Below are 66,301 nucleotides of genomic sequence, written 5' to 3'. Positions count from 1 at the left end.
GGCAGAGGCAGGCGGATCTCTGTGAGTTCGAGACCAGCCTGGTCTACAGAGCTAGTTCCAGGACAGGCTCCAAAGCTACAGAGAAACCCTGTCTCGAAAAACCAAAAAAAAAAAAAAACAAAAACAAAAAAACATACTACAAAATTTAAAAGGATTTCAACAGAAGACACAAGCTTGAAACTCACAAAGATATAAAGACGTGTAAGACTCAGAATGTCATCCAAGAGAGAGAAAGTTGACAAGTAGAGAGAGAGTTTGAAACACCCATGAGATGAGGATGGGCGAGCTCCTCTGACGGGTCTTTTTGACTCTCCACCATCCTAACTGTACAGATTTCCTACAAAGCTGAAATTGTCTCTGAGAATATTCTGGTGTGCTCTGGAGTAAATACCTAAGACACAGCTTTTAGTAGAACACAAACTCAAGAACAAAGGGAATATTCCTTTCTTCTTCCCTCGCTCATATTGAGCAATTATGATGTCCCAAATCTCAACTGGCCAATCACCAGTGCCAACAGCGACTCAGAAAACAATATAACACACTGTGATTACTTAATTCATCTGGACCAAACAGAACCTGTGAGTGTCACCTCATTTAGCAATAGGATAGTTGCAGGTGTTATCAAGTTAAGAGTCAGACATACTGGATTGGAGCCATCCTCACTTCAGTAAATGTTATCTCAAGGAGAAGGCATTTCAGACAGATAGAAAGAGGTGAGCCAGGTGGTGGTGGTGGTGGTGTACACCTTTAATTCCAGCACTGGGGAGGCAGAGGCAGACAGATCTCTGTGAGTTCGAGATCAGCCTGGTCTACAGAGCTAGTTCCAGGACAGTCAGGGTTACACACACACACACACACACACACACACACACACACACACACACAAACCCGTCTTAAAAAACAAAAACAAAAAAAAACAAACAAACAAAAAAACAGAACAAAAAAGAAAGAGAAAAGAAAAGAAAGGAAGAAAAAAAGAAAGAGGAGAAATAGCCCAAGTAAAGAGACAGAGATCGGGGTTATATGGCCATAAACCAAGGAACATGAGGTGCTGCTGGCAACTACCCAAAGCAAAAAGAGAGAATCCAGGGGCATGACTTTCAGACAGCTTGATATCAGATATTTGGCCTCTAGAACTGTAAGAAAATTAATTTCTCTCGTTTTAAGCTGCCTGGTTTGTGGTAATCTCTTACGGAAACTCTAGGAATGAATTAAATGTGAATTTATTATGAAATATTTCCCAGAGAAGTAGTTTTTTCTTTGGGATATATAAGACTGAGTTTTTAGATGATTGAATCATGATAAAGTGAAAAACAAAACAAAAACAAACAAAAAAATAAGACTGAGTTTTACTGCAAGAGTATCTTGGGTTGTACCCAAAAAAGTTAATATGTTTCCCTTTTTTTATGCCATCCTGGCTGGCCTGAACTCACAGAGATTTACCTGTCTCTGCCTCCCAAGTGCTGGGATTACAGGTGTGTGTCATCCGTGCCCAGTGAGTTTGCTTTTGACTCAGCTTTCTCACCTTGAGGACCAATAATTCAGGCTTCCCATAGCCTGTCCATCTTTCTGCTCTGCATGCCACAGTACCCTCCAGAATCCCACCTTAAATGTTCACATCTTCTACACGATCTGCTTTAGATTGACCCCTCTACTCTACTGGCTTCATCGCTTGCCTCCTTATACCTTTTCCCCCTAAAAATGGAAAACAAATACATTATCTGGGGGCTGGGAGATGGCTCGGTCAGGAAGGTGTTTGCTGCCCAAGCGTGAGGACCTGAGTTCAGATTCTTAGCACCCACATAAAAAGCTGAGCATGGTGTATGTGCCTGCAATCCCAACGGCGACAGGAGGATTCCTGGGACTTACTAGCCAGCCAGTCTAGCCAAACTGGTGAGCCTTGGGTTCAGTGAGAGACTGTCTCAAAAAACAAGTTGGAACATAACTAAGGAAGACACTTGATGTCAACCTCTGACCTCTGCAGACATTCTTGCGCACTGCACACACGTGTATGTACATGCACCCCCCCCATGCACATCCAAACTCTAACAGAATTGGAGACAATGCAATGAGCACTCATGACATCATCTCCGAGCATGTTTCATCCTGGTGTCTGTCTCTGGTGGGGCTATGCCCTCCCGCCTACATTTGTTTTTTTTTTTAAAGAAGGTGAGAACGGTACAGAGAGATCCAACCTAATAATATACTTCCCCCTAGGGAAACACACACACACTGTGAAAATTAGGTGCCTGTCCTTGGTATTTCAGAAGGATAGGAATCACTACTCTCCAAGTAGCCTGGATGTTCCTAGAACCGAATTCTTTTTTAAAAATTCTTTTCATTATTTATTTATTTTTAAGTGCAATGGTGTTTTGTCTGACTATGTATGTCTGTTGGATCTCCTGGAACTGGAGTTACAGACAGTTGTGAGCTGCTGTGTGGGTGCTGGAAATTGAACCAGGGTCCTCTGGAAGAGCAGCCAGTACTCCTAACCGCTGAGCCATCTCTCCAATCCCTAGAACCTAATTCTTATGTTTCTAACATACTTTTCCTAACTCAACCTATTTTGGCATTTTTGCCTTTAAAACTAAGATTTCTTTTTTTTGGGGGGGAAGGATAAAGATGAGTACCCAGACCACGTACTTGCTATGAGTCCAGGCTGACCTCAAACTGGTGACAATTCTTTGGTTTCAGACTTCCAAGCACTGGGATTATCGGCATATGCCACCACCGGCGATTTAAAACTAAGATTTCTGAGAGCCTGCCATGGTGCTCATATTTCTAATGCCAGTGCTGGGGGGGCGGGCAGAGGTAGGAGGGTGGTGGAGGGTCATCCTGGGCTAGGTAGAGAGAATCTGCTTCAGAAATAAGCAAACAGAAATCGGATTTTTTAGCTGAGGGTTTAGACGGTGGTAGAGTGCCTTCCTAGAAAACACGAACCCACTGGGTTTGTTCTCCAGCACCCACGCAAGCAAGCAAGCAAGCAAGCAAACACAACCCCTCTAGGATTCCTTTGTTTGCAGTAGTCTGACATAAAACATGAAGTATGTTAGAGGTGGGTTTCCGCAGCGTCCTTTCAGCCCGGGCTATGAACACACACGTTAAGTGACATACGTATTCTTTTCTCTTGAACTTCCTTTCAGAACAGAGTGAGTTTCTTCTCCTCTGGTCTCATGGAAGAGAGGGTCAAGCTCTGTACCTGGGAATGAGTACACACAGCTCTTCCAACTCCCCGTGTGCCTTCCTTTATGTCCTCATTACCCTGGCAGTGCTTCCTGTTCACAGGCTTTATGCTGTTGCTGTCTCAGAAGCATTTAGCAACTCCTGGGTATAGACTTCCATTTCCTATTTTCCCTTGAATTCAGTGCCTGTGATTAGAATTTTGAATTACAGGATATCTTCCAGGAACTGTTTTTAGTATAATTCAGAGTTCAGAAGATCACTCCAGTAGAACCACAAATAAAAGAAGCGTGTGTGTGTGTGTGTGGGGGGGGTGGCTAATGCCCTTGTTTTCTTTCGGTAGGACCAGTGGAAATGCAGTGAATGGAGACGGCGCTGTGCCTTTTCTCGCTTCTCCTCATTTGTTTTGGACCACAGGCTCCATTCTGATTTAGGAGTCTCTGCTGCTCAGCATTTCAGTGATAATTCTCCCCATGGTCTACAGGATCCCTGTTCTCCTTGTTTCCATAGCAACAGCCCTGTGTTGCTTGGCTAGAAGCAATTTTCTGCTGCTGTGGTGAAGCCCTATTTTTTTTTTCATTCCTTTCTCTCCAGTTGCCTTGGTAACCAGCCTCTTCCTCTTCTGGTCTCTTGGTGGTAAATTCCACCCTCCTGTTTATCTCTTTCTCTAGTAACAGTCACCTGGTCGTGACTTGGACAGCGCGAGCCCGTCTGTGAGTGAGCGTAGCCTGTCGTCGTCGTCGTCTGGCTGTCATCGTGAAACCAGCCTCCCCTTTCTCTTTATGTGCATCATCCCTCTGCCCTGCCATCTTTCTGATGGTTGTCATGGTAACCATACCCTCTGAAAGTCTCCAGGCAAAGGCTCTACAGTTAACAACCGTCATGCGAAAGTGTCTGCCAATATGTGGCCACACATCTCCATTTTAAACTCAGCCCCAGGCGGGTACCACAAATTAGAGAGAACAAGGCTTTTCATCAAAATAGCCTGGATTGAGTAAAGGAGGTACTAGGGACCCAGAGCTAGTAATAGGGGTTCTCTAAAACAATATATGTCGCTACACGGTTTAGCTTAGGTTTGTAAGAGTGGTCATTTTGCCTGAAGAAATCCAAGTGACTGGAAAATGTAATGGCAGTCACTCTAGACAGGCCAGTCACATGCTGCGGATGGGGGGGGGGGGAGGCGGGAACACTATTTTGACACAATGAATTTTGGCTTTACCTGGGAGCTAGACAGAGGCAGCCTCAGAGAAAAAGCGTTTATGTCTCCCTTCCCACCCCAAGTGCTGACTGAACCCAGAGCCTCACTCACGCTTACTAGGCAGATGCTCCACCATTAACCTGCATCCTCAGACCCTATAAACTGCCTGACTAGATAGCGGTTGGCAGAAGGGGTCCTTAAGGGTCTTCACACATTACTGGAACATTCTCTGCCCTCAGGCTTTTGCTCTTACTTACGTAGGGAGGCAGATGGGGTTGTACAATGATAATACAAACTGTTCAACAAATGGTGGCCGTGCTGTGCGGGGCATTTGCAGCAAGCACTTTCCAGACATTATCTCACTTTTCCCTTATGGCAATCCTCAGAGGAACTGAAAGAGAAATGGCTGAGGTTAGGAGGTGAAGTAAGGGACTGGGGGTACACTCCGTGCTAGAGTGCATGGTGAGCATCCAGGGAGCCTGGGTTCAAGCTCCAGACCAAGAGGGAAAAGAGTGATGTTAGCGGAAGGTCGCACAGCGGATGAGTCTGACAGCTGAGATTTGAATCCAGGTTCATCTGGTTCCACAGGCGTTCTTTGTTCATTTTACACTTCATTTTGAGTGTGTGTGTGTGTGTGTGTGTGTACACAGAGGTCAGCCTCAGTTCTCTCCTTCCACCATGTGGATCCTGGGAATCGAACTCAGGTCATCAGTGTTAGCAGCCAGCACCTTTACCTGCTGTGCCATTCCTCTGGACTCCCCTGAGGTTGTTTCTTAAAGGGGTGTGCGAAATCTTTTGAATTTTGTTCATTTTTGGCTGTAATTTTTCTTTCCCTCACTTAAATCTGCTTTATCCTGCCCCCCTCCCCCTGCCCGACTTCTTCTATTTTGTGGGTTGTTCACTTGCTTGTTCATTTGTTCTCAGCCTATCTCTTGACGGCGCTGGCTATGCCGAGGGAAAGTTGTGTCCTGCTTTCTGATTGTGTCTTAATGACTGTGGAATGACAATATTAGAGCCAAGCCCTTGCCTGACAACTGGACAGATCTGACTTTGAAGAATGCCAGTCTCTGAGATTAATAGCTCCAACAGAAATAGGCAAGCTGTTTTTCTCTGTCCATTTAGTCGTTATTGGTGTCTGTGCTAGGCTCGGAAGATGCCGCAAGGACCTAGTCAGAATTTGCCCCTTGTTTTTGTGAAACTAACAGCCTACAGTAGAACTCAGACAATAAACCCGAGGCCAGTTCTGCAGTTTATACTGGAATTAATGCTATTAAGAAAGTGAATTGGGTGTCTGGACGCAGTGTAGACAGAAATATTTTAGCTGGGTTACCATCTCTTTTTTGAGAAAGCAAGTCTTTGGGCTGATCCCAGCTAGTCGAAGGCAGTTACGTCATAAGCCTCCCAAGCTTGGTACCTTTGTCCGGCAGTTTCCTCCTCTTTTGCACCCGCCCTTCAGAGCCGGAGATCCGCGCCGGCGCACTGACTGTTGCCATGGGGACAGCTGCTTCGGCGCACGCGCAGTTCTCTTCAAGATGGCGGCGGCTGCTGCTGCACGAGCAGTTCCTGTGAGCTCAGGATTCCGGGGCCTGCAGCGAACGTTGCCACTTGTAGTGATTCTCGGGGCCACTGGCACTGGCAAGTCCACCCTGGCTGTGCAGCTAGGCCAGCGGCTCGGCGGCGAGATCGTCAGCGCAGATTCCATGCAGGTATGGCAGCGTGCTTGGCCCAGGGCCTGGGAACCCTGGAGGTCGCGTGCGGGCCTCTGGACTCATCGACACCCTGTCGCATGGCTGCAGTGGGTGAACCCCGGGGCTTGTGGGGATGCGGATGAAAAGAACCCACACCTGCTAGAAACCCATCCAATGGCAGACAGTGCCGACTGTATCTTGTGATCACTTCTCAGGGCCATTACTGACTTTCATAGGTATTACCAATAGTTTTGCTTATGGATAAAAATGTTGGGGCTTGGGAAGGTGAAGTGGCTTTGTGCGTGGCACATTGCAAATAAGCGGAGGAGAGGTATCTGCACGTGTAAGGTTGACATGTACCCGACGAATTTCAATAAATGAAAATTATTCCGGAACTTTTGCCATAATCTTTATTCTAGCCCGGTGAGACCAAGATAAATCAGATGCCACCTGTGAGTGGGCAGCGGACTAGGCAGGCGACCCGGATCGCAGTCAGAGGCAGCCATTGGCCGCGTGACTTCAGATTAGCAGTGCCCTTTATGTGAACATTACCTTCTTGGTAAAGTGGAGGAAATGTCATTTCCCTCAGTCACAAGGCTGCAGTGATTGAGACGTTTGAGGGTGACACCGGCGAGCCAGGGTGGCCAGCTCTGTAAAAGGTCAACGATTGTGGTAAACGTCGCCTGGAGCCGAGGATTTTTTCTTGACCCTTTTGTCCTCTTTGAGATAGGACATGCAGAAGGGATGTCGTACTCATGTCCTGTGGAAGCGTTCGTGCTGGAGAGTAGGTGACATCTTGGGGGAAGGAAGGATTACAAAAGCCGTTAGGCGTGTTTAAAGGTTCAGCAACTTACACAGTCAGTCACCGAACCTAAAGCGATGGGCACTAATCAAAAAGGGTGGTTCTTTACCCCAGTCCACCTCCTAAGGCTCCTGGTGTGGCTTCTGCCCTCATTGTTTGGCTTGTCTATGCTAAGACCAGCATATGCTAAAGTGGTAGGTAATGCAGCAACTCGTGTTGTTTGCAGCCCTTTTTGTGCCAGCTTTGGGGGGGACAAAATTTAGCTTGAATCTCAGCCTGAGTTTCCCCAATTTTGGGCTGACTTGAATAAAGATGCATTTTCTTCTTCTTCTGTAAAATAGGAAGAATAGCAATAGCATTGGGATGATTATGAAGTAGAATATATGAAGCATTTGATACAACTTAGTGTTAAAAAATATGGTAATAGTGAAAAAATATGGCCGCCATTATTTTTTGTGTGTGCAGATAAGGCCATACTCCTTATATTGTAGAATGGAAGTCTGGGTAGACATGATCCAAGGCAGAGCTAAGAAGTGGACAGGGCTATTTCCAGAGTGTTTGTAAGTGGGCAGGTTCAGGAGAATAGACTACAAGTGCTGGATTTCATGGTAAACTATTACGTGTTATAGAATTCTTGGGAAATCACTGAAGGTCAGGGAGAGTCTCTAAAGAAGGGCCGAGGCTGGGGAGGCGGCTCATTCAGTGAAGTGTCTGCTACACAGGTGTGAGGACCCCAGTTCAGATCCCCAGGACTCCTGTGAAGAAGCCAATGCTAGCATAGGGGGCTGTAAGACTGGAGGATCCTCAGAGCTCACTGGCAAGCTAGTTCAGTCTACTGGTGAGTGCTGGATTCAGTGGGAAACCCCGTCTCAAAACATAAGGTAGAGGGCAGTTGAGGAGGATGCCTGATGTTGACCTCTCTGGCCTCTACATGCATTTCTGTACGTACACATGCATGCATACACACATGCACACACAAATTCAAAAAATAAGAATGCCTAAGTAAATATGAATTTTAAAGAAGAGCCTGAAGTTGGGCAAGGTGGCATACATTGTAATCTTTGCTTTTGGCAAATTGAGGCATGAGAAATTGAGGCCTGAGAACTGCCGTAAGTTGGAGGTCAACCTGATATACATAGGAAGTTCCAGGCCAGCCAGGACTACATAGTGAGACCTTATCGGTCTACAAGAGCTAGTTCCGGGACAGGCTCCAAAGCTACAGAGAAACCCTGTCTCGAAAAAAAAAATTAAAAAAAAAGATTAAGGTTTGAAAAATAGGAAAATGTTACAGAGAAACCTTGTTTCAAAAAAAAATTAGAAAAGAAAAATGGAAAGGTATGTAACAGGAAGTAAACCAAAAGAAGTCTAAGACTGGCGGAAGAGTGTCAGTGGATAGTGAAGAGACTTCAGTAGGGCGGGATCATAGTCTTCTGCCCTGGGAGATGAGGACAGGGTCAGAGCAGTCTGTTAGGAACACTGATCTGTGAGCAGTGTGCGTAGTGGTTGGGAAGAGCCTCTGAAGGAATTCAAGTGGTCTGAATTCTAGTCTGAGCCCTGCACCTCGGAGACTTGAGTGCCTAGGGCTTCAGTGAGATGGAGCCGCACTATGCTAAGAACCATTCCAGGCCTTGTGTTCTGCAGTTCTGGGCTGGTGAAGCCTGAGTGGAGATGGTCCAGTTGAGGCAGAAAGAATGAGCCTCGTGTGGTGCAGGATTCAGGAGTTGGGGGCCTGGGAGCGTGACCAAGCTCCAAGTCAGGAAGAGTTTGCAGGACATCCAAGGTCAAGTCTGTTCGTGGCTGTTTGGGGAGTGTTGTAAACAGGAGTGTATTCCAGGACTCTGGGTTTGAGCCTCTAGCGATTTCGTATGCATCCAGCGTGTTGCGTTTCTTTGTTCAGACCGTTCTCAGAATCATCCCTCATCTATCAGACCTAGTTCCTGTCAAACACGCTTTACATAATTTTTCTTGGTTGTTTGTTTCGTTGTTTTCTTGAGATGGGAGCTTCCTCTGGAGCCCAGTCAGGCTTCACGCTGGTAGCAGTCAGGTTCAGCCTCTGGAGCACTGGCGTTAGAGGCACGAGCCTCCATGCCTGGCTAATCATTTTAACTTCTGTTAAGTTTTGAGTAATTGAGGGGTTGTGGGCTGGGAGACGGGGTGCTCTCTGTGGTGGCTGTAGTCTCAGCACTGCTTATTTATGCATAGCTGTGTTATCTAAGGGCCGCTCAGAGTTCTTCGTTTTACACTGCCCTGTAAAGCGCTCACAATGTGGTAGACCTTTCGTTTATTACAAAATAGTTCATTAAAATGGTACTTTTTTTTTCTTGTGGTGTTAAGAATTAAACCTAGGGCATGCTAGGACAGTTTATAACCATTTAGCTACACTCCTAGCTCCAAATAGCACATCTTTTGTGTGTGTACTTGTGTATGTGTGGGCGCCCGTGCACATGTGCACATGCGTGTGGCCACAGAGGGCAGCCTTTGTGTCGTCGCTAGGTGCTCTTCACTGTTTTGTTTGTTTCTGAGCTGGTCTGTCTCAGACCTCTACCACGTTCTCATCTCCCGCTCCCCTGGGTCCTTCCAGCGCTGACCCTTCCACATTCACGCCTCCCCCTTTCTTTAAATAGCTTGCTGTGTCCATTTAGTGCTGCCTGCAAGGGCATCCTACCAGTGGCCACAACCCCAAATTTCTTCCCTCCCTCAGCAAATATCACCTCAGCTAGGGTTGGAACTTCATGAGTTTCTCCTCCATCCACACTGGAATTTTGACTGCATGTGTAGGTGACCACAGGTTCTGTGAGGCCGTGAGCGCAGCAGCCATGTCGTCATGCTCAGAAGACAGCATTGTAGCCTTCTGCTCCATCCGGTTCTTCCTTCTCTCTCTGTCTCTCGTTTTCCTTTTATGTGAGTGAGTGTTTTGCTTGCATGTATGTCTGCACACCAGATGCATGCAGTGTCTGTGGAGGCCAGAAGGAATTAGATCTCTTGGAACTGGAGTTACAGATAGTTGTGAGCCACCCACCACATGGGTGCTGGAAATCGAACCTGGGTCCTCTGAAAGAGCAGCAGTGTTCTTAACCTGAACCACGCCTATCAGTCCTGTCCTTCAGCCCTGCCCCCTGCCCCGTCACTGTCCCCTGAGCTTTGTGGGGCTTGATACAGATGGCTTGTTTAGAGCTGAATAGTTGACAGTTATTTTGAACCCATCGACCAGTTAGTTACTCATGAGTCCATGCCCTGACTCCTGCCCACTGCGAAGAGGGACCCTGACCAAGCTCGAGAAAGCACTAGCTGTGGAGTGACTTGGCTGGCGCACAGTGCTGGGCTGAAAGGTGAATTTTTCAGACCCTCTGATTCCAGCAGGCTCCATTTGGTGCTATGTAGGAGGCACAAGTGGGTTCTGTGTGTAGAGAAGGGGAGGCTGTAGGTCCTTTGCTGGTGGTTCTCTCAGACCCGTGTATTCCTCCCACTGTGGCCTCTTCTGGTTCTTGGGTGCATACAGGCACATTCAGAATTGTATGTTTGTGATTAGAACATGAGGATTAAATTTCCTTTATCCTTGAGGGTTATTAATATATGAAAAACATAGAATATTTTTGATCTTTTTGAGCTGTGTTTAATTTTAGACTGTTTAATTTTGGATGTTCATGACATTTCCTCTTGGTCCCAATTGAAGAAGACTGATCTTTGATTTTTTTACTTTTAAGTGCAAATATGCGATAAAATATTCATGTCCTATTGACTGAGTGTGCAGAGTTACACCCAGTTCTGCTTTCTGTCTTTGCTCACTATTGTGCTCTGCTACAACTAGAGCGCACTTTCTAGCCAGTGAAAGGAGGGGATGCTTTTTGTTGCTGTTGTTTTGTTTTTTGAAATAGGGTTTCCTCCCAGTGTAGGCCAGGTTGGCCCCGAACTCAGTCCTTTTGTACAGCTTCTCAAATAGAAATACTATTTTAAAAAAGATTTATTTTATGTATGTAATTTTTCTTTTATGTAATGCATAAATGTATGTTTATTTTATGTATGTTTGTTTACATATATGTATTGTAGAGGCCAGGGGAGGGCATAGGATCCCCTGGAACTGGAATAGTAGATGACTGTGAGCCACCATTTGGGTGCTGGGAACTGAACTTGGGTCCTCTGCTAGAGCAAGAACGCTTAACCTTTCAGCCAGCTCTCCAACCCCTAGAGATACTTTTCAGTGCTTTCACAGAATATAATTTATAAATATGTAAACAAAATGTCTTTTTGAAGAGAAGGTCTCAAGGAGCACTTCAAACTGAGTGTGTAACTGGAGAGCCCAGAGAATGATACTGAATTCCTATTCCTCATCTTCCTTCCTCCTGCTCCTAAATGTTGGGGTTGTGGGTATGTGCTACTACATTCTCTCTCTCTCTCTCTCCCCCCCTCCCTCTCTCCCTCTCCCTCCCTCCCTTTATGATTTTTCAAGAGAGGGTTTCTCTGTGTAGATTTGGCTGTCCTGGAGTTCCCTCTGTAGACCAGCCTGGCCTCAAACTCAGAGATCCGATGCCTCTGCCTCCTGAATGCTGGGATTACAGGCATGCGCTACCATTGCTGTGGCTTTATACTCTCTAAAAAAATTAAAATTATTCTTATGATTTTATGTGTATGGGTGTTTTATCTGCATGCATCTTTGTCTATCACTTGCTTGTCTGGTAACCTGTGGAGAGCAGAAGAGGGCATTGGATCCCCTAGGACTGGAGTAACAGGTGGCTCTGAGCCACCATGTGGGTACTGAGAATCAAGGCTAGGTCCTCTTAATCAGCCAGTGCTCTTAACCACTGATCCATCTCTCTAACTCCTAGATTTTATACTCTGGAAATTAAAAACAATTATTTTCAATTTATGTGTAATAATTGTTTGTATGGATGCTTCCTATATGGGATGCCCGTGGGAGCAAGAAGGCATTAGATTCCCCAGAGCTGGTTTTCTAGGTGGTTGTGAGCTGCCATGTGGTGCTGAGAACAGAACTCATCTTCTGCTAGAGCAGTACATCTTAACTGTGTGTCATCTCTCGAGTCCCTTGATCCTCTTGTTATATCTTCCCTGTAAGTAACATAAAGTAGATATATTTAACAGTTCAGGACCTGTGCCCAAGACCTGTAGATCTGTTACTGAGCATAGTTCTCTGCTTTACATGTTGGATTTTCCTTTTTAGATGAGGCAAGGGCTGTAGGATTCAGTCACAGGGAATGAATGCTCTCAGTCATCCCTTATGGGAGTATGCTAAATTTTAATCAGGATCTAAAATGCACCTTAAGATTCATAATGTAAAGCCTGACTAGGCAGTATACAAACTGTAACAGCACTTGGGAAGCAGAAGCAGAAAGACCAGAAATTCAAGTCATTCCCAGCAATATAGTGAGTTTGAGGCCAGGACTACATGAGATCCTGTCTCAGAGAACAAACGACAGGGCCGTTGAGATGGTTTAACAATGGTGCTTGTTGCTAAGTTTGAGGACCTGAGGTTGATCCCTGGCCCCAGCATGTGGTAGGAGAGAGCTGACTTCTAAAAGTTGTCAGCTGGCTCCATACAGATTCTGTGGCACAGTACACTCTCCTTCCCCATGAGTAGAGGTTTGGGTTTTTTTTTCTTTGGTTTTTTTGAGACCTGGCTGTCTTGGTACTCACTCAGTCTACCAGGTTGACCTTGAACTCAGAGTACACCTGCCTCTTCCTCCCAAGAGCTGGAATTAAGGTGTGCGCCACCACCACCTGGTTAGTAGAGTTTTTTTTTTTTTTTTAATTACCAAAAAAGAGATTCATAATGTATATCAGATGGAATATTGAGCGGACTAGTGGTTACTGGATGTGTTCTTAGGGACTTAAGCTTGGTATAGCCAAAAAAAAAAAAAATATAGAATTTAGTATCAAGTTGGTACCCAAGATGGATGTTTATTGAGACAGAGGAGAAACTCAGTCTGTGGGGAGCCCAGACAGTGCTGGAAACCTCGTTAACAGCCGTAGATGAAAGCGAGATGCGTGGAGAGTGATAATTAGAAAGGCTTTTCAAGTTTCCAAGTAGAGTTTTAATTTATTTTTATTTGTTTATGTTTTCAGATGGGGTCTGTTGTATTGTCCAGGCTGGTATTAAATTCATGGGCTCAAGTGATCTTTCCCCTTAGCCTCCTAAGTAGCTGGACTATAGTCCCCGTGACTGTTATCTTTGCAGTTTCGTATTCCATCTAGATGTGCTCCTTGGATGTTTATGTTCAGAAATGTGCCAGTAACTAAATGAAATTTAAATAGTGTCTCGTGTAAGTCCAGATTGGCATGCATACGTGCCCGCATACACACACACAGATTGATGCCAGGCATCTTTCTTTGTGACTTTCCAGATTTTTGTTTTGTTTCTAGACAGGGTTTCTTTGTGTAGCCCAGGCTGTCCTGGAACTCACTCTGTGGACCAGCCTGGCCTTGAACTCAGAGATCTTCCTAGTGCTGGGATTAAAGGTGTGTGCCACCACTGCCTGACCCACTGCCACCTTTTACAAGCAACTTTTCTAGGGAAGACTTTTTGATACGCATTGAATAAATATTTTAATAGCACAGCTTATGCCATTAAATACTTGTACTTCAGCTGAGGCAGGAGGATTCCCATGAGTATGAAGCCAGCCTGGGGAGAAAGAAGGGAGTGCTGAAGTTCAGCCCTGAGGTAATAGCAGCATACTGCTAAGGGTTACAGGTCTGAAGTGGGCGTTTGTGCTGAGAGCCTGATGAGCAATGACTTGAGCATCTGCAGGGCCTGCCTCACTCTGGTTTAGGCCTGAGATTTGTGGGCTGGGGTGTCAGAGCGATTCTTTGAGGGTCCCTCCTGTGCTTTTCGGTGTGGCTCTTTCAGAAGTGACCCTTTGTACTGATAGTAGTGTGATTTTTCCAAATCTCAATTGATTCTCAGTGTATAGAAACATATTCTCACTCAGCAATGAGGGTCAGGATTCAAGGGGAGGCCAGTAACACAATCCTTGCTTTCCAGCATGGAAAAACTGACGTGCAGGAAGATTAAAGAGCCGCCCAGAGCTCATACCGCAAGACATCTGCGCGCCTGGGAACTGGATCTGGTAGAGTCTGCCGCAGTGCGGGAAGATGATCCTGAAGGGCTTCCTTTCAGTCTGGGTTGTCATCTTGGCGTGCAAATCCAAGGCAGAGTGCATTGCCTTCAGTGACCGCGAGACCTGAAGGCGGTCGCCGAGCGTGTACACTGCCTTCTTGAAAACGGAGACCGCCAGGTGTATGCTCAGAGGAGATAAAGCATTCTGTTTGGGTTTGTAGAGAGGAAATGTCTCTAGTGCTTCAGTTCTTCGGGTCCTGGGAGAAGTGCTGTCAGACATAGGCGCCCAGTTCCCTTTGTGTTTTCCCAGAGCTACAGGAGAGAGGCAGAGCGGCTAGTCAGCAGGCTGTGTGTCAGCTAAAAGACTGGAACTCTGTGTTCTATTCGTCTGCTTTGGGACATAATTTAGGAAGTGTTCTGTACTAAAGGACTGTCTGTCTGATAGTGCTCTAGGGAGATCTGGGAGGCATGGGGAAGGATAGGAAAGGCTTCCTAGGACTCAGATCAAAGACACAAAGACCTGTTAACCAGGAGAGACAAGTCCTGTCCAGAGGATTTCTATCACTGCCGGCGGCTGCAACCTTTAAAATGACGAAATGTGACTAGAGGCCAAAAAGGAAATTTAAAATGTTTTTGACTCGTGGAGAGAGACAGAGAGAAATGGGTTTCTAGGTCACTTGGTTTACTTCCATATTAAATAAAGTTTTATTTTGTGTAGGTTCTGCATATGTGGTCACTTTTTGCTACTACAGGGAGACCCTCCATGTTAGAAAGGAGAAGTGACTGCTGGCTGATAGAAACCACAGGGGAGAGAGCACACATGAGGCTTGAGACTGAGGTTTGTGAGCTGCCCTACAGCTTCAGTGACAGTTAAGTGTCTGAGATGGTTCGCTACCATCTAATTCCCCTGCAGAGGATCCCATGCCCTCTTCTGACCTCCTCCTGCACCAGCATACATGTGCACATACATATGTGCATGCAAAATACTCATAATCTAGAATAAATAAACCAAAACTTATTTTTTAAGAAGGAAACAGCATAACGAAGACATCACATTGTCTCCCATCTCCTTAGAAGCACGCGTCCTTCTCCACTTCAGGAATGGCTGGCAGCCCTCTGGCACACAGGATTCTTGAGGGACTGTCGTAGGAGGTGAAACTGAAAACACAGATCCTAGGAACAAATTGTTGAGCTACTTAAAAGCCATACCATGAGGTTTGGGGTATAAACAGGGAAGTGAGAGTGACCCTGGCTGAGTGGAGAGTGGGTCAGAGAGGGAGCTTGGATTCTGAGCATTCGCTTGCATGGCTGAATGAATTAGACATTTTTTTCCCTAGAATTTTTTTAGAGAACAATGATTTTGATTCATTGATAATTGAAGTCTGTTTTTAGGTTTCTTTCTCTAGCATACTTGCATTTTATTAAAGAACAAAGGCCATATAGTCCTCAGATGCTCACCCAGCTTCATCTTGACTGATCTGGAAATAGTAAAAGTCAGTCTCTGTGGATTGCGTTGGGTGGGCTACTCAGTCTAGGGGTTAGTAACCCACCCGCAATCCAGTTATTCCAGGGTCTCGGAGGGGCGCTACCTGGAAGGGAATGAGCTAAGACAGAAGAACGAGGCCAAGCAACTTTGTCAAGGCCTCAGTTTATTAGGGACGGGTTACAGTTTATATATGGTAAGGGATGAGGGGCAGGGTACGGGATCTCGCAGGCCGCGTGGTTCCGGTCACGTAGCTCGGTTACATTCAGACAGACAGGCCAGAAGTCACAAGTGGCCACACCTGGTTCCCTGGATAGCTGGAGACAAGTCTCCTTGTCAGATGCCCGGATTCTTCTGAAGCATCTTTTGGTAAGGTGTTCAGTGCCTTTTAGAGAACTGCTCTCGGAAACAGCTGTGATTTTTATTCTCCCAGCCTTCAGTGAGAATATTCCTGAGATCTCCAGTTTCCCATTGACTTTAATCCTCTCCCTAGAAACTATTCAACATTTCCATCTTCTGCGATGAGCAGGGACCAAATCAAAACTCCTGGGTGACAGCTTAGACTTTTTGTCTTTCTACTGCATCATCTTGGCCAGGGCTCTGGGTAGAGCTTTCTTTCTGGAATCTCCCAACCCCCAAGACAGGGATTCTCTGTGTAGCCCTGGCTGTCCTGGAACTTGCTCTGTAAACCAGGCTGGCCTTGAACTCAAGAGATCCTCGCTCTGCCTCCCAAGTGCTTCGATTAAAGGTGTGTACTACCACTGCCCAGCTCTTTCTAGAATTTTAATTTGTATTTCTTTCATGTGTGTGTGGCTCTCTGTGTGTGTGCTTATGTATGTGCCCCAGTGCACGTATGGGATGGGACATGGGTGGGTCTGAGGACAACCTGTGGGAGTTGGTTCTCTCCTTCCACTATGCAGGTTCTGGGGTTTGAACTCAGATCCTAAGGCTCAGTGCTAGCCACCCTTAACCTGCAGGTTTGTTTTTTAAGACAGTCTCACTCCTTTCCCCAGGATAGCCTCACATTCATAGTACTCCTGCTTCAGCCTCCAGAGTGCACGTGTCACCATTCCCAGTACCACTGTCCTGATTTTGCTGTCTTTCTACAAGCATCCTGGCCTGCTGCCATCATCCGTCCTGCTGGGATGTAAAGTTGTAATTCCTCTTCCATTCAGCGTTGGATGGTTTTGGCAGCTCATTTCTAAGGAACTTGGCCAGATGCTGTGATATAACTGAAATGAGAAGGCAGAGTAGCATGGAAAGAGAAATAGCAAGACAAATACAATTTTAGTTAAATGGTCGAAGTTCCCTCCACTGATAATAACTCGTGTTGATTATTCCTAATATAATGCAGTGAAGAAAGTATCAGCTGTCTAATTCTGAGAAACCAAAACTCAAATTGAGGGACGGTCAAGAAAAGAACTGACTCACCAAGGACATGAAGATAAAGAAAACTGAAAGCTGTCCTGACTTGAGGAGACCGACGACACACCATTAGATGCAATACGGAATCCTATACTGGATCCTGAACTGGAAAAGCAACATTCGTGGGTAAAGTCCCCATCTGTAGGTCAAGGACCAGGCTCGAGACCCGCTCCTGTCTCAGTGTATCACGGAGGTGTCGGGTGAGAGGACAAGCCGGACGAAGCCGGACAGACATTCCCTGTATTGCCGCCTGACCTGCACACATGTGTCCACACCTACGCACACACATCACACACACTCACCTACTAATAAAAAAACATTAAAAAGAAACCAAACCAACCACTAAACAATATTTAAAAAAAAAAAATCAAACAAGCAAAACTTCCCAAGCAACATTTTGGCTAAGGATGTAGCAGTCAGCAGGCAGAACGCTGACCTAGCATGAGTCCAGAGCTTGGGGTCCTTCCCCAGGACCACAGTGAACCAGATGTGGTGGCACATGCCTGGAGGTGGAGACAGAATCAGGACTGCCAGGTCAGCCTTGACTACTTAGTGAGTCTGGGGCTAGCCTGGGCTATATGAGACCCTGTTAGAAAGGAAAATATAGAATACCTATAATATATTTACTTTTTAATGAAATTTATAATGTGAAAAGTAGTCTCAGCAATTATTTCTGTGCGAACCAAAGTTACCAACTACAATACTGTGTAGTCTTATTTTAGCCGCAGAATTTAGTAGGAAGCTCCTTTTACTTTCACCTGAGTGCATGTGTGAGGGAGAGCACAAGTGTGCAAACATGCGTGCAAGAACATATGCTGGTCTTGAGCTGTTATCCTCCTGCTTCAGCTTCCCAAATACTCCTATTACCAGCGTACACCGCCACATTCAGTCCCCACTCCCCATCCTGATTTAGTTGTGGTGGACATTTGTAACCGATGGATGCTGCAGTCTATAGTTCTGGTATGTGTGTGTGGTGATGGGTCATACATGTGCCATGGCAGTCCTGTGCAGTCAGAGTCGTTTCTCATCCTTTACTTTCCTTCACCAGAGAGTTTGTTTGGTCTGCCAGGAAAGCTGGCCTCCCTGGACTGTGAGCTTGGCCTGTCTCCACTTTTCCTCCCACAGCAGGAGCTCTGAGCAGATCAAAGTGTCTGAAGATCTGTCAGGCTTGTGGGGCAAATAGTTTTACCTGCTGAGCCATCTGCCCAGCCTTGGTGGAAGGAGAACACTGACTTAGAAAAGTATTTTTGACCTCCACACAGGCACCATGGTATGGGCCCCTAAATAAATTTAAAGTTACTTTAAAAAAAATTCTAGGAGGCTGGAGAGATGACTCAGTGGTTAAGAGCACTGACTGTTCTTCCAGAGATCCTGAGTTCAGTTCCCAGCAACCAACGACACGGCTGCTCACAACCATCTGTAATGAGATCTGGCGCCCTCTTCTGACTTGTATACACTGTATACATGATAAATTTTTAAAAAAGCCATTCTAGTGCTTGTGAAAGTGGTATCTAACTTCAGTTTTCTTGTATAGTTCCCTAATGATTCTCGATGGTTTTGTTGACCTTTTCCCCCCAGGCTTAGGGATGGAACCCATGCTAGGTTAGCACTGAACTACAAACACCAGCCCTGCCCCCAAACTCTGAAAAAGTTGCTAACTTTTCCTGTCCAGTACAGGGGAGACTCGTGATCTCATATAGGCCAGGCAAGTGCTGTGCCATGGGGCTGTAGCCCCTCGCTTGTTTGTTTGCTTATTATTTATTTTTCTTTTTTGTAACTTTTTTTTTTTTTTTTTTTTTTTTTTTTTTTTTTTTTTTTGATTTTTTGCGACAGTGTTTGCTCTTGATTAGATCCAGTGTTTCTATATGCATTATAAGCATTGTTTAACTAACTGTTTAGCCCAGACTAGTCTCAGAGTTGTAGGTACCTTCCTGTGTCAGTCTGCTAGTGCTGTAGTTAGCACGGATTTATTTATTATGTACAATATTCTGTCTGTGTGTACGTCTGCAGGCCAGAAGAGGGCACCAGACCTCATTCCAGATGGTTGTGAGCCACCATGTGGTTGCCGGGAATTGAACTCAGGACCTTTGGAAGAGCAGGCAATGCTCTTAACCACTGAGCCATCTCTCCAGCCCCCTGGCTGCTTACTTTTAATTTGGTTGTTTGTCTTTTGTAGTTGATCTGCATGTATTGCATTATATTTCTTTCAAGAAAGTTTGTGTCTCCTTGCCACTGCCCTCTGCTAACCCTGTATTATCTCTTTTGTTTTTGTCAGTCTGGTAAACAGTAGCCTGCTTGCCTTCCCCTCGTCCTCCTTTTTCTAGTGGCAGCAGTTGCCTTTTCAAGGGTATATGGATTGGCCATCTGTATTTTTCTGCTTTTGGATTTTCTGTTCTTAGTCGCTGTATTCTTTATAATGGTTTTCATTTGTATGTTTGTTGATTTGCAAGACTTTTCTGGGTGTAATACTTGGTATTTTGTTGGTGGTGATGGTGGTAGTGGTTGTGTGTGTGTGTTGTTTTTGTTTTTTGAGATAGAGTCTTTTGCAGCTTAGGCAAGCCTCAAACTGACAATGTAGCCATGTTTGAACTCCTTATTCCTCCCAACTCCACTTCCCCAGAGTTGGTGTAGAGGAAAAGGTCCTGGCCTACTTCCTGGTGAAAAAAAACTTGCGAAACCCCACCAGTCCTTGAACATGAAATCCCACCAATTCCCATCCTGGAAATCTCCAACCTGGAAAACTGCTCGCCCAAAAGATCCCAAGAAGCTCCTGCTGCTTCTTGCTGGAGCAGAGGCAGCCACCCTCCTGTGATTTTCCCTCCTAATAAATCTCTTGTGTGAGGTTTGTTTTGCTTTAAGACTGGGGAATTCCCTGGCTCTCAACTGCCAGGATACCTTTTCACTGCAGAGCTGTAACACTTCCACTGAGGGAGATTCTCCCTCAGAGCTGTAACACTTAGAGCTGGGACTATAGCTTTGTGCCGATATACCTGGTTGGTATTGTCTTGTGTATTAGTTTTTTAGTCATTTGCCCCACCCCCATTTTTAGTCATACAAACATAATTTGCATATTATTGTAGGTTAATTCTTTTAAAAACAATTCACATCTGAAGTTTATGCTTCTCTAAAGTGGTGGAGTTTACAGGCGACTCATATTTGTAGTCCCAACATTTTGGAGGCTTCCACAGGAGGATCTATTTGAATTTGAACCAGTCTGTACTACACTTAAAAAAAAAAAAAGGCTGGAGCTACCATACCTGTTTTCCTCCCTTACCTTGGGGTTTGTCTTAGTCAATGTTCTATTGCTATGAAGAGACACCATGACCACAGCAACTCTTAGAAAGGAAAGCATTTGGTTGAGGGTTGCTTACAGTGTAGAGGTTCAGTCCACTGTCGTGGTGGGAAGCAGGACAGCACCCAGGGCAGAGTGGGTGCTAGAGAAGGAGCTGAGAGTTCTGCAACAGACTCCTCAAGCACCAGGAAGACAGGGAGGGAAGGAAGGGAAGCAAACAGACTTAGACAGAAAGGTAGAGACACTGGGTCTGACTTGAGGATTTGAAACCCCCAAGGCTCCCCCCACCCTCCCTACTGCCTCCAACAAAGCCACACCTCCTAATCCCTGTCAAGTAGTGCCACTCCCTAATGGCCAAGCTTTCAAATATATGAGCCTTTGGGGCTTGTTCCTATTCAGACCACCCCAGGGCTCCCTACGTTGTTGTAGACCATTGCAGATGACCATGAAGCCCTTCTTTGTCAACGCTTTTTCCTGTCCCTGTCTTTTCCCCTCTCCTCTCTCTGCCTGCCGCTTTCTTTCATTTCTTTCTTTTGTTTGCATGTGTTTGTGTGGCAGTGTCTATGTGTGTTCATGTATGTGGGGTGTTTGGAAGTCCAAAGTTGATGTCGGGTCTCTTCATTCCTCTCCTCTTTACTTACTGAACTAGGGTCCTCTGCTGAACCTGGAGTGTGCCAGTTGTGGCTACTCTAGCTAACCAGCTTGCTCAGGATGCTGTCTTTGCCGCACACTTCTGCACTTTATGTGAGTTCTGGAAATCCAAACTCTGGTCCTCGCGCTTGTGTGCTGTATTCACAGAGCCTATTCCCCACCCTCCTCTTTCCTTATTTACATCTTGTAGCCTTTGCTGCACGTTAGGGTCACTGCAGGTCACTGGGGAGTATCAAAAGCTATTGGTTAATGCCTAGCAACTGTTGATGGCAAACTTCAAAAGCCAGTATCCTTTCCTAATCTACAGTTTGTTGTTACTCTGAGGTCTTCCTTTTACCTGGTAGACACATTTGTTTCCCTGGAAAGCTGGGTTTTACTCTTTTAGCCCAGATAGATAGATAGATAGATAGATAGATAGATAGATAGATAGATAGATAGATAGATAGATAGATATAACTTTGGATAAGTCATGACTCTTTGGGTCTCAGCTTTCTCTTTGGGTATGTTAGTCTTAGTGTTTAAAGCCCCTTTTGTTATTGGAGCTGTTAGGGCCCTAATACTTGAGTTTAGCCTCTTGTCTTTTGTTTGTTTTTGAGATAGTCTTACTATGAAGCCTGAAACACTCAATGTAGACCAGGCTGACTTTGAATTTAACAGAGATCCTTCTGCCTCTGCTTCCCTAGTACTGGGATTAGAGTGTCTGCCACCACTGCCTGATGCCTGGCACCCATCTTTAATAGGCCAGTTAAACAGACAAACACAGTGAACAGCAGGGCTAGCAGATTTATGCAATGTGGCCACAATGGGAAGAGGAACAGATAAAGAATGGGATCCAGTGACCCCCCCCCCATTCTAGTCAAGGTGTGCTGCTGCTGCCTTGTCACCAGCTCGTCTCCAGACTTGCCTGCAGGCGATCCAGCACGGTGTTGGAACTCTGATATGTCTTCCTAGGAATGCAGTTCCTCATCTTTGGTACTAGGGTTCAGCCAAGTTCCTCATCTGGTGATACTAGCGTTCAGCCTTTTCCTTCTCCCAGCACAGGATTCCTGGGGAAATTCCAGTTCCTTGGGGATCAGTATTTGAATAGTCTGATAGCCAAAAGAAGGGCACTGGGGTCTGTTTGGAATAGCCTCATTCCTGGGCCATTGATTTGCTGCCCAGCCCGAGGACCACACGGCAGGAGGAGAAACCACCTTCTGCACTTGTCCTGCCTCCCAACACTTTTAGGCCAGTTACACTTTTAGCTCTAGTAAATTGTGGTTCTTTTCTTTCAAGTATTTGCCAGGGGGCTCACCTCCAAGAGCCAAGGAAAATCATGTTTAATCACCAGTAATTAAATATATTAAATATAATGCCATGCAGTTAATGTAGTACTTACCGTCTGCTGGCACTGTTCTAAACACTACATATATTAGCTAATTATCAGACTACTCAGTGAAGAATGTAATGTGTTCATTAGCCTCACTTTACCGATGAGGAAACTTAAGGCAGCATAAAAATTAGATGCTTAACCTGCCAGTTGAAGGCTCCAGATGGGTAAGCTGCCTGAATTTAAAGCTAACAGCCTGCTCCTTTATACTGTATACACAGCTGCCTTCTCTAACTCAGACACACACTTCCAGGTAGTTCAGTTGCTCAGATATCACTGAATACAGCGTCAGAAGTAGGTCACCAGACCTGGCCTGAGCATCTCTGTCTGCATACGAATCGTTTAGCATGACTGCAGCTGCATTTTTAAAGAAGATTTATTTTAATTATGTGTATGCATGAATGTATGTACTGGCATCTGAGTGCAGGTGCGCATGAAGGCCAGAGAGGGTGTTGGATCCTGCGGATCTGGAGTTACAGGTAGTTGGGAGCCGTTTATTATAGATGCTGGGAACTGAATTTGGATCCTCTGCTAGAGCAGTGCTTGCTCTTAACGACTGAGCAAGCCCTTCAGCTGAATTTTGCTAAATAAAGCTAAAAGGCCTAATTGCCATGATTCTGTAGCACACTCATTCTTTGTAACCAAGAGAAGCTGCAAATTTGGGACTGGAGAGATGACTCAGTGGTTAAGATCACTGGCTGCTCTTCCAGAGGATCTGTGTTCAGTTCCCAGCACCCACGTGGTGGCTCACAGCTGACTCTGACACCTTCATACCAATGCACATAAAATAAGGTAAATTATTAAAAAAGAGAGAAGTTGTAAATTTAGAAAGGTAACCTTTGAAGAAAGTGAAGTTAGCGGGGTGAGACCAGCCCTTTCGCTGTTGAGCATCTGCTTAGTTGAATTTGATAAAAGGAAACTCAGTTTCTAGGTGGACGTGCTACTCTATAATCCCAGTATTGGTGACTTCCATAGAGGATAGCCACCAGCTGGAGGATGGATGGCCTGACCCACGGAGAGAGTACCAGGTCAGTCAAGGCTGTATAGTGAGACTCTAGCTTATAAAACAAAACACATTTTCTAGTGCCAGTATTCTGGAAAAGAGTTTTTCATCCTTTTCTGCTTATGTTCAACCCCCACCCCAGCCCATCCCCTGAAACTTGTTTTTTTTTTTTTTTTTTTTTTTTTTTTTTTTTTTTTTTTTTTTTTTTTTTTTTTTTTTTATATTTTGGTTTTTTGAGACAGGGTTTCTCTGTGGTTTTGGAGCCTGTCCTGGAACTAGCTCTTGTAGACCAGGCTGGTCTCGAACTCACAGAGATCCGCCTGCCTCTCTGCCTCCCAAGTGCTGGGATTAAAGGCGTGAGCCACCACCGCCCGGCCCCCCTGAAACTTGGACTGTTGAAGTGGTTAGATACAAGAAACACTAGGCTCCCGGGGAGAGAGTGGCCTGGCCAAAGCACAAGCTGATTTGTGTAGATTGGGTATTACAGCAACATGGCTGCAAAAGCAGTGTTGTAACCTGGGGCTACGGGATATATTGTGATTTCTTCACAGAAAGACGGAAGCAGGGAGATGAAACTTCTGAAGTCGTATATAGTAAGTTCTGTGATGGTGGAAAATGAGGGTTCTGTGGGAGCAGAGAGGGGAGGTGGGGAGGCCCTGAGGATAGCTCAGCTCTCACAGGGACATGGTTTGAAGGAGTTTGGGGCTGGATGGAGTCTGATTCTCTTTATAGAAAAGTATAATGTGGACCTCTGTTGGAGAGATTATACTTTGAAGATCAAAATCAGTGAGGTAGCTAATAGAATAATGTAGCGCAATCGTGTAGATCAGTTTGTTATGATGGTGGTAAGTGTTCAGATTTTTATTGCATTTAATTTTTGTGTGTTTATATATATGTATGAGTGTGTGGGTATGCTTGTGCCATGGTGTGCATGTGGAGGTCAGAGGATGCCTGACTAGAAGTCTTTTTTTCTCCTTTTATCTTGTTGGTTCCAGGATTCAAAGACAAGTTGTCAGGCTTGGTGGCAAACATCTCTTCTCACCAAGCCATCTCACTGCCCTGTTGGTCGTTTTTTAAAATTAGCATGAGTTGGGTATGGTAGCACATGACTTTAATCCCCGCACTTAGAAGGCAGAGGCAGATGAATCTCTGTAAGTTTGAGGCCAGCCTGGTCTGCATAGAATTGTCCAGGACAGCCAGGACTACACAGTGAGACCCTGTCTCAAAAAATAAATAAATAGCTGGGCAGTGGTGGCACTCGCCTTTAATCCCAGCAGGCAGAGGCAGGCCATCTCTATGAGTTCAAGGCTAGCCTGGTCTGCAAACTGAGTTCCAGAACAGCTAGGACTGTTACACAGAGAAACCGAGCCTCAAAAAATAACATACAAACAAATAATTTAAAAACCCGTATGAGGTTTTTAAAATTTGAGGTAGATAGGGAATGTGAGAGAAATAGAGGTACCAGGAACCCTTTAAGGATTTTGATTTGTTGCCTAGGTGGTTTACTCAGACACAGGAGGAGATAAGTAGCTCATTTTGCGGCATGTCAGATTTTAGGTACCTGTTTGGGGGTGAGGATGGTGACGCATGACGACTGCCTCTAAAGGAAGGCTGTGCTCCAAGTGCTTTTGTTTATGTGAATCATTTCATTGCGATAGGAACTCTTGGAGGTTAGGGTTAAGATTACCCTACTCTGTATGTGGAGAGTCTGGAGCACAATGGTTAAATAACGGGGCTCGTCTAGTGAGTGGAGAAGCCTGAGCCTTGCCATCCATTCCGAGCCCTATGCTGTTGAGCCCTTCCTTGCACTGCAGGCAACTTTCACTGGGATGGAAATGTCCAGTTCCGTGGACAGGCCTGGCACAAGGAAGACCTACACTGCAGATACAGGCTTGGGAATTGTCAGCACAAAAACAGTTGTAGAAGCCATGGTATCCAGAGAGTTTGTGGATAGGCTGGCACATGCCATAAAGACTGCGCTTGACGGTAGTGTTCCCGTGGTAGGCATTGCTAATAGATCACTGGTCAGTAAAGGAGACTGAGGAAGGGCTTGTGAGGTGAGAAGAAAACCTGGAGAGAGTGGTGCTGTGGGAACCCAGAGGAGCACTCAGCAGTAGTATATTGCTGCTTTTCCAGAACTTGTTTTGGAAGTTGAGTGAGCAGTGTTGCTTTGGGCAGGCAGGTTCCTTGTGACTTCAATGACATTCACGGAGCACTTGAAGGTGGGGCCAGTGCGGAAAGAAGGGTGGTGGTGGTTGTATTGGTCTGTAAACCGAGATCGTGGTTTTCTAGGTAGGAAAGAATGTGGTTGGAGGACCGCAGGATCTAATGTGGGGAGGGAGGGAAATGAAGTCATAACAGGCCAATGACTTGGAAGTAAAGAGCCCACTTAGGGAGCAGCCTCTCCTCTTACTGTAGATGCTACACTATGGTGTCCTAAGCCAGCCAGCTCAGTCGGAACTCCAGAGTGCCTAGGGCCAGGGCATTGCTGGTACCACAGTCATGGGTGCACCCTGCAGGATGGCAGCCTTAGGGGATTGGAGCTTTAAATGGATCCCTCAAGATCTGGGAAGAGATTCTCAGGTGGATTTACTTGACAGGATCTCCCTTTCAGGGCCTGTTGACATTGGGACAGGTAATGCTTGATGGAGGGGCCAAAGGACTCTTCTTAAATATTTATTTATTTATTATGCATACAACACTCTGTCCGTGGTGCAGGCCAGAGGAGGGCACCAGACCTCACCACAGATGGTTGTGAGCCACCATGTGGTCGCCAGGAACCGAACCCAGGACCTCCAGAAGAGCAGGCAATGCTCCCAACCTCTGAGCCATCTCTCCAGCCCCCCAAAGGACTCTTCTGTTTATCATGATTTATTTATCTTTTCTGGTCCACAGTCCTAAAATTTTGATAGCTGCTGTGTTTGCAGGCAACCACCAAGTGTCCCCTGGCTTCCAGTTGACAGTTACTACTTCCTAGTTCATCTGGCTTCCTTCACTTCTGTTATAGTATCTCCACCCTTGTTAACATCTTTGGGTATTCCAGCTCTGCTGATTTAGAGAGGTCAATTTTCTTAAGCTTCCTGGCCTTTTCCTGGAAAAATTTCACTCTGGAAATAAACCATCAAACAGGCAAGACAGAAATGTATTCCCCTATAAAGTTCAGTTCAGTGTTAAATGTTTGATTTTGTTGTTTTGTTTAGTTTCCTTAACAGGGTTTCTCTGTGTTGCCCTGGCTGTCCTCGAACTCACTCTACAGACAAGGCTGGCCTTGAACTCACAGAGTTCCACTTGCCCCTGCCTCCTGCATGCTGGGATTAAAAAGGTGTGACAGTACTGCCTGGCTTAATGTTCAGTGGTTTTCACGTGGTATTTAGGGACTACTACATTGCACAAACTTTAATATCTCAAGAACTGTAAAACCTGTCAATTAATTATGTGTGTATGCTTGCATACACACATACCTCGGGCAGGTGCCTGTGATGCTCACATCGTGCGTGACTAGTCGTAGGCACAGATCTTTTCCATCACTCTCTGCCTTTTCCTTTCTCGTCTGAGTCTCTCCCTGAACCCGGTCCTTTCTTGGCTAGGCTGGAAACTAGTGAGCTGCAGGGATCCTGTTGTTGCCCTGGTTAGAGCAGGATTCCCACGGTTGCAGAGCAAGTGCTCTAGCTGTGGAGCCACCTCTCCAGCCCTAAACATTTTATTTATTTTTGAAGCACATTACTCTTTAGCCCAGGTTGTCCTAGACTTCACTGTGTAGTCCAGGCTAGTCTTGAGCTCACAGCAGTCCTCATGCCTTAGCCTCCCAAGATTTTTTTTTTTAAATTAAGTTAATTTTAGTGTATGCCTAGGCTGGCTTTCAACTCAAGATCTCTCTACCTCTATTTCCTAAGTACTAGGATTGTAGGTGTGCACCATTGTAACCAGCTTTAATCAGTGCTTATGCTGCTTGCTCTGTTGTTACAGGTTTTTTTATCTGTCTCTTGCAAGCATGACTAATTTGGCCGCAATGAGAACAGAAACTCTTTTTTTTTTTTTTTGGTAGGGAGCATTAGGCATTTTGGGCAAGCATTGGACCACTAACTACATTCTCTCAAATTTGCTTTCCTTCCTTCCTTCCTTCCTTCCTTCCTTCCTTCCTTCCTTCCTTCCTTCCTTCCTTCCTTCCCTCCCTCCCTCCCTCCCTCCCTCCCAGTTTTATTTTGATGTGGAGTCTTAAGTTGTTAAGGTTGATCTTGGACGTGTAGTCATCCTGCCTCAGCCTCCCAGATGTAGTTGGGATCAGAGCAGGTTCCACCATGCCCAGCAGGAACTCTTAACCTTGTTTGCATACCCAGCATCTGACAGAATACCCGATGGTAATGGGCTCTTAGTAAATGTGTGCTGGGACAAGGCAGGTTAGATGAATGACTGACTTAAACCTCTAATTTTAATTGTTTTTAAAACATTTTTAAACCTTTATTTAGTGTGCACCCATGCATGTTTGTGTGTACCACAAATTATGTAGGTGACGGGACAACCCACAGCAGCCAGTTCTGTCCTTCCTTCACGTGGGTCCTAGTGACTGAACTCAGGTCATCAGGCAACAAGCACTTACCTGCTGAACCATCTCTTCCTTAAACTAAATTCTGAGAACATTGCAGCCATCACAAAGAAACCAGTACTGTCATAACTGGCATGTCCCACCACTCTCAGTTATGTAGTGCTGGGAGTAACTCACGACCGCTCTGCCAGCCCATGTCCCTCAGCCACTTCTGTGTGCTCCTGTCACAGGTTCCCTTGGGAACAGGGGAATGGAGCCGAGTGACTGGCTGTCTTTGAAAGATTTCTTTTTAGCTATTTCAGCTTCCAGACTAACTGTTCTAAGAAGCACCCTGAAGCTAATTGGAACTGTATATGAGAGTGTATGCGAGGCATTCAGCCACAGGTCTAATGCGACCTGGTAAAAGAATGTCCTAAACATGAAAAATAAATAAATGATAAAATTCTAAGCATGACTGTGGCATTTGAGATACGGATGTCACTTAAACCTGGGCCCCAAAATAGCACTTTACAAAATGATTTTTCCTAGGTTTTGTTTCTATTTTTCTCTCTCTGCGGTACCAAGGGTTGAACCTAGGATGTGCTAGACAAGTGCTTGCTCCCCATTGAGCCGTGTATGCCTTCAGCTCCCTTTAGGTGTGCTTAAATATCTTTAATGCAAATGAGTAGATGCTTATTCTTGGGATTTTACTGTTTATTCATTTATTTTTACAGGAATGCCTGTTTTGCCTGCATGGCTGTCTGCATATAACATGAGTGCAGTGCCCACAGAGGCCAGGAGAGGGTGTCAGATTCCCCTGGTTCAGGAATTACAGGCAGTTTTGAGGCACCTGAGTGAGTGCTGGGACTTGAACTCAGGACTTTTGCAAGAACATCATGTGCTTGAGCCTGGAGAGATGGCCCAGCGGTTAAGACCACTGGCTGCTCTTCAGAGGTCCTGAGTTCAATTCCCAGCACCTACATGGTGGCTCATGACCATCTACAACGGGATCTGATGCCCTCTTCTGACAAGCAGGTGTACATGCTGCAGAGTACTCAGACATAAAATTAAATAAAGAAGAAGAAGAAAAAAAAAAGAACATCATGTACTCCTAACCACCAAGCCGGCCATCCAACCCCCTGTTTTTACTTAGCTTTGCAAGCTGATTTTAACAGACAAAAAATAAACTAGGTGGTAATGGTGCATACATTTAATCCCAGCACTCGGGAGGCAGAGGCAGGTGGATCTCTGTGAGTTCAAGGTGTTAGCCTCAGCTACAAGGTGAATTTGAGTTTAACCTGCGCTGCATGAGGTCCTGTCTCCAACAATAAAAAGTAAAAGTAATAAATTCAGAATAAGTATACATAGCTCTGTATATTTAATCTGCATTTTACATGGATACACGTACACATGCCATGGCTTGCATATGGAGGCTAGAGGACAACTTGCACGATTTACCAGTGGATTCTCGGGGCCAAACTCAATGTCAAGTATGGTGGCAAGTGATCACAAGTTTGCTTTCGTCTGCTGCAGTTGCAGTTGCCCTGTGTGAATAGAATCATGTTCATGGGGCCTCAGAAGCTTGTGCCCTTTTAGGGCTGGTGTGTGTCGCTCATCAGTCGCTTGTCTTCAAGGCTTGTCTTTGTTTTAACACAAATCACAGTTCCTTCTTCTTTTTTTTTTTTTTTTTTTTTTTTGGTTTTTCGAGACAGGGTTTCTCTGTGGTTTTGGAGCCTGTCCTGGAACTAGCTCTGTAAACCAGGCTGGTCTCGAACTCACAGAGATCCTCCTACCTCTGCCTCTTAAAGGCGTGTGCCACCATCGCCCTGCTTACAGTTCCTTCTTTTTAAGGCTGTATAATATCCCATCTTAGGATGTATAATATACTCCATTGTGTGTTTCCACTCATCTGTTCGTGGGTATTTGGTGTCACTTCTGCTTTTTGGCTTTGGAGAATAATGCTATTATAAACATGGTGACATAAATATGTGTTCAGTGCCCTGCTTTCATTATTTTGGATATAAACCCAAAGGAAATTTGCTATGTCATGTAATAGTTCTATTATTTTTTGAGGAACTTCCACATTATTATCCTAGCTTTACCATTTAAAAAAGTTTTTTTGTTTGTTTGTTTTTTCGAGACAGGGTTTCTTTGTAGCTTTAGAGCCGGTCCTGGAACTCACTCTTGTAGATCAGTCTGGCCTCGAACTCACAGAGCTCTGCCTGCCTCTGCCTCTGCCTCATGAGTGCTGGGGTTAAAGGCGTGCACCACCACTGCCCCGCTTAAAAATGATTTTAAAGATTTTTTTTTAAATGTGTCTGTCTGTCTGCATGTGTGTGTGTGTACCATGTGTGTGTCTAGTGCCAGAGGAAGTCAGAGGAAGGCATTGGATCCCCTGGAACCGTAACCACAGTAACAGTTATGGGCTGCTCTGTGGTCTTGAGAATTGGAGCCAGATCGTTTACAAGAGCAACAAGTGCCTTAACTGCAGGGCGATCTCTCCAGCCCCTGACTCTTACCACGTTTGTTTTTTCATAGTCTATATCGGTCTATCAGGTTTTACTTGTAGAGGCTGATGGACTTTAATCAAAGCTACGAAAAACGTGGTTTAGCAAGTATAACAGGGCCAGAGAGAAGGACTCATGGGAACAGACACTTTGTTCAGACTCTTTATTGAGACCTGAAGGAGCCCTTCAGTGGAGGACAGAGGGTATTTGAGGCAGGAGCTACCTGGGGTGAGTAGAGAGACAGCAAAGCTGAACTGAAAACCTGAGGTCCGGGCAGTGGGGCTTGCCTTACCTCCACTCCCCTGCTTCTGTACTCAGGCCGCAAATTGAACTCTAGCACCACGAACTCAGAAAACTTGTGTTGCTAGTCCCCCAGAGCAGAGAGAGGAAGAACTGTTAGACCTCAGAGATAAACCATTGGCAGGCCACAGCTGCCCCTGCAGCTGTCTTGGTTGGCTCTGGCATGGTCTGGGGTTGCCTGTGGGTTGTCTGTCAGCCTGTGCAGGATGAGGTCATAAATCAGAGAACTCTGATCTCTCCATGAGTCACATGTGCCCTTCATGCTCGTCACTTTGATACAGCGATGCCAAGGAAAGTAGGCTAGAGCATGGGCACTCAGCTTCATGGTGGCCTTGCAGGCAGTGGGCTGGGAGCCTGTTGTATGTCCCTGGTGGCAACTCAGCTTCTTCTGTATGGGGATCATAAAGCTCAGATAGCCAAGCTCCTGCCATCTCATCTTGGCTTTCAGGGCCAGGTCAGAGAACCATAGGACCCTTTGGTCGTTATTTTTTCTTCCCTTCTCCTCTTCCTCCTTATTTTATTTAATTTTTGAGACAGGGTCTCATAATGTAGTCTTGGCTGGCCTGGACCTCATGCATAGACCAGGCTGCGTTTAAAGTCATATGTTACCACACCTGGCTCATTTTTCTGTTCTGAGGCAGGAGCTTGCTCTGTAGGGCTGGCCTAAACCTGTGGTTTTTTTTCCTTCCACTTCTTGAGTGCTAAGATTATAGTTGTGAACTACATGCCTGACCTCAGATGTCTTACAACTCATCATAAGAGATTTTTTTCCATGCAGACTTTTAAGGGGAAAGACTCCATGTTTTGTTACCAATATTTTCTTCGACTTGGCAGACAGATGGCATCAAGAAGGACAAGGCAGGTGTTTGAGAGACAAGCTGTCTTGCAGCTGTCTGATCTTGTGGTTGGTGCTGACAAACTCCTAGCTACCACTGTCATTGCCTAGGAATTTGGGGCTGCTGCTGTACTGGCTATGAGGGACGCTCACAGAAGTGACCCTTGTGGCCAGGTCTGGACTGTGGCAGAGCCCAGAGACTGGGCGATGCCTTGGATGTGAAGGCCTTTGGGGCCTGGTAGGTGCAGGCAGAGTCCTTGCAGTAGTAGGAGAGGATGCTTTCCAGGGTCTTGCGCATGCTGTCTTCAGTCTGAAGGGGAATCTGGGTATGGAGCAGAGAAAGGCCATGTTAGTCTCAGCCTTCCTTATTGCTGAGGTGTAGAAGAGCCGCAGGGAGAAATCGACTGTCACCTCCAGCGAATGACAGCGGAGTCTCTGCAGAGGGCGTGGCTGAGAAATGGGAGGAGAATCCACAGGGAAGTTTATAGCTGGTTAGGTATGGTGGGTGAAGGTTTAGCTGGTGGGTTCATCAGTAGTACAGCTGTTATTTTGCTGGTTTAGTTGGTTGTCAAATTGGTTGTTGTCCAGATGACAGATTCCATGATGTGGTCAAGAGGAGACCCCTGATATGCTCCCTTTGCTCTCCTCTAGCACACACTGGGTGAAACTGGCCTTGAGCCGACTCTGTAGCCAGCAGGAGCTGTTGTGCGGTAGGGAAGGGTCTGTAAGGTCAGCTTAGAGGCCTGGTGATTTCAGTGACGTCAGCCAGGAACTGCAGAGCCAGCCCAGAGCCTGAGAGCTTTGCCCTGTTCTGGGGTGTATATACCGTTTAAATTTCTAAGTGTCCCAAAAGTTCCAGTTTCTTTACATCCTTCTTAGCATTTGCTTTTCTGTACTGTTTTTTCTTCTTTTCTTTCCCTCTTTCTCTTTTGGTAATTTTGTTGTTGTTGTTGTTGTTGTTATTGTTGTGTTTCAAGATACGGTTTCTCGGGCAATGGTAGCTCACGCCTTTAATCCCAGCAGAGGCGGGCGGATCTCTGTGAGTTCGAGCCCAGCCTGGTCTACAGAGCTAGTTCCAGGACAGGCACCAAAGCTACAGAGAAACCCTGTCTCGAAAAACCAAAAAAAAAAAAAAGAGATAGGGTTTCTCTGTGTAATAGCCCTGGCTGTTCTGGAACTCAATTTGTAGTTCAGGCTGGCGCCGAACTCACAGAGATCACTTGCTGCTTCTCTTTCCTAAGTGTTGGGTTTAAAGGCGTGCGCCACTACCCAACCCTATTTTTAATTGTTTCTTGTGGTGCTAAGACTCTAATTTAGGAAGCCTTTCCTTTGCTAGGCACGTGCCCTGATGCTTTAAACAAGCAAACAAACAAATAAGCTGGGCATGGTGCACAGACCTGAAATCCCAGCACACGGAGGGCAGAGCCAGCCTGGTCTACAGAGCAAGATCCAGACCAGCCAGAGCTGCTCGGTGAAACCTTGACTGGGATTTAACTAATACGAGATGAGGTTTAAGCTGGACTAAAACTATCTTGTTTCAAATATATTTAGTTTGTTGTTGGCTTTGTTATTTTTTTTTGAGACAAGATTTCTCTGTGTGTAGCCTTGGCTGTCCTGGAACTCACAGCTTTGTAGACCAGGCTGACCTCGAATTCAGAGTTCTACCTTGAGTTTCTGACCCTCCTGCCTCCACCTCCAGAGTGCAGAGATTACAACAAGCATAGGCCACCATGTGTTTCTCCCCCACACTGCAGTGTGCGGTTGACTGAACCCGGAACTTTGTGTGTGTTAGGCAAGCACAGCATTTCCAGCTCTATTTTAGATTTGCTCTTTTAGTGTGGGGGTTGGCGTACAGGCCATGGCTTTCATGTGGAGGTCAGAGATGGAAGATGGGGATCAAATTCAGGGTCTTATCAGGCTTGGTGGCAAGTGCCTTTACCCACTCACTGAGCTGTCCTGTTCTCCTACCTCTACCCTCCAGTGTAAGACTGTTCCCTAGTATACGTATGTGTGTATGCACATACGTGCGCGTGCACACACACACACATTTAGACACACACAGAGAGAGACTTTGACAGAGACAGAGATACACAGAGATACAGACACAGAAACACAGAGATGGAGACCAAAAGTAGTAGGTTAAATTCCCGTGTCTGTCACCTAGCTTTAGTTCGGGCAGCTTGGCCGGTGTTGCCGGTCTGCCCTTCCCTCATTCCTGCACGTGCATTTTCAGTTGCATAGAGTCACACAGTGATGTGTAGGTCAACCTCCAGCAACTAGGTATAGAACACTACAATATGGTTAAATCACCAGTGACGCTGTAGCAGACCTAGTCTGTAGTCGTGTATTCTGTGATCGTCACTAAGAAGCCTCGTGACTCAGACTTTAAGTGACGTGTATCATTTTGTGCGTCCGAGTTTTGTTGCTTTGAGATAGGAGCTCTCCCCGCAGTGCAGACTGGCCTTGAATTTATAATCCTTGTACCTCAGCCTCTCCAGTGCTGGGATTACAAGTGAGTGCCACCACCTTCATTCAAATCATATTTTATGTCCTGTCCTGATTAATCTGATGCTGTAGTAGACAAAGGATTAACAAATCGCTTAAAGATGACAATTTTTTTATTTTTATTTTTGGCGGGCAGTGGTGGCACACGCCTTTAATCCCAGCACTCACTTGGGAGGCAGAGGCAGGTGGATCTCTATAAGTTCGAGGCCAGCCTGGTCAACAAGAGCTAGTTCCAGGACAGCTAGGACTGCTAACAGGGAAACCCTGTCTCGACACCCACCCCCCCCCTGCAAAAAATTACTTTTTTATAAGTTATGGATTTTTAATTATAGTTTTTAACTCTATGACTACAAGTTAAACTGTGATTTCACTTTTCCTGATATTTCTGGCTTTTGTAAATACTTTGAACTGCATGGTAGGCAGTTCTGTTTCTAGTAACACAGGCCTACTGGGGCTCCTTTGGCTGAAGTTATGCTTACGTGTTTGCTTTTCTATTTTTTTTTTTTGTTTCTTTTTGTTTTTTTTTTCTCGAGACAGGGTTTCTCTGTGTAGCCCTGGCTGACCTAGAACTCTTCCCACAGACTAGGCTGACCTTGAACTCAGTGCTCTGCCCTCCTCTCCTCCACAGTGCTGGGATAAAGGTGTGCTCTACCACATCTGGCTGCACTTACTTTTTCAAACTTGCCATCTTAAGGGCCTCTAGAACAGTGGTTCTCAACCTGTGGGTCATGACCCCTGAGGTTATCAAACGGCCCTTTCACAGGCCACCTAAGACCATCTGCATACCAGATATTTACATTATGGTTCCTAACAGTGGCAAAGTTACAGCTATGAATTAGCAGCACAGATAATTCTATGGTGGGGTCCCCACGTTAGGGGGTGCAGCGTTAGGAAAGGTGAGAAGCTGCTCTAGAAGATACTCCTCAAGGCAGGTCGGCCATGTGAGGGTCCGATAGGAAGTGTGGACGGGGAGCGGATGACACAGATGGAGTGAGTGTGTGTCACCCCTCACAGTGCTTAGTGAGCACCGGGTGAAAACGAAGTGCATTCAATGTGGGTGAAGCCATGTTAGCCTCACAGCCCTCCGAGTTCGTGTTATCTCCACTGCACTTAGGAGCGGTTGAGGTTCAGAGAAGTTAGTGCCTGTGTGCTCCGAGAACAAAAACTGGTAAGTGGCAGAGCCAGGATTGATCTGAGGCAGCGGGGTGCCAGGGCTCCCTGGTACCCATAGCACTGTCCTAGCTGCTTGACACTCCGGTAAGTAAAGGGAAGTGCGAGACAAACCAACCGCCTTTAGCATCCCGTGCACTCCGCGGAGCTTGCTGTTTGTTGGTTCAGCGCTCCCTGTAGGATCAGTGATGACAGGGAGAACATTTCAGCCCAAACATCCCTGGTCTCAGACTAGTATTCTCAAATCGGGTCTCCACCAGAGACTTTGCGTTCAGACAAAGAACACGTGACGTTTTAGTTGAACTGGCAGGTGAAGATGAAGAGCTTGCACGTGGGCTGCCGCCCGTCGTGTTTCAATGTGCGTGCTGCCCTGAGCACTCATTGAGCACAAGGCCACGGGGAGAATGCGCGTGTTTTATGTGTCTGCATAGACTGGCCACTTCTTCATAAGATGGAACCTATCTTATATGAATCCTAAAAGCGTTTTAGAGCCCCTCAAATCCAAGAACTACTGAGCCTTTTGGAATAGAGTTATGAACAATGCAAAACTTTCCCTTTTCTGGAGACCTGTGATAAGTAGAATAAATAAGGAAGCTGTTCGATTTTAGATGCTTCGGAGTGGCGTTCCTTCTCCTGGCATGGATTTACATACTTCCTTAATCTTTAAGCCAGGCTAACAACTACAGTGTGACAAGCAAGCTAGCGCTCTGTTTTATTCTTTCTATGACTTAGCTTTTGTACCCCTGGCCTGGTTCCCAGACACAAGCTAGACCTGTTGCTTGGGGTCAGCCAAGGATTTGGCTGAAGGGAGAACTAGACAGTCACTTCTACTCATCAAGTGTGTATTTTGTGGAGGGCGATGACTTTCTCACATTCGCTTTCTTTCTCCTAGGTCTATGAAGGGCTAGACATCATCACCAATAAGGTCTCTGCCCAGGAGCAGAAGATGTGCCAGCACCACATGATCAGCTTTGTGGATCCCCTTGTGACCAGCTACACCGTGGTGGATTTCAGGAACAGAGCAACTGCCTTGATATCCTTAAGGAGCTAGAAGGCCCAGGCTGGGTGGGCTTCTAGTGGTGCGTTCTACGTGAGAGCATCCACTCCCAGAGGCAGCTTCCCTCAGGTCTCATTAGCAATGCTGACTCAGGCTCCACTCCAGATCTGCTAAGTTAGAGTTTGCACTATCACACAAGGGCTGTATGGTTCTTTCTTTTAAAGTTTATTTTTACTATTGCATGTGTGTGCATGCGTGTGCCATGTCTATGTGTGGCAGTCAGGGTACAACCTTCAGGAGTCATGTCTCTCCTTTATCTTGTTGAGGCAAGGTCTCTGTTGTGTCTGCTACCCTGTGTATTCCAGGCTGTCTGACCTGTGATGAGCTTTCAAGTGATTCTCCCGTTTCTGTCTTCTATTTTTAAGTGTGCATGTGGGGATTATGGTTGTGTGCACCACGTCCGGTTTTTTATGTGGTCTCCAGGACTGAACTCAGGCATCAGGCTTGCTGGACAAGTGCTTTTAGCCAGTGGGCCATTTCACCAGCCTACACCTGATTCCTAAGGATATTTGGAAAAAACATTTTATGACAGAGATTAGAAATATAAAGTCTGTTCTAACTCTAAACTTACCTCTTTGGGCCATTTGTTTTTATTGGGTAAAGAGCTTGCTCGCACCACTGAGCCTCAGTTTCCTGCCTTCTCAATGGAGAGACAAAGTTATAGATCTGTACTGGCAGTGAAGTCGCTGAAAACCTGAAAGGGCTTGTTGGGTGGGAATGACAGTCCTGATAAGAGTGAGAAAAGGAACTTGGGGATGGGGTTTACATCTATCATTTTAGCTCTAGGGAAAGCTGAGGCAGGAGGATTGTGCATTCAGTGCCAGCTTGGGATACATGGAGAGACAATCTCAAAAGCATAAAGACAAAATAAAAAATGAGTGATGTAAGAGGCCTGCTTTGTATTTTAAAATTCAGATTATCTTTATTATCTGAACTGCCAGCTATTAAAACAAACATTGAAAAGTTATGATAACCACTGGGGGATATAGCCAGTTGTCAGAGCACTTGACCAGTATGAATGAATGAAGTCCTAAATTCAATCCCCCATAATAGGGGGGGGGGTCTTAAACTCCCCATTGAGGGGACATTGGCAATAACAATTATAAAATTATAAATTATAACAATTATAAAATACTGGGTGAATTTGTAACACGAGCCGCTGATAGCGCAGCAGGTAAAAGCACTTGCCATGTAAATCTTATGACCCAAGATGGGTCATCAGATCCCAGAGTAGAAAAGGAGAAAACTGATTCCCAAAAGCGCACCACACAGCAGACATGCCTAAACATAGACACACACACACACGAAACAAAACCCGTAACAGAATAGGAGATATAGTGTGGATTGAATTCAGTGTATGCATTTATCTTACACATTTCAGAATGGTAAAGAATGAATGGTGTTAGCACCAGGGGAGGCAGAGGCCGGCGAATCTTTCTGAGTTTGGGGTCAGCCTGGTCTACATAGAAAAACCTTGTCTCGAAAGAAAAGAATGAATGGAATTATAATTATTCTTAGCATGGTTGTTTTGGAAGAAAGTAAAATTAGGTCTTTTCATATGAGTTGTATTTCATAAAACATTAAAAATTTCAGATGAATTTTGGGGTCAAATATATGTACACATCTGTATATTATGAAACTTGGAACAAATAGAACATACAAGGTATGAAGTAGTTATTTTTTAACTTTTGATTCTAAAGTATGGTTAGGCTTTCCCTCTTTTTTTTTTTTTTTTTTTTTTTTTTTTTTTTCAGGACAGGTTTCTCTGTGGCTTTGGAGCCTGTCCTGGCACTAGCTCTGTAGACCAGGCTGGGCTCAGAGGAAAGCAAGAGGACCAGAAGTTCAAGGTCATGGAAGCATAGGGAATTTTAGGCAAATCTGTGCTAGGAAGCTTGTCTCAAAACATAAAATAAGAAGACTTGTGAACCAGAACGCCTAGGCATATGCTCTAGGGACACTCTTGTCAGATGGTTTTTCTTAGACGTGCATCTCAGTTCTGCACTTAGTAGCAATAATCACCCAAATTCTCACTCCTAGAAGAATGTACAAAGTTTGATTTGCTCATAGAAGTTGTTTTTTGTTGTTGTTGTTGTTGTTGTTGTTGTTGTTGTTTTGTCTTTTGTCTTTTTGTTTGTTTGCTTTTATTTATTTTGCTTTTTGGGTGGAGGCTGATTATTTCTTTCAAGACAGTTTCTCTGTGTAGTCCTGGCTGTCCTGGAACTCACTCTGTAGAGCAGGCTGGCCTCAAACTCATAGAGATCCACCTATCTGCCTCCCAAGTGCTGGAATTAAAGGCATAGACCTCCACTACCTGGCATAGAAGTTCTTTGTAATAGTAAAAAATGAATAAATTGTAGCCACATGTATCAGTCAATATGGAAGAATTTTATAAACAATATAAACGTTGGAAATTATAGGCTACATGTCTGTTTTGCCACTGTTGTTATTATAAAAGTTAAAAAGCAAAACTATGCTTGGTGTGGTGGTGCACACCTGTAATCCCAGCACCTAGGATTGGAAGGTCAGGCCACTGACTATACAGCAATTTGAAACCAGCTTTGGACAAACAGAACACATAAACTTGGGGGAACAAGTGACTAGTGTTCTTAATACATGAGGGACTCTTGCGAATATGGAAATACTTCCAGGGCCTTGTCTGTAATTCATAGGAGCAAGTACAGATATGGTGATAAACATGGAAAAGGTTTGCCCTCCTTGCTGTAGGCATGCAAATGTAGGCAGGCAATGAGGTAATGTTTTTGCCTTTCAAATAGACAGATTAAAATGCAGATAATAGAGGTCTGGAGAGATAGCTCAGCCGTTAAGAGAACTGACTGCTCTTCCAGAGGACCCGGGTTAAATTCCTAGCACCTACTTGGCAGCTCACAACTGTCTATAACTTCAGTTCCAGGGGATCTGACACCCTTACACATATATACACACAGTGCACATAAAATAAAAAAATTGCAGATAATAATTTCAGGTCTATCTACTTTGCAGAGCTGTTCTGTCAGATGAGATAGTATATACGAAAGTCTTTTGGAGATTAACATCTATCACCAAATATGAAGTCTTACTATAAGATAACTGGATTGTTCATGAGTGTTTAATGCCTTCTAAGGACGGAAGCAGCAGAGGATGACATCATCAGACCAGCGCTAGGTTAGATTTGTGAAGTTTGACTAAGCGCATAACATCACAATGTCAAACTGAAAGTTCTTAACAAGCTCCAGAATCCCAGCACTCAAGAATCCAGTGCAGGAAGATGGGGAGCTCAAAGCTAGCCCATACATAGGTCAGCAGGCTTGGTGGCAAGCACCATTACCCGCTCAGCCGTCTCGCTAGCCCCTGTCTGTTTTTGAGGTAAGGTCTATGTAGCCCTGGCTGGTCCTGTCCTTACTCTGCAGCACAGGCTGGCCTTGAACTTAGGGAGTTCTCCTGCCTCAGCCTCTTGAGTGCTGGGATTATAGGTCTGGGGCCTGGTGTCAGTGTGCTCACTGGTCCTTTGTTGGTAGAATCTTCCCACCTATTCTACCAGTCAGAAGGATTCTGGTGGAAACACTTACCTAGTTCTGCAGGTTGTCTGGGAGGAAGGAGCGAGGAAATGATCGACTGCATGCCGGCAGCCATCTTTCTTTTTAAACAAACAACGTCCTAGTTAAAGCAAGTAATTATCTGCTCAGCAGATTCTAAAGAGAATCCCAAGAAAACTCTAGAACAATGGTGGTTGCAGTCAGTTGAGGACTCGCTAGTTTTCAGGCGTTACGTAGATGCTTGCTGCACAGTTACGGTTAATGTCCCTGAGCACTCTGGGGCTTTTACAGGTGAGGAAGCTGAAGCTCAGATAGGTTGAGTAATTCACACGAGAAATTGAAATCTGGTGAGGTCTTGGTGGCTGAACTCACTTTGGCTCAGTAATGATAGAATCTGACTGAGAACTGCGGTGTGGGGAACCAGCCTGTGCTTTGTTTTAACAGGCCAAGTCCCACACTAGGTGTCACTCACCTTAGTGAGCAGCCTTGCCTTGGGCTTGTTAAACTTATTTAGAAGACCAACAAAACAAGAGTTTTAGCAGCAAGGCCTAGACATTTGTAGAACTAGATACCATTGTGTATTTATGCCTGGTGTTCTTTTTCTTTTTTTCTTGTTTCTGTTTTTAAGTTTTAAAAAAGATTTACTTTATTTTATGTGTATAGATGCTTTGCCTACATGTGTGTTTGTGCACCAAGGGCATGCCTGGTGCTAGTGAAGGACAGATGAGGAGGGCGTTGGATCCCCTAGAACTGGAGTTATAGCTGGTTGTGAGCTGCCATGTGTGTATTAGAAACATCAAGCACTCTGAACCACTGAGCTATTTTTCCAGCCTCCCCTTTTTTGTTTGTTTGTTTGGTTTTGTGGTTGTTGTTACTTTTGAGACAAGGACTCATATCCCAGGCTGACCTTGAACTTCTGATCCTCCTGTCTCTTAGGGCTAGGATTACAGGTGTGTGCTACCACGTCTAGTTTATGTGGTGCTGGTAATTAAACCATGGGCTTCTGCACGTTAAGCAATCACGCTTACAGCTGAACTACATCCTCAGATGCTGCGTCTGGTTTATGCAAGTCCCTGCATACCTAGCTGAAAATCATTCCATAAAGTTCAGGAAACATTGAAGTCAGTGCCTCTTCCTTTTGTTTCCTCCCTTTTAACCCCAACTCTCCAGACAAATGTGATTTCTTGTTCTGTTTTTTAAATATTAACCATTTTATGTGTTGTATGGCTGCTTTGCTTGCAGAAGTCTGTGTACCACATGTGTGACTGGTGCCTGAGGAGGTCAGAAGAAGACGCTGGGTTCCCGGGGGCTGGAGTTGCAGATGGTTGGGAGCCACACACGGGTGATGGGATTAAGCCCAGTCCTCTGGAAGAGGAGCTGGTGCTCTTAACTGCTGAGCTGTCTCTCCAGCCTCTCTGCCTGCCTCTCTCTCCCTCCCTTTCTTGTTTTCCTTTTTTGATGTGTGTGTGGTGTGTGTGTGCTTGTTAGTGTGAGTATGTGCACATGTGTGTACATGTGTTCATAAGCATCCATGGGTAGAGGCCCGAGGTGTGATCCACACGCTGGCCTTTGTGATTTCTTGCTAATACTCTTCTTCCCACGTAAGTCAGGATTCTCTTATTGATATTAAATAATTTTCTTAATGTTTACATTGAAGATATTTTTGCTCGAGACAAAATTCCTATTGTTGTGGGAGGAACCAATTATTACATTGAGTCTCTGCTCTGGAAAGTTCTTGTGAATACCAAGGTAAGTTTAATTCACGAGTAACTCACTAAAGGAATGGTTCCCATTTTTCTCGTGCCAAATAATTTTAGTGGGAGGAAGGCTGACTCTTACCTGTTTCTTAGAGTCAGCAGCTGTAATTTTCCTACTTAATATTCTGAACAGATGCCACCTCCGTACGTGAGTGCACTCCTCCAAGCCGGCCCGAGGGGAGTGCTTGTGTGTGGGAAAAGGGTTCTGCTTGGATTAATTAGCATCCCGGTGTAAGTTAGCACTACATCAGTCTGACTCAGCATTTCCTGGCTGCCAGCACAGTGTGTCAGAGATGTCCAACACTGACCTTTCTTATGGAGGTGCCACTGAGTAGGCAAGGCTTTGCAAGTGGCTGTGTGCTGGCAGTTCCGGTCAGTCTTCCTGGGAGGGGTGCACTGCATTCCTGGATATGTTAGAGTAGACATGGTAGCTCAGGTAAGATAGTCAAGCAGGGCAGCAGGGTACTTCCCTGGGAGGGAGCTGCCCTTCCTCCTCGTTTATTGTGGCCTCCCAGCACTTACACAGCGTATTGGAATTTTTGGTTTATGATCTGTCCCTCGCTGGATGGTAAGATCTTCAGATCCATCTCTGTTTTTTATTTCTAAGGCTTAGCAAGATGCCTGACCCATTTATAGTCTCAGTGTTTATTGAATAGTTGGAATGAATTTATTCCAAACTTTCATGTACTAGCGCCCGGAGATGGGCACCGGGAAAGCGGCTGACCGGAAAGTGGAGCTTGAGAAGGAGGACAGCCATGAACTCCATAAGCGGCTCAGCCAGGTAGACCCAGAGATGGCCGCCAAGCTACACCCACATGACAAACGCAAAGTGGCCAGGTAAGAAAGCCGGGGTCCTCCATTCCCCCGAGTTCCTATAGAGCTGGGAGGCCAGGGGGTGGGGATTGGGTTGTTCTGTCAATGGGCTTGGAGTTTCTAACTTAGGCCCCGTCTCAGTCCAGCTCCCTCAGTAAATAGTTGCACCCTACTTTGTTGTTACATTTTAAAGGCATAGTACAATATTGTTTTTCCCCAGGGCCTATGTAATCTTGCTTCATTTTCTATTTGATCTTTGCTTGTATAACAGTTTTCATATAAATTTTTCTGGCATGCAGTTCGTTTACATTGTGACTTGAGTTTCATAATTGGTTGTGCAATGCTGAGTTGTGCCCAGCAGCTTTCCCAGTGGAGGTGGAGTTTATAGCTGCCTTGTAGGTTGGCTCACCTTTGCACATGGAAACTTGGTTGTAGAGAAGAGAGATAGTGAATGAACCCTCACATACTTTTTTAGAGTTGTTTGGAATTGGAACTACATATGAGGTGTTGGGAGTGGTTCCTGTGTTTGGCACAGGAGACCATCTAAGGATTCACTGTATCGTGGCTACACATATCCCTTGTTATGCTTACATAAAATAGTCTCAAAAAAAAATTTTTTTTTTTTCGAGACAGGGATTATCTGTGTATCCTTGGCTGTCCTGGAACTCATTTTGTACACCAGGCTGGATTAAAAGTGTGTGTCACCACCACCCAGCTTCAAAAAATTTAATACCAGTGTTTCTTACATTTTTTTTTCATTATTCTGCCTTTGAAGAGCCATTTAAGAATACGCCTACCTCATTGGGCCCTATTCCAGTGAAATTTTACATTAAAGGAGAAAGGCCTTTCTCATACAGAAGTGTCCTTGGAGGGCCACATTCTATTCTAAGTGTTTTTGTCCTCATTGAAGGGGTTTCCACCCTGGTAGGAATGGTATTCTGAGGGAAATGCTGCTTGTACTAAGTAGCCGCTCTTTCTGTTGTTGAGATAGGATCTCATGTAGTCCCGACTAACTTAGTGAAGGATGGCCTTGGCTCCTGCACTTCTTTTTTTTTAAAAAAAAATAATAATTTATTTAACTTTATTTTATGTGCATTGGTATGAAGTATCATGTTCCCTGGAACTGGAGTTACAGACAGTTGTTAGCTGCCTTTTGGGTGCTGGGAATTGAACCCAGGTCCTCTGGAAGAACTGCCAGTGCTCTTAACCCTCTGAGCCATCTCTCCAGCCCCCGACTCCTGCACTTTTTGTAGTTATATGACAGTACTTGGAATCGGGCATCTGTCACCCAATATTTCCATTTTATTTAAACTCTAGGACATTAAAGTGAACCTTCCATTCCCAGTTCTGCACACTGGGACGAGAACTTGTCTTTGCTTTCTTCTCCTTCCCTAATCAGATCTTATTTCTTACCGTGTCCCCTTTGCTGTTTGAGAACTGTGCCTCAGGAAGGGTCACTAGGCTCCAAGCAGGAGCTCCAGTGTCTCCCATAGGGAAGATAGAGACCTCTTATCATCTCTCTTGGGTAGAGTCTGTATTCTTCCCGTAAATAAATGAGGTACTGTTAAGTTTTTCCTCATAGATGCTCTGAGTGGCCATGGGGATTGAAGGACAAGGGGTCTCACTCTGCTGTTGGGGTTTCAGGAAACAGAAGTGGGTCAGGAAGGGAAAGATCACTTTCCAGCTGATAAATTGCAGTCACCTGAGTGGAGAGTGTGGCTTTGGGAGCTCGGTTACCTGGTGCTGTAATATAACAGGATGCACACAGACGTGGACGTCAGCTTAAGAATGAGCGTGTGGGCTCTGTCTCCGATAGTCTTTGTTCCCGGAGAGTGTGTTGGATTAACCAGGAGCATTCTTGATTAATTTTAGACATATTTAAAAAGAAAGTGGATGAGCTGGATGTACGGCATGCCTTTGTACTGTGGGAAAGGCGTTCCGGCGAGACCAGACATGTTGGCTTGTACAGAGTGTCCCAAACAAGCTTTTACTGCTCACTTGAAAGTGAGTCTCCTTCTGTTTGTGTAGAGGAAACCTGTTATTTCTGAACCCGTTTAACTAATTCTAGAATGCGTTTTTAAAAGAACAGTGTTATTTCTCACCCAGAGTTTAGGGCCTTACTGAATAACTGTAGGATTAGAATAAAGCTGGAACTTCTTGGTTTGGGAATTTATGCGTGAGGTTGACAAATGAAACTAAGGATGGCCTTGTCTGCTGGTCTGCTTGTCTTAGTATCTGAGTGCTTGGAGTCAGGATCTGTCACCACACCTGACTCCTTCCTGTGAGACACTTTCTCTTTATTCCAGTTGAGAATGAATATTTCCTAATGGGTTCCCCACCCCACCTCCTATCTTCAACAACTTAGGAGCTTGCAAGTGTTTGAGGAAACAGGAATCTCTCACAGTGAATTTCTTCATCGTCAACATGCAGAAGAAGGCGGTGGTCCTCTCGGAGGCCCTCTCAAGTTCCCTAACCCATGCATCCTCTGGCTTCACGCTGACCAGACAGGTAAAATATCTTCCGTCTGGAGTTCATCCAAGGTAAAATGTAGACTACTAGGTTCTTGTGTGTCTACTTAGAACCCGAGGCTGACAATGAACACTGATGTATCTGCTGGGTTTATTGTGGCAGTCGTCCTGCCTGCACTCAGGCTCCATGCTGTTCCCGTAGGTATTTCTGGAAAGGGTGGAGGAGAATGCTGCTTCTCAGACCAGTATGGTTCTCAGTGCAGTGGATGAGAGGTACAGAGTGGAAGAGTCTGCCGTTTAGAGAAGGTTGAAAGATAGTAAGGGAAGGTTTCCCGGAGGGAGGTCTGACCTCGAGGTTGACTGAAGGCTGATTGATAGACCTGAGAAATAGGTCTGATGGCTAGCTAGCTAACCTGGTAGCATTTGTTGCTAAAGTGTTATGTTGCCATTTGGATGGTGGTAGTGCGCACCTTTAATCCCAGCACCCAGGAGGCAGAGGCAGGTGAATCTCTGTGAGGTTGAGGCCAGCCTGGTCTACAAGAGCTAGTTCCAGGACAGGCTCCAAAGCTACACAGAGAAACCCTGTCCTTAAACTCCCCACCTCCCCAAAAAAAGTATTGTGATGCCCTGTTTGTTTCCCCAGCAAGTATTCAGTGAGCCCTGAGTAAAATGCCATGTACTCTGTAGTCGCCGCCGTGCTGAAGAGAGGAGTAAGAACCCCTGCCCTTGCAGATCTCCTGGGGGTGAAGTGCTAGACAGTTCTGCAACAGAGGAATGTTCAGAGTGCTTTGGGCCTAAGATAAGAGATGGTGACCATTCTCTGGGGAGTAGGGACACAAAATGTGGTGAATCGCCCAGGCTTGAAGACATTGTTAAACTTCACACACTTGCTCCACTGTGAGTTCTTTTTTGTTTGTTTGTTTTGCCTTGTTTTTAAAGACAGGGTTTCTTTGTGTAATAGCTCTAAGCTGTCCTAGAACTCAGTTTGTAGACTAGGAAACTGGCTTTGAACTCACAGAGATCCACCTGCCTCTGCCTCCCAGTGCTGGGATCACAGGCGTGTACCACCACCACTTGGTCTGTTTAGACCAATTAGTTTACCTTTATGTATTCCAGCTCTTCTATAAAATAGGAATGATAATAGTAGTACATATTTCATAGCATCCATTAGGGATTCAGACTACTAATACTACACAAAGTTGTGGGATGGGAATATGGCTCAGTAGCAGAACAGTTGTCTGGTATGCACAGAGCTCTCTATTCAGTTCCTACCTCGGCAAAATAAATGAGTAAGTCAATGGAATTCAGAGCGCTTGCAGTGAGCTCCATACATGACCAGTCCTCGGTCAACAAATCTCAGCGAGGCAAGAACAAAACTGTGCAGCAATGGAGACACAGACAGATGGTCATAATTATAAGGATAGTTTGCTTTTAAATCACTTTGAGTTAGACGTTTCTGGAAAAATGTAACTTTTCTATAATGAAATGTTTTAACATCAAACCTTACACTGCAGTTCAGTATAAACTAATGGCTTTGACTCATGGCAGAGCCACGCCTGGCTGTTGCACCTGGGCGATGCTGTATCCACTTGGTAGTTCAGGATGCACCAAGATGTCATCCGGGGATTCTGAAATGAAATAACAAAGTTAGAGGTAAAAAAAAAAAAGGACAGAAGTTAAGAAAAGTCAACCCTGGATGTGGTGGTGCACACTTTTGGGAGGCAGAGGCAGGAGGATCTGTGTGAGTTCCAAGCCACCCACTCCACACAGTGAATTCCAGGACAGCCTGGTCTACACTCTGAAAAGCAGTGAGTGTGCAGTCTCCATAGTGAAGTGTTCGCCCTCCATTCCAGCCAAGGCACGTGCTTCATTCTGGTTTGCTTTGCTATGCACAGTCTAAAGTACAAGTAAATACAAATATGAATAAATAAATATGAATTGTTATATACTCTGAGATCTGAATTCTTTCATTTGGATAAAACCCGTACTGGGGTAGCCTGTTCAGTTCGCCATGTGCGTGTCAGCCCCAGCCGCGTGCTGCTTTTTCATGGGCTGTTTTGGCTCAAGTTCTAGATGAACGCTTGGACAAGAGAGTGGATGCCATGCTCGCTGCCGGACTCCTGGAGGAGCTGAGAGATTTTCACAGGCGCTATAATTTTAAGAACATTTCAGAAAATAGGTGAGGATTTGGCTGCTGTTCTGACCTACTCTCCATTGCTTGCCCATAGTTGCAAGACCGTAGACATAACACTGGCTTTGGATCTACTTACCGGTCTTCAGCCTTGGCATTGGCAGGGCTCGTTGAAGGTTTATTCTATACCTGTTACAAGAGTAATTTGTTTTTCTTCAGGCATTCCCAGAAGTTACTTTTAAGAAAGTAACCCAGAGACTGGTGGGGCGGGAAGGGGAGAATTTCAGGCATTCACTTTTCTCACCGATGAGATAACATCCAAGGCCCCTGCTAGTTTTCAGAGGCTGTGGCTCACTGCTGATGCTCTCCTGTTCCCAGCCAGGACTATCAACATGGTATCTTCCAGTCAATTGGCTTCAAGGAATTTCACGAGTACCTGATCACTGAGGGAAAATGCACACCAGAGACTAGTAACCAGCTTCTAAAGAAAGGTGTGAATTCCTCTGTCTAAACTAGTCTTGGACATCCTTGGGTGATAGTCTGGGCTGAGGCTAGAAGAGTCCCAGCTAAACACTGAGATTGTTGTCTGTGAAGTCTAACAGTGTGCTCATTTCTTTTGCTCTTGACTTGGGAGGGGTTGTCTCCTGACAGACAGAAATGCTCACCTGGATACCACTGTGTCTGCTGTATCTTCCAGGTATCGAGGCTCTGAAACAAGTAACTAAGAGATACGCCCGGAAGCAAAACCGATGGGTTAAAAACCGATTTTTGAGCAGTAAGTCCCACTTCTCTCCTTCTCTTCTGGATCCATTTTGGCAGAATATTGATGTCTTCTTACTCAGCAAATGAACAGTAGCCTCTAGATCTGTCCTGAGAGTTTAGACCACAGGTGGGTCTTTTGCATAGAATATTATTCAGGGGTGTTATCTGGTGATGTCTTAGGGGGAAAAAACCAGATAAGTTTCCGTTGAAGAGTTTCCTTACTCCTTGAACAGAAAGTGGTGGCTGTAAGCACAGGTAAGAAGAGCAAGACAGCAACACGTGAGCAGGTTGGGCGTTAGCTCCGATTCCAGCTTCTGTTTTACACCTGAGAGCAGGCAGAATGCTGCGGGAGCTTTCCTAGTTAAAAAGGTCCTGGTCTGGTGATCTTAAAGGACACAACATTCTCTGTTTACCCTCGCTTTATCTTTGTGGTCAGATACACGGTGGGCACTTGAATTGCTTCAGCTGACACTGTAATTGGACAGAACTTTTAAGGGAGAGGGAAGGAAAGTCTCACACTGTCTCTGTCACCAAATACTGTGCTGTAATAGTTGTATTGAGGCTTCATTTATTTTACAGATAAGAACATGAGGACCTGGCAAAAGTCCAGTAACTCCCCTTCTCCCACCCCCAGCTAGAAGGCAATAGAGCCCAAATACAGGCCTGGCTTTTTTAAGTCTAGGCTCATGTTTCTTTGAGCTATGCTGTTGGCTGACCAGCATTCATACAGGCCCCCAGTCCCCAGTTGTGTGCTTATGAGCTAAAAGGAGATAGATTTAAGTGCAGTGAACTCTAGTTTATCCTGGGGACATTTTTAGAATACTCTTCTGCGTCATCTCCGGTTGATTTTACCAGCAGACCTCTGCCTTCAGCTACAGCCTCCAGCCTTGCCCTTCGGTGCCTTTGACCATGTCCACCTTGATACATGGTGCCACTTCTTTCGATTTCCCCTTTTCTGCCTGTCTTGATAAGTAGTAGGGGTCCCAGCCTAGTCTCAGCTGAACTGGAGGTTCAGAACTACAGATTTCAACTGCAGCTTCCCTTCCCAAGTCTGACAGTAAGTCTGAAACAAAAGGCTTTTTTTTGTGATAGTTTGGAACTTCCTCTTGTGGTGAGGCCACAGTAACTCCTGTCTCTCAACCAGGAGGGTTAATGGCACAGTGTCATTTGCCTGCACCTCATTCTGTGCAGGCACAGTCCTGGTGCCAGAGAGAAAAGCACAGCTGCCCTGCAAGTCAGGAGCCACATTTGATTGGGCAAGGCTAGTCTTCTGGGATATGGTCTGGCAGAGAGCCAGAGGGACTTCCCCACCCCAGCTTGGCCTTGGACCAAAGCCAGAAATAGCAGCTGGGAGCCGAGAACTTGTTGAAAGGTGCTTAGACAGGGCACAGAGGCCCAACAAAGGACTTAGAGGAGAAAGGAAAACGTAGAGTGGCCTAGAAACAGGTGCAGAGCTTAACTAAGGCCAGGTGTGCTGTGGGCACTGCCTGCACCCTCTGGTCTCACCTTTCCATGTGCTGGCAGGTGTAGGCCAGTCCGGCTTATGAAGAATCTTATTTGTGGTTGGCACACTCAAAAGGCCAGCACCTGTCAGCCGTTGGCATCCCAATGCCTTTGATGTTTTTTGTCCATGGGACAATGCTTCTTGCCTTCAAGTAACTGACTTCTCCTAGCTGTGGAGATGACCCAGTGTGTCTGTAGAGTGTGGACGAACTGAAGCTAAACTATCACAGCACAGTTGGCCCAGGTGGGTGGGTGTCTGCTCTTCCATACCGTCAGCCTTATGTCCGTTCATGAGGACACGTGAAACCTACCTTAGATATGGCCTTTAAAAGAAGGTGTTTAGGAACCTGGCATTGTACTACATGACTATAATCCCATCGTTTGGAAGGTAGAGAGGCAGGAGGATCAGGGGTCCAAGACCAACTTCAGGTGCCCAGTGAGTTTGAGGACAGCCTAGGTCACATATGTCTCTGAATCAAAAAAAAAAAAAAAAAAAAAAAAAAGGAAGAAAGAAAGAAAAGAAAAAATCATGAAGGTCAGAGTGACATTCAACTAGACCAGCCCCAAGACTAGTTCTTGAGTCCAATGGTGCATTGGTTAATGCTTGTAGTTATCCAAATGTTATCAATGACATAAAATTTAGAGCAGGCACACACTGGCTCTTTACTTAGTTCCTCCTGTGAAGTGCTCTTTCTATCACAGCAGCCCACACAGTGGGCACAAGACCTGTTACTCCATTTTGATTTCTTTACTGGTCAAAGATTCTGCTCTCGTCTGTTTGCATGGTCAGGCATGTTGGCTGCATACAAGTCAAGCTTGTGGGTCTTTGGGATTATGGCTCATATTTATAGGAGGATGAATAGCATGTCAGAACGTCACTCCTTTGGCCCTGTGTGTTCCTCTTGAGTGTTTTAAGAGTCCTGGAAACAGAATAGATTGGGTCTCGTAGTCCAGGCTTACACAACTTTTCTTTGTCATCATTAGGACCTGGTCCCAGTGTCCCCCCAGTATATGGCTTAGAAGTATCTGATGTTTCAAAGTGGGAAGAGTCTGTTCTGGAACCTGCTGTCAATATAGTACAGAGTTTCATCCAGGTGACTATTAAGGAGGCATGGTCTGTTGTCAGGTTTGCAAAGGGCTTTCTTTTGTTGACACTTGCTGCTAATTTGGGGAGCCAAATCTCTTTTCAGTGAAGTAAAGCATCAAGCTGGCTGCTTTTAAATTCCTGGAGCTTGTTTTAACATTCACGTTTAGAAAGGTTGTTGCTAAAATCTGTTAACAGCCCACCTGCTCTCTGGGGGATGAAAAAGAAATCTTGGAAAAATCCCACTCCTCTTAATATCAGAGAATTGTCCCCAAATCTCTTGAGCTGAATGTCCTTCCCCTTGCTCTCTAGGGTCACAAACCTACAGCCACGCCAATGAAGATGGCGTATGATGAAACTGAGAACAAGAGAAGTTACCACATGTGTGACCTGTGTGACCGGATCATCATCGGGGACCGGGAATGGGCAGGTGGGGATAGATGGGGGCTGTGTGTGTGTGGGGGGGTGTCATGGGTTCTAAATTGGGGGAGTCACACTTCTTAAAACTTAGTTTTTAATAGTTGAATGTTGGAGTCAGCTTTGTAACAGGACAGACAGATTCCTGAGAACCTTTCCCAGACTAGAGAATTGCCCCATATCCTGAAGTGCAGAAGACCTTCGCCCTCCAGTTGTGTGGGAGCAGAGGCACTGCTGGGAGGGAGCAGGTGTGCACAGGGTCTTCAGAGGCCGAGGGGGTCTTTGTAGCACTCTCGGGCTAATTTGTCAAACTGTGATGGTAGGTGGGGAAAAAGCTGTAAGAGCTAGCCTGAGCTAGCCTGATCCAGCTGCAGGAAGCCTGCTCAGAGTACAGTTTTGCTTGGATTCTCAGAGTAGATATTCTCTCCATATCGGCCCACAGAATGATTAGGTTTATTAACTGACATCTCTGACAAAATGAACCCCATTGTCAGAGATTGGGGGCGACTGTGTGCCCATCCAGCAGAAGAAGCCTTGGTTGTTGGTGGTGTATAATGATGAAAGGGGAAGAGAGAGGGCGTCTGATTGCTTTGTGAAGGAAACTTAGTGCTTCGGTTTGTCGAATGTCCTTTGGGGAGAGCCTTAGAGAAGCAACATTTGTGAGCCTTTGTGAGCTTGGCTGTGTGAGCCTTATATAGTGCCATCTGTCGCGTCCTTGCTCCGTCTCCTGCTGCCATGGAAAGCAGCCCAGAGCCCAGGTTTGCCTTACGCCTAGAGAATAAAGCTGCCTCTTCTTCCCACACAAATTTCCTCAGTTTATTTCCTTACTTATACTTCCAACCCCCACCCCCCACCCCAAAATGATGCTTTTGCTATGTGTAAAAGAATTTTAGCTTAGGATCTGTGGGTAAAGAAGCTTGCCAGCAAGCAATCTCCTACCCCTGCATACATGCACAATTAAGTAAATGAATAAATTTTAAAATTAGCCTAGCCATCCCTCTCTTTAGGTGTTCCCAGAGGATAATTCTTGTAGAATAGGATAGTAAAAATGAGCCTGTATGAGACAGTCATTGGGTAAGAGTGAGAGTTTTGGCGGGTCTGTGCCGCGGTGGGCTGGGCACGCTCACGGCTGACCTGCCTGCAGAGCCTCAGTCAGTGTGCAGCACAGGCCGGGAGGCGGAGGCAGGAGCCTGAGCGTGATGTCAGTCTGGGTTACAGAGTAAGGCCTTGTCTCAAACAAACATGTGGCTACTCTGTTATTTATTAATAGTTAAAGAAAAAGATTGTATAGTTAAATTCAAATGTTTGGTTGGGTTTATTATTTTTTGTTTGTTTTTAGAATTCTAGAAAGCTGATATCCTTTTGTTTATTTGGTTTTTGTCTTCTCAGCACATATAAAATCCAAATCTCACTTGCACCGATTGAAGAAAAGAAGAAAGTTGAACTCAGATGCTGTCCCTCCCATAGAAACCCAGAGTAGTTCCCCAGACTGTGACCCGGAACCTAAAGAGGGGAAGTCCCCAGGGCAGCATGAGCAAGAGCTGAAAGCCAGGGTTTGAGAGATGTGCCTGGTGGCCTTTGCAGAGATGTGGTGATCAAGTGCAGGAGGGAGGGGAGTGTTGGTGTCCCATGCCTGGCCGGAGAAGGGCTGGGCAGAAGGCCCCTCTATCTTCTATTCTGTGGTGTGGCCTGCAGTGGGAGCAGCAGGCCTTTCAGCCCTTGTGTGGCTGTTGTGTCTGGTAGTGATGTAGTGCAGGGTGGGATTTTTTTTTTCTTTGAACCTTAAAGGTTTTATTTTAGAAAGAGGCACAGATTGCACATTTTCTACTTGAGGATCTTTTTTAGTGGTGAATACCAAGATTCAGTACATCCTTTAAAAGAGAGTTCTTGTCCCGGGTGCTGGCTAAAAATATCTCGCTTCCAGATGCTTTTGTCAATGACTGAAGTATTGTAAGGCACAGTCAGGAGTTCTGGATGTGAGAGAACGGCAGGAAGGAGCAGCCCAGAGAGACGACGAGGCGAGCTGTCCCAGCTCTGAATCTCAGAAGACGGAGGGGTCAGGCAGAGGTGGTTGTGACCTGGGTCTTGAAGACTAAAGAAAGATCTCAGTCTGCTGCGCTAGCTGCTCCCGTGCAGAGTGGCTGGCGCTGCTGTCTTCCTAGGGCAGAAAGCTATACGTTCTTTTGAAATGTAAATAAAAAAATTTGCAAAAGCCCTCTAGTTTATTCACAGTGTGCCCTGTTGTCAGCGTGGTGGCTCTTTCTCCAACTCTGCTCTCAGCATAGATACAGCGTATACCCAGCGCTCCCGCTCCTCATTTTCCTGCAGTGTCTCTCCCTGGGGGTTTGTTATCTGAAGCCTTCTGTTCATTTGTGTAGAGCAAAGGGTCAGTGTGTTTTGATGTTTTGCTTGGTATTCCACATTCACAGTGCTGGGTGTCAGCACTACTGTTTTCAATACATTTCCATCATTCCGTTAGAGAACTCTGCACCGGAAGCTGTAGTTCTTCAGATGCGTTTGTTCCAGGTCTGTTGTGTGAGACCCTGGAGTGGGCCAAAGGGAACAGAGAGGTCAGTCGGTCTGCTTTTGGGGAATCTTAGGAACATCCTTGTAACCAGCCAGTGTACCAAGAGTATTTAAGGTCAGAGAGACTGCAGATTTCAGTGTAAACGGGAGAAGAAGGAATCATGCAAGAGGGAGCATCTTGAACTGGGCATGGTGGCCCAACACTTGGGAGGCAGGGACAAGTGGATCTCTCCGAATTTGAGGCCAACCTGGTCTACATGAGTTCCAAGACAGCCAGGACTGTTATACATTGAAATCCTGTCTCAAAACACACACACACACACACACACACACAAAAAAAAAAAAAAAAAAAAAAAAAAAGAGGAAGAAGGAGCATCTCTCAAGGGTGTAATTTTTAGAATCCCAGCACTTGGAAGGCCATATAAAAAGAATCATGTGTTCCAGGCCAGCCTGGGCTACATAGTGAAACCAAAACAACCCTACACAATAGCACAGCATGAACAAATTGGGTCTGTAAATTACTGGACACACAGGTATGAGACCCCACCTGACGTGCCAGCCTCCTGCTGATCTTGTGTGTATCATGTTTTGTGTGCACGCCATGAGCGCTCCTTTCATCCAGTACCTGGAACTTAAGTTTCGGATGATTATGAGTTACTGTGTGGTTTGCTGGGAATCTGGAAGCGCCTCAAATGCTCTTAACTGGTGAGCCATCTCTTCAGCCCCACAACATGCCTCTAATCTCATTGCTAGGGAGCTAGAAACAATATCAGGGGCCCACTGGCTGGCCAGCCTGGTATAATATATGCTGCTAGAGGCAAGTGAGATGCACCGTCCTAAAATGAGGTGGTAGGGCAGAGGGGCAGGCAGATTTCTGAGTTCGAGGCCAACCTGATCTACAAAGCAAGTTTCAGGACAGCCAGGACTGTTACACAGAGAAACCCTGTCTTGACAAACTAGGAAATAAAGTGGTGGTAGGGCAGGTCAGTGACTCGGTGAGCAGAGCACCGGCTTTGGGAGGACAGGGACTGAGTTCGCCTGAGGGGCAAGGGGCTAGAGAGTGAAGCTCTCATTGCCAGCCAGCCTAGCCAGTCCATAGGCTCCAGGTTCACAGTGAGGCCCTGTCTCAAAAAAAAAAGGGGGGGGGGTGGGGGAGCTAGTGAGGTGACTCAGCAGGTGAAAGTACCCATGTAAAAAACTGGATGTCGTGTAGGCTTCTGTAATCCCGAACTCCTGAGAGATGGGCGCTGGGGACGGGACGATCCTGTGAAGCTGTCGGACTAGCTGATCCGGGGCGCTAGCATGTACCAACAAGATGCACGCAGTCAGGTAGTGAACTGACGCCCCCACATACGCACAGCACACACACCTACAAAATAATAGCTTTTTAAAGGCAGAGAGCGCCTCCACATGCATGCACACGCAGGTGTCCGCCCACCTGCACACACACAAAACACAAACTGGTGCCTGAGGGGGAGTGTCACCTAAGGTCATTTCTCTGGCCTCTGCCCACACATGCGTACACATATATACATGCCCCCCCGCACATACACAAAATAGAAGCAAAGGAACCCTTCAAAGTGTGGTTATGTGTGTTGGATGCTACATAGAAATCAGGGTGAAAGACTTTGACCTCTTAGCAAAAGTACTGCTGGCTTTTAATAAATACATTCTCCTGTCAAACCAGCGGTGCACCCTCGCCATCTTGTTCTTTGTGTCTGAGTTCCCCAGATGGTGTATTACTTGAATCAACAGGCTGGGAAGCCACATCTTGGGTGCTGAGTGCTTACAGTGAAGCCAAACAGTGCCAAGCACTTCAGGGACGTTATCTTCCTCCAGCCTTGGAGGGAGAACCGTGGGAGATACAGGCCCAGGGGGAGCGCGGCTAGCCAGCTAGCTGGGGGCAGGGAGGGGATGAGCAGCCAGAAGATTCTAGCTGTTGAGTGTTGTGTAGAGTTGGCTTTGTTTAGGGAGGAAGCTTAGTTTCTGAAATGCCTCACTTGTCTTGCTAAATATATTTTAAAGCCTTAAAAATGTCAGCAGACAATCAAGAAAAACAAGTTTTACTAATTCTACCTCAAAAGACCTCTTTAATCCTTCCATCTGAAATACCAGGAGCGGTGGCTTCTCTGAACTCACTTCTCTGCTGGAATCTGAGACTGTTTTACCTCCCACACCCACCAGTCAGTGTCTAATGGTTTTCTTAAGTGCCTGTTAAGTTCAGGGCACGGTGGTTGAACCCACTGCTCACGTTAGAAACGGTGAGATGGGAGATGAAATTCCTGCAGCAACCGTGAAAAGGCCTGGGGCCGGCTTCGCCCTGCTGCTCCCTGGTGGAGGCGGCTACGGAAGGACACAGTCTTTGGCCCCTCAGTTTCCATCAGGCGCGAGAGATGCGTCAGCCTTTGCACAGGTAGAAGCTGAAGTGAGAATATGGATGTACCAGTCACAGCAAGTGTGGTAAAGCCGGGACACCTGGGGTCCCTTCACCAGCACGTCTCTGGCCAGCTGGGAAGGACTAGCAAAGGCTCTGCTCACACTGCACCGGCTGGCCTCAGCTAATCCCTGGACGAGCAGCGTCCTTCATCCAGGTCCCTTGAGTTTGCCGCCAGCGGTGTTGTCTGAGTGCCTTTGGTGATTAATTCCAGCACACAGTGATCAGTTAGACTCGTCTTCCTCGTAGTAGTAGAAGGAGGAGGAGGAGGTAGTGGAAAAAGAAATTAAGATTTATTTTTAAATTGTGTGTGTGTGCCCGTGTGCACGCGCCTGCATTTTGCTGCAAATGCCCTGGGAGGCCAGAGTTGTCAAAGCCTCTGGAACTGGAGCTACAGGTGGCAAGGAGCATCCTCATGTGGGTGCTGGACCAAACTGCCCCCTGCATGGTCTTAGCCATCTCTCCAGCACCTTCCACCCTATTTGATTTTTGTTTTAAAATAACTAGACTGTACCTCAAAAAACGGCGTAAGGGGAGAGCTGAAAAGTTTTCTGGCCTCCCCATGTGTCCACAGTCATGAAGCATCTTTTAAAAAAAGAAGTACTCTGGGGCTGGAGAGATGGCCCAGCGGTTAAAAGGCCTGTTCTGTTCTTCCAGAGGACCTGAGTTCAATTCCCAGCACCCATACGGCAGCTCACAAGCATGTGTAATCGGGTCTGATGCCCTCTTCTGGCCTGTAGGTAGAACACGCAGACATAAATAAATTTTAAAAAATCTCTCAAGGTACTTTGAAGAGTTGAGGCTAACTCCAGCTGTCTGGCTTGGGCCTATAAGATGCCAGCCAAGCCTGGTCACCTGTGCTGCGTTCATCTTCTGTGACCTTCAAGGTAGTGGGAAAGCCAGTTGTCTCAGGCCTCCGCATGGATGCCCGTAGAAGGGCACATATCCAAGGAGGCAGAAACAAGTTTAAAAAGAAATTATTTCTTTTGAGACCTAATGAGGAAGGGTTCATCTTTGGTCGGTGCACAGTTTGCCCCGTTGTAACGCTCAGTAGGTAACTGCACACCGTCTCCTTCCACAGTCAGCAGTTTTCCACTTAAAACACGTTCCATACTAACTCCCGAAGGCTGGCCTGCGGTGTGCTGCTGGAATTACTTACCTGTTGTTTGTCAGGCCCTGGGTTTGATCCATAGCACAACAAAAACCAAAAAATTCACAGCATATTAAAAGCTAACTACACAAGAGACACACACATGAGCTTTTGTGAATACAGTGGCTGTGTCCCCAGCAGGGAGAAATAGTCAAAAGCTTATTGAGTCAGTTACATAGAGGCTAAGTGAGTCTTAACATAAGCAGTCTGTTTCCACCATGAAATGGTCTTCACACAAGCTGAGGAGGACTTGGGCTGGTAGCTACAGGCAGGAATTTCCTATTTGACTAGTGCCCACTTGGATGCAGTTTTCTCCAGTGGTGGCTGGTCATTTGTAAAGCCATTCTAAATATTCACAAAGAAAGGGGCTCGGTCGTGTGAGCTGAAGTGAAAGGCTAGGCTGCTGTAACAAAGAGACTCAACAGCACAGTGGCTTAAAGGACAAAGCGGTCATTCTTCCTCACGTAACAGCACTGGGTTCTGAGTTAGCCTCTCTGAGGAGAGCAGACCAGGTCAGTAGGACAGCTCTGCTCCCGGTGGTCATTCAGGGACACAGGTTCTCTGTATTGTGTTGCTTCAGCGTCCTCTGGAGCTCAGTCTTTCTCTGTGCTTGAAGCTGGTCATCCCTGCTCATCCCTGGTCCCAGCGGGAGGAAGGGGAAAGAAGACTGGAGAGGTATGCTTGCCCCCTCCCCTCCCAGGGTCCCCGCCAGTCTGCTCACTGCTCACTAGCCGTGGGCTCACTATCCATATGACCACACCTACCCACCAGAGAGACTGAGAAATGAGCCAAGTCCCATGTCAAGAACCGAGGAGAGCAGATTTGGGTAGACTCTGCAGCCTTCGCTAAATTGCTATCATCAAAAACTCAATTCCAGACTTGTTTAGTGAATTCCTCTGCTAACTTGTTAGAGACCAATTTCTTTTTTCTTTCTCTTTTTCTTTCTTTTTCTATTTGTGAAATAATAGGCCAAGCAGGGTGATGCGCACCTTTAATTACAGCACTTGGAAGGCAGAGGCAGGAGGATCTCTTGAGTTTTGAGGTCAGCTCATTCTACAGAGAGAGTTCCAGGACAGTCAGAGAAACCTGTCTCAAAAAAAAAAAAAAAAAAAAAAAAAACCTAAGAGAGAGAGAGAGAGAGTCACAGTCACCTAAGCTCACCTCTGAACTATCATAAAAGTCAAACATGATGAAATCCTGGCTGGTAGAACTTTGAGAATAAAAACAGTACAAAGATGCGACGCTCTTGAGCCTTGGCCAACCACCAAGGTGCTGAAGGGAGGGGGGCATGAAGCTGAGCTCCGGTAGGACTCTGCAGGTTTCTTTTATGGGGGAAACCCCACTATTTGTAATTGTAGCTGATCACACTCCTACCCAGTCTGTTCTCCGTGTGGTTAAGTAGCCTCTTCGTATACAAAACAGAATTACCTCCTCCCTTGAGGGGTGGGACATCGTAAGAATTAAACGAGGCCCTTTTGTGAATGGTCCCTTGACCTGTCACTGCAGTGTCCGGCTAGTAGTAGGTGTGGGTTAAACTGGTCGGTTTTACTGGAGAGAGCCCGTGAACGCTGCTAGCATGTGGACTTGGGTTATGTTTTCGGTTCTCAGTACTTAACCAAGGCAAGTTCTGACTTGGCCAACCGAACACCTTAAGGCCAAAAATGACGCCTCCTTTTCACCTCCCAGGTTTGGTTGGTCAGTGTCTTTGCTTGCTTGAATAGTCTGTTTTCTTCTGCCGCAGATCTGGCTCCTGCCGTTTATTCCGCTTGAAGTGCCGTGTCCCCTACTCTTTGTCTAGGAAGCACCTGCACACACTTCAAGGCTGAGATCTCATGTCCTCTCGTCTAGAGAAAAAGCTTTGGGATGCAGAGGTGGCTCGGCAGTTAAGAGCACTGGCTGCTCTTGCAGAGGCCCTCTGGCTTCTGAGGGCACCTGTGCTTATGTGTGTACACACACACACACACACACAATCCAAAAAATAAAAAGTATGGCTCTTGGCAAGGTTTTTCCTCCCCGTGTGGTCACTAGCAGCTTACACAGCACACTGGTGAGGGCTTACGCAGCTCTTGCTGCCCGGCACCATCATAGGTATCTTTACCCACACTAACTCAGACTTCACAACAGCCCAAAGGAGCCAAGGAGCTACTGCTATTATTAGCTCTATTTTACAGTTGAGGGAAGCTGTTAAGGGCAGGCTGGGATCTGAAACGAGGTGGGTGGCTCCAGTCCGTTTAGTGTTCCCTCTTCTGCTGTGACACGTCCTACCTGGAACTGTCTTGCTCCCACTGGACTGGAAATCCTACCAGAATGTCAATCCTTTATCGTAAGACCAACCTGGAACAGTTGTGGGTAGTCAGTAGCTAGCCAGGCTGGATCCTGCAAGGCGTGCCTCCCTAGTCAAGGCTACCCTTCATCGAGCACTCACTGTGCCAGGCATTGTAGGCGACACACATGTGTACTTCATAATGTATCCCTAACAGCCCATGCATTGTGTTAGCACCACTTTGCAAAGGGACGAATGTGCAGAGAATGCTGGCAGAGTCGACAACATCTGAGTAGTAGCTGGGTGCTGGAAGAAGCTCTGGGGGCAGGGCACCTACCAAGGCCTGCTTTGGAGGCTCTCTGCAATGGTGTGTGAGCTCGGGCTGCAACTCACCAAGTATCTGAGGTCGGATTTCGACTCATGACAATCATCCTGCTTCGGCTTCCCAGGGGCTGGGATTATAGGTATCTGCCAGCACATCCAGGGTTTTTTGAGTGTGTGGTTTTTTGTTTGCTTGTTTGTTTGTTTTTGTTTTTCGAGACAGGGTTTCTCTGTAGCTTTGGAGCCTGTCCTGGAACTAGCTCTTGTAGACCAGGCTGGTCTCGAACTCAGAGAGATACACCTGCCTCTGCCTCTCAAGTGCTGGGATTAAAGGCGCCACCACCACCCGGCTTGTTTTTTATCCTTTTTGCTTTAAGCCAGTCTTTACATTTTTTTTCCAGCTTCATTGAGATATTATTGACAAAACTATATATTTAAGGTATATAACACATTTTGATTATATCTTATGAAGTGCTTAGCCCATTTAGTTAACATCCAGTAACTAAAATTTGAAGCCAAATTGGGTTGACTCCAAACTCACGCCCTTCTTGCTTCACTGGACTTCAAGCATGTTCCTATAGGTATTTTTAACGTACAAATTATTTATATTGTGTCTACTTCCAAGAAGAGACCAAGAGAAGAAAAGGTTAGAAAAATCCTAAAGTACTAACTGTATTAAAGACTCATGATTACAAACTAAACAAGCCAACTTGAACTCAAAAGGGTGAATTTATCATCAGATCACTGAACTGCCTCATCAAATGCAGAGATAGAGCATTCGGTGAGTCTTGCCTTTAATCTCAGTGATCAGGATCCTGAGGCAGGAGGAATGGCCCAGGTTTGAGGCCAGCTTGGGACCCAGTGAATAAGATTGTGTCAAGTTCATCTCCACCAAGGCCAGGAAGACATCTAGTCCTTAGACACTTGTACTACTTAGCCCATGGCTATGGAGATGCCCGCAGCCTGTCAGCTCTTCCCTTGTCTGCAAACAGGCTCTCTCTATTGGATGGAAGCAGGTCTGTTAATAACACTTAAGCCTCACCTCTTAACAATCTGTACCAAGAGATACCTCACACCTGTTAGGGTTCCTGGTGTCAGGACAGTAACAAGTGTTGGCAAGGATGTGGAGAAATGGAAGCTTGCACGCTGTTGGTAAGAATGAAATGGAGGAGTTGCTGTGCAAAAAGGGGGGCTGGAGAGACCAGCAGGCGCTGTGGTCAAATGCACTTGCTGCTCTTGCAGAGGTGGCGCTGTGATCAAAAGCACTTGCTGCTCTTGCAGAGGGCCCAGGCCCCTTTCCAGCACCCTCATCTCACAGCTGTTCATGACTTCAGCTCTAGGGGATCCACCCTCTTCCGGCCTCCACAGTCACCAGGCATGCATACATACCCCCAGACTCATACACATAAAAACAAATCTCTTTTTAGAAATTAAAAACAATTGTGGGCAGGGAGATGGTTCCATGGTAACGGCTTTCATACAAGCAGAAGGACCTGAGTTTGTGTAAAATGGGATAGCTCCATGTGTCTGTAACCCCAGTGTTGGGGGACAGAGACAGGGGGGGTTTAGGAGCCAGCCTGCCCGAAAGAAGCTGCTAGTTCAGTGAGGGACTACAGTGGAGAGCGATGCAGGAAGACACCTACACCCAACCCTGGCAAGTGCACACGTGCACCATACACACCCTTGCCTGCACGCCACACACAAATATCACACAGATTATTTTAAAAAGTTGCCATGGAGCCTAACACTTCCACTTCTGAATCCATATTTTAGGGACCTAAAGCCGCATCTCAGTGATATCTGTGCATCTGTTTTCATAGCGGGAGCAGTAGAATTAATTCACAACAGCCATGGAGAGGCAGCGACCCAAATGTCTCTCAAGAGAAGGGTGGATAAACAAAACTGTGACGTGTATTGCGGTGGGATCCTCAGCCTGCGGAGGAAGTACTGACATGGGCTGCATCGTGAGTGGACTTCAGTCACATGCTGCTAAGTCAAATAGGACAGCCACTAAAAGACAAATGGGCATCTAGAGTGGACGAATAGGAGGTACCCTGATGGCTGCCAGGGCCCAAAGGGAGGGGCAAATTGGGATGGTCTGATGGCTTAGGATTTGGTTTTGCAAGATAAAAAGCACCACGGTTGCACGGAAATCAACCTTCTCAAATGGCATTGAGCTGATAACTTTATTTTGGTTTTTTGAGACAGGATGATCTCTGTGTAGCCCTGGCCATCCTAGAACTCACTATATAGATCAGGCTGGCCTGGAATTCAGAGAGATCCACCTGCCTCTGCCTCGCAAGTGCTAGGATTAAAGGCAAGTGCCACCACTGCCTGACTGGGCTGATAATTTTTAAGACTCTTCCCCCATCCCAGACATTTTTTTCAGATTCATTTTTATTTTATGTGTATGAATGTTTTGCCTGCAGGTATGTTCGTGCACTCCTTGGCAAATGCCAGGAGAAGGTATAGGATCCCCTGGGACTGTTGTTATAGTTGTTAGCCGCAATGTGGGTACTAGAACTCAAACCCCAGTCATGTAGAAAAGCAGCCAGTGCTCTTCGTCTCTGAGCCATCTCTCAAGTCCCCAGTGAAATTAAACTTTGTTTTAGAGAAAGGAGCCAAATGTGATGTTATGCTTTTATAATCCTATAACTCAAGAGCCTGAAGCTTCCAAGTTCCAAGAAAGCCTGGGCTACCTAAGAAATATGTCTAGGGGGACAAGTTCATGGAAGAGATTCATTAGCTCAGGTTGGATGCCGTACTTCCGCTGAGGCCCATCACTCATACTAGGATGGATTTCTAAAAGGACGAGGCAGTTCCCATGGAAACCACATGGACATAATGGATTTGCAGTCGTTCCTAGAAGGCGTGTGGGGTTGGAAGAAGGGGAAGGGTGCTGGATGCAGTATTGCGACTCCACTGTGGAGTTACTGCCTGCAGGGAGCATGGCCTGTTCTCTAGCAGCGGAGATGGACTTCAGATTCAAACTCCACGTAGGTGGCTCTGCTGTGTCTCCATCAGATATCCGTAATAATCACTCCCTGCAAATGTGTAGCTGAGCTGTGTTTGTACAGAGCAACTTACCTCACAAGCTCTTGCCAAAAACCCTTTTGCACAAATGAAGAAAGAGTCAGCATTTCAGTGACTTAACAGGGTTGGCGTTATTTGACTGGTGAAGGCCCAGAGGCCAGCGTGAGTGCGTGTAGGCATAAAGGAGGATTTATGGACTCATGGGATCCAAGGAAGAGTCGAGCGTATGTGTGCCCCCCCCCACTCCCTAAGGGCAGATGATGCAGCTGGGCTTCAGAACAACTGCCACCAAGGCCTCTGACGCTGCCAGCTCTGTCTCTGCCGTGCTTGCCTGCTGCGCGTTCCCTCCTTGCCAACCAGTGTTGCCCAAGCGGCCACTAAGCTCCCACACTTTGTGCCCATGGCAGAGACACAGTCCCAAGTCCCAAGTCTGTCCCCAGGGAAAACTGAAAGGTGTGTCTCCTATCCCCACTTGGTCCTCTGAGGACCGGTGATCTCCCTGTGGGAGTGTATGACAGACGTGAGTGGGCCTGGGGCAGTTTTCTGAGTGTGCTAGAGATGGGGCCATAGCAGTGACATGGCTTGAAGCCCAGGTCTCGCAGATGCTGCGTTTGGCAGCACATGTTACCTAGGGCTTGTCTGCCCTGGTCAGCTCCATCTCTGCGAGGCCCCTAGGATGCTGCATGACCGACCAGGAAGGAAGCTGGAGTCAGACTTTGAGTCACCAGAAGTGGGCTAATGAAGTCTATTGAATGAAGCCTTTGCTGTCTGCCTGAGCAGCGGCATTATTTCAAGGGAACTGAGGGACATAGACTTGCAATATGAATGTTATTTATGATTCAAAATGTCTCTTCTAGTTTGGTCTGGTGGTAGAAGGCCATCATCGCAGCTTCTTGGAAGACAGGAAAAGGTCAAGGCTAACCAACCACGGCTATAGGAGTTCAAGGCCAGCCCGGCAACTTAGTGAGAAGCTATTTCAAAGTTTAAAAACAAACAAACAAAAACTTTGAGTTTATAGCTCCGTGGTAGAGAGCTTGCCTAGTATACGTGAAGCCCTGGGTTGGTTCAATACCATTACCAGTGAAAACTAAAATGTCTGTCCTGCTTGATCTGTATGAGGCTAAGCTGTGCAGTAGCTGATGGGCTCCCAGGGCATAGGCACCAGCCCACTCTCCAAGCCTTTACAGTCACAACTAATCTCTTCCCATCCCTCCCTTCTCCTCTCCTCTGTCTTCCTCTTACTTGTTTTTCTGAGTTGGAGTCTCTCTATGTTGTCTCAGCTGATCTCCTGGTTTCAGCCCTTCTCCTGCCTCAGGGCCTCCCCCGTAGCTGGGACCAATGGTGTTCACCACCATTCCTGGTTTGGTTGCGAGCAAGCTTTGAAGTGTACTTCAGAAACTGCATTCTCCAAGGCCAGGCAGGCTGGTGCGTGGCTCTGATCCCAGCACTGAGAGACTGTACAGTGAGACCCTGACTCAGAAACAAAAGCCAAAAACAACCCAGAAACCATGTTCTCCCTCAAAGCATTCTCGGCTTGTAGTGTTTCCGTGTCAGTGTGGAAAGGAGTCTGAGAAGATTCCGTTAATTTCAGATAAGTTTTTTTTTTCTGCTGTAACACAACTTTTTAAATTATTGTTTTGTTTTGTTTTGTTTTGAGACAGGGTTTCTCTGTGTTTCCCCAGCTGTCCTAGAACTTGCTCTGTAGACCAGGCTGGCCTCAAACTCACAGAGATCCACCTGTCTCTGCCTCCCAGGTGCTGGGATTAAAGGCTTGCACCATTGTGCCCAGCACGTACGTTATTTGTTTGTTTGGGCAGGGGGAGTGTGCACCGGCATGAAGACCAAACAGTGGCTTTCTAGAGTCAGTGCGCTCCATCTACCACGTGACTTCTGGGATTTGAGTTCAGGGCATCAGGGTTGGCAGCAACCTCTTCTACACATGGAGCCATCTTGCTGGCCCTGGATATGAACTCGTCTTATCTGTAAGATCACCCTGCTGGGTAAAACTACACATGAATCCCACTGTTCTATGCAGAGCTTTGATTTTGGTTCCCGGATCCCTCTGCTTCAATCGCCTCCCCTGTAGAACATATTCTGAGAGTCACTGATTTAGATGAACTGCTTCATAAAGCAGTAGATGGAGAAACAGAGTCCCTGAGAGGCGAGGCAGTCACCCACAGCAGACCCGAGTGAGGGCAGAACAGCAGCTGGAGCCCCAGTCTGCGGGCTTAGGGCGTGTGTGTGTGTGTGTGTGCGTGTGTGTGTGCGCGCGCGTGTGTGCGTGTGTGTGTGTGTGTGTGTGTGCGCGCGCTTGCTTGCTTTGTAGTGTGTGGTGTGGCTTCTCTATATCTTTTGAATAAACCTCCCACAAAAGTCGTATTTTTCTTCTATCACATCTTAATTTGTACTGAACTAGCATGAAGGCAGGTAGAGGATTCTGGGAGTCTACTCTAATAAACAGATAAAAGCTTGATAATTAGGAATGTGTTATGTATTCAGCAGACTTAATGAGTGCTTGCTGTTCACCCGTTCTAGGTGCTAGACACCAGGGAACAAGACAGTTCCTGTCTTCAAAGAGTTCCAGCCTTCTGTGCCATTGTGGGGTGCGGTGTGTGTGTGTTCACGTACGTGTGTGTGTGCACGTGTGTATATGTGCGCGCGCGCACACGCGTGTGCATGCGTGTGGCGGTGGTCAATGGTAGATGCTGAAGAGAGGCCATCAAGGGAAACACACATGGCTTTACCGGACCTGTGCAGGGCAGTCTGGGAAGGCTTTCCCTAACAAAAGGCATCTAAGCGAGACAGGTAGAAAAGTGCCTGCAGGTGATAAAGTACACTCTCACATCTGTCAGAAGATAGCAACAGTCGTGGGTCTATGGGAGAGATCACCCACCGGAAGCTGTGTGGACAGTGGGTGGCCCAGAGTAGTTCAGACACTTAACAGGTAAGGCTGGGACTGTAGCTCGTTAGCAGAGGGACTCGCAAGGTCCTGGGTTCAGTTCCCAGCACAAAGGAAAGAAAGGCAAGAGAAAAAGACTCTTAATGAAAAGAAAGGCAGGAACTGAGTGTTCAGGTTGAGCCCGGGTCCCATTCTGGTCCGGAGATAGTGTCTGTGAGCCGGCAGGATTCACTGTATCTGAAGCTGTGGGAAATGAGCTAGCTAGAGCAGGGGCCAGAGTGAGGGGAGGAAGGATCCAGAGGGAACCTTGAACAAAGACAAAACATCTCAAAAGAGCTTTGAGAGGGGAGTAAGGAAACTGGAGAGAGACCAAGTGACAAGGACATCAGTGGTGACCTTGGTTAGAGAAGGGCCACCTGGGGGTAGAAAACAGAAGCCACATTTCCGTGGCTTGAAGAGAGACAGGAGAGGAGGTGGCAATGGTGTCTTTGAAGTCCTGAAGGGAAGGAGCAAGGCCTGGGGTTTGGAGGAAGCTTTTCTTTTGTTTCCGAGTCTTGCCCAAGATTAAATGCTGGCTGATAGGAGCTCGTGGTGACAGCTGTTAGATGTCGCTTTGGTGGAAAAGGCCCCATCGACTCTCAGTCCTCGTCCTCCAGACACTTGTCTGGCTTCAGGACCGAAATCTGGGAAACCCTTCAGAGAGGGCAAAGCAAGATGGCTGCCACCCTCAGTACAGATGGGATAAGAACTCTTCCAAGTTGCAAAGCGAGTGACCTCCCTGAAGGCTTTAAAGAGCTACCACCCGCAGAAGAAGCTTGCTGCTGGAAGTGGCGATGAAACCTGATTGATTTTCAGTTCAAAAGATGCTATATAATTAACTTAGAAGCAGCAATCCTACAAATGGACTAATCGGAGATAAAGAAGGATTAGAAAGTGATTACTAAGAGAGAAAAGGGGGTCTGGAGAGATGGCTCAGCAGTTAAAAGCGCTGGCTGTTCTTCTAGAGGACCCAGGTTCAACTCCCTGCTCCCATATGGCAGCTCACAGCCGTCTGTAATTCAAGTTCCAGGGGATCTGACACCCTCGCACCCATGCTCAGAAAATTAAATAAATTATTAAGAAAAGAAAAGAGGAATGGGGGGGGAGCTGCA

The 66,301-nt window shown here is 46.1% G+C and overlaps 1 protein-coding gene across 3 annotated transcripts; it reads left to right on the top strand.

Moving 5' to 3' along the window:
* Window positions 1-5,886: 5,886 nt before the first annotated feature.
* Window positions 5,887-52,738, top strand: Trit1 (tRNA isopentenyltransferase 1). Of its 3 annotated transcripts, XM_050161344.1 has the most exons (11): window positions 5,888-6,084; window positions 35,892-36,034; window positions 41,242-41,338; window positions 42,038-42,183; window positions 44,525-44,667; window positions 46,695-46,806; window positions 47,137-47,249; window positions 47,456-47,533; window positions 50,008-50,117; window positions 50,420-50,537; window positions 51,914-52,738. In XM_050161344.1, the coding sequence occupies exons 1-11, from the start codon at window positions 5,911-5,913 to the stop codon at window positions 52,081-52,083; spliced, it is 1,404 nt and encodes a 467-aa protein (XP_050017301.1). In that variant the 5' UTR covers window positions 5,888-5,910; the 3' UTR covers window positions 52,084-52,738. The 3 variants fall into 3 exon arrangements, 2 of the variants coding, with proteins under 2 accessions (XP_050017301.1, XP_050017302.1); XR_007595250.1 differs by lacking the exon at window positions 50,008-50,117 and having other exon boundaries at window positions 5,887-6,084; window positions 51,914-52,062; XM_050161345.1 differs by lacking the exons at window positions 46,695-46,806; window positions 47,137-47,249.
* The last annotated feature ends 13,563 nt before the right edge of the window (window positions 52,739-66,301 follow it).

This window comes from Alexandromys fortis, unplaced genomic scaffold (assembly GCF_014885135.2).
Source record: "Alexandromys fortis isolate MF-2015 unplaced genomic scaffold, M_Fortis_MF-2015_v1.1 scaffold_122, whole genome shotgun sequence".
NCBI lineage: Eukaryota > Metazoa > Chordata > Mammalia > Rodentia > Cricetidae > Alexandromys > Alexandromys fortis.
Note: the sequence above shows the minus strand (reverse complement) of the source record. Positions and strands in the feature narration are given on the sequence as shown.

What these genes read in the sequence shown, in the direction of transcription:
- Trit1 (XM_050161344.1), top strand. Translation starts at nt 5,911, where the DNA reads ATGGCGGCGGCTGCTGCTGCACGAGCAGTTCCTGTGAGCTCAGGATTC. An exon ending in GACAAACGCAAAGTGGCCAG is followed by an intron (nt 42,184 to 44,524) that starts GTAAGAAAGCCG and finishes TCAACAACTTAG; the next exon opens with GAGCTTGCAAGTGTTTGAGG. An exon ending in CGGGGACCGGGAATGGGCAG is followed by an intron (nt 50,538 to 51,913) that starts GTGGGGATAGAT and finishes TTGTCTTCTCAG; the next exon opens with CACATATAAAATCCAAATCT.